Source organism: Paroedura picta, chromosome 7 (genome assembly GCF_049243985.1).
Source record: "Paroedura picta isolate Pp20150507F chromosome 7, Ppicta_v3.0, whole genome shotgun sequence".
NCBI lineage: Eukaryota > Metazoa > Chordata > Lepidosauria > Squamata > Gekkonidae > Paroedura > Paroedura picta.
Genome location: NC_135375.1, coordinates 60,948,391 through 61,020,479, shown reverse-complemented (window position 1 = coordinate 61,020,479; position 72,089 = coordinate 60,948,391). Strand labels below are relative to the sequence as shown.

Below are 72,089 nucleotides of genomic sequence, written 5' to 3'. Positions count from 1 at the left end.
TAATGTACATGTTGATTATAGTTTGATTACTACTGCCATAGTTCTAGCACTGGTTTAAATTGTTTTGCATTATTGAGCTCTGCTTTTATGTACCATGCTTGCAAACAATGTTGAAAAGCTAGCAAGAAAAGTCCTAAATAAGAAGAATAGATATAAGCCCTTGAGTAGCCCTTTGTTTGTTTGTTTATTTTAAGTAAAATAGTGAGTAAATAATCAGCCTCTGCTCTTTCCTCCTGCCCCTGCACTGTTGCTGTCATCTTATCTGTTCAAACAGCAGCCAAAGGGTTCTCGGCATTGCTCTGTGGCTCGCACCAATCATTGATTCTGTGGTGTTTGCCATGGAGCACTCTGTCAGAGGATCCAGCTGGCCAATAGCTTTTGAAAAAGCCTTTCTGCTTTTGGAAAGAGAAGCTTTTCATTTCTCTGGTTCCTCAATACTTCCTCACTCCTTCTTTTCGCTCTTAAATACTACATAGGGTTTATGCTGCCTTCATCCACAGTATAGAATTTCATCCCCTAACTCTTTAATTTAAAGGTTTAATATTGGTATAGGCTGTCTTCTGACATTTCTCAAAAACTCCCCAGATGTGTCCATTTGTTGACTTCAGCAGTGCTGCTTTATGAGAATGAGATGGATACAAATGGTACACTTTTTAACTGTTACAGCTGTGATAACTTAGTATTATTATGCTTTACAGAACAAGAGCTGCACTCCCTTAGAGTTTCTGGGTAAGAAATGTTTATTCAAGATGGCCATAAAATCTCAGCTGTTCCTCATCAGACACAACTTCCTTCATGCTTAACTCTTTCCCCCTAATTTTCTCCCCCACATACACAAAAAAAGGAAGAAGAAAAGAAAACTGAAGGGGGGAACAACCTGGTGTTTTCTTGTGGTGATACAAGTTGAAAACATTGGAGGTATTGACTTAAAATGCTTTAAAAGAAGATGCCAATATTATGAATCATGGAATAAATTCTCACTCTTTCAACAAGAAAACTCTTTCATGGGAAGAAAATGTTTTTGGTTATGTAACTCCCTTCCTCTCCTACAAAACCCGAATAATTCAAATCAAGTTAATTTGGGAAAGATGCAATATGAGACTGCAAAACTGCAAACTGTTCCTGCACATGCTGCACTGGGGGGGAGGGGTCTGAGTAACCAGCACCAAGTTTTTATAAAGTAAGTGATGTAAATTTCATTCTAGAGCCTTATAGAAGTAATAAAACATATTGATTTGTATCTAAAATCCCACAAGCAAAACAGAGCTTACATAATGTAACTTTCTTTCTCCCCCCGCACCCCCCCCCAAACAGGTACACATGCACACACACAAACTGCAGCCCACTGAGTTTCCTCCACTTCTGCTTCTGGGAATCTGTATGCAAATTCTCTCAGTGAAAAATGGTGGTTTATTAAACTAATACAGACAGCACAGTTGCTTAAGTGCTCAGAGTACGTCAAGTATTAACATAGCTATCCATAATTACACCAGTAATCTAACACCTTTATTACTAACCTAGGAAGGACTAAAAGATAACAGCTTGCATAATTCCACCCTGTAAGTTAATATGTATGCAGAACATTTGTATGCCACCTCTCCAGACCTGTTCAAGGCATCTTGCACCAATCAAATAATAAAACCAGTTAATAAAAACAAATCACACCAATAATGTTTTTCAATAATAAAATAATCCCAATAAAATCTTGCAAATAAAAATAATGTTATTTATTTATTTATTTATTTATTTATTTATTTATTTATTTATTTATTTATTTGGCTCTCTATGCTCAGGGACCTCCAACTCCATTTCTCCCTCCTTCTGTGGGGCACTCCTTACCCATCCCATCTCAAGAGCACTTACACCCTGTTCTCCCATCAGCTGCCAGGCTAGTGTTACTATCTTCCAGGTGGCTCCTGGAATTATAGTTAGCTGAGCTCGCTTTCCTCCCCAGAATCTGGCCTTCAAAGACAATGCCCCCAATATCCAGGAATTTCTCAAGTTGGAGTTGTCATCCCTATGTTGGACTACAACAGTCTTCCCAGCCTGTGCCAGTTTCTCATGCAAGAGCCATGGACCTTGTTCCTCATAACCACCTGATTAACTTCCAAAGATAGAGGCATCTACAATGCACCTCACACAGGGCTGCCAGCCATTTGCTGGCAACAAGTCAAGTTGGGTGGTGTGGAGCCCATCAGCATGTTACATGACATCGTTTCCAAGGAAAACTCAGAAGCGACGTCACACCACTCTAGGAATAACTGGGGGGGGGATTCCCATGGGGAAAAATGCAGTGTTAGGCCAGCGCAATGGCTTAATGCTAAAAATAACCCCCGCAACTCCAGGACCCATTCCGCACAAGGATCAATGTGGCAAATTGCTTACGGAAAGAAAAAACGGAATTTAAAATAGTGGAATTCGGCGCAATGCATACCTGCCTTTGTGGTGGAATCAAGTTGCGTTTCAATCGTTTCCCACAAGTTTCCGATCTCGGCAAAAATCGCTAGAAAGGAAGCGATTTTTTTCGTGCTTTGTCCCGCCCCGACCGTCAATCAAACGAGCAGCCAATGGGTGGTTGTTACCATGCTCCAGAAAAGCCCCATTCCCTTTAAGAACAGGTTTTTTTTTAAAAAAGAAAAACACACGTTGCAACGAACATGCCTTGATTCCTTGATTCCTTGCTTCCTCCTAACGTAGAGACCCATCTAGTTGGCAGCTGGCGTGTGAGCCGCCGTTTCATCGTTGCCACGCTCCCCTGAGTGAAAAAAAATCCCCTTCCCCCGTGCACGGGCACGATTTTCAGCCGAAAATAAAGGGAACTTGCAAATGGGGCTATGTTGTGCTTGGTGACTTGATGGGAGCTTTAAAGCAGCTCTGTGGAGGGACTGCAGCCGGAGAAGCCTCGCTGGGTGAATGAAGGCTCGCTGGCTCGTTGCTCTCCGCTCGCTCCGAGAAAAAAAAATGGCGATCGCTTCACCAGAAGTTCAGAGGAGAGAGCCAGGGGGAGGGACTTTGCTGAAACCGCAACAATGGTAAGGCACAGAACTTTTTCAAAATTGTTGCAGATTATTTGCAAGAGTGTAGCGCTTTCTAGAGGGTGAATCCGCTTTTTGGGATTTCCTTGGAAGCACTACAACGAAGCGCTTTTAGCGGGACTGTTTCAGGAGTGTGGCAGATTGTGTACGATGTTGTGCATAACTGCATATTAGTAGCGATTACAATTTGCAACCCTTCTGCGGAATGGACCCAGGAATTCCCCACCTGCTGGTTCCTCTGCCTCCCTCTAGCGCATCTTACCTCTCAGCACGCCTCCTTGAAATGGCAGATGAGGGGAACACACTAGACACACTCCTTTCTTCCGCCCATCAATCAAGACAGGCAGTCAATTACCTGCCTCGCTGTTTTCAAGGGATGGCAATACCCACTATTTATCTTTTAAAACCTATTTGTTTAAACACATATGCTTTAATTCATGGGTGCATTAGGCTCCTTTCTCTGTAATCCCTCTTGAAAACTGGAGCCTTGAAGCTGTTAACAAAAGGGGGGGCAATCTTTTTTTGGGGGGGACAGGCATGATAACTGGGAAAACTGGGGGGGGGACAATTTAATTTTTGCTCTGCCTGGGCAATTGTGCATCGAATTGTAGGTCAAGGCTGCTTTTTCAACAACAAAAAAAGAAAGCCCAGTTCCGGGTGAAGAGAGAGGGAGGCGGGCTCGAGGGCGGGGATTGGAGCAGGAAATCTCGCTGCAGCAACTTTAGCAATGCACGTGTCTTGTGTGGGTGTCTTGCAGGTTGCTCTCATAATGCTAGCGGTTTTTTGCAGGGGTAATCCAGTTTTGTGGATTTCCCTGCAAGTGCTATAAAATGGAGGATGTTGCAGCCTGTTTGCAGATGTCATGCAGGATGTTCACATCGTCGTATAAAACGCCAAAAACATGGCATTTACAAATGGTAAGGATTTCGCTATTTTTAACGTGTGCAGAATTCCTCTGGAAATTCTAAGGGTAATCCATAGAGTCCCCAGCAATTCCTATAGCAGCGTGATGTCATTTTTGGGTTTTCCCCAAAAAGTGATATCACAGTGTTGGCAATTTTAAAAATTGATTTTTCTTCTGCAGGCTGATGGAGTGGCATAGTGGAGCAGGGAATGACAGTGGAAAGTCTCCTTTCATAGCTGTTGGGTGATGATCTCAGAATTGCCTGTTTGCCAGCCAGAGATGCATCCCTTACTTTTAAAAGCTCCAAAGCAACAGAAGACGCTGCAGCTGCTATGCACATTCCTTCACTGGACCCTTTCCCTTCCTCCTTCCTTACCTGGTATAGGATAAAACTGGAGTCCTGTTTGCTGTGGCCAGACCAGATGGGCCTCAGATGAATATTCAGTTATACTTGCAATTACAGATTTGTACACGGTCCCTGTGGAATAGTCACTGAGCTGCAGTGTGGACACATTTGGTGGTGGAAGTGATGTAGTAGAAATCAGTCAGGAGTGAACATGAGGCCACCCCATTTCACTTTTCTTCTGCTTAAAATATGATGCCTGCTTCAGCCAAAGGAGAAATGCAGCAGAGCAGATACTGTTCTAAATATCACAACATTCTGAACACATATGTGACTGGGGCTTAATCAGCCCCAAAGCCGCTGTTGAGGAAGTGGCAGGGCAGATGGGAAGAAGACACGTGGGGATGGAGGGGCTGAAAGGCATGGGGAAGCGTGCACAGATGTAGGCAATGCCCGCGTGCTCAGAATACTCGGAATTGAACTTTTTTAGTCCTGGGGGTGCCACTGGACTCCATTTTTACATTGTTTGTTGACTCTTGTATTTAATGCTAATTTGCTGCCATTCATGAATCTTACCAGCTTCCTTAATCCAATTTCAGCTAACTGCCCAATTATGTATGCATCTTGACTCTAACTAGCCCATTCTAGCAAGGCCCTTCCCCCTCCCACAGGTTTATCTATGTAGTACATTTAACACTTGCTCCAGGCCCTGAACTTCCAAGAGCCCCACAAGCTCCCCCCCCCCCCCACCTACTGATCAGGGCTATAGCTTCTCTCTTCCCCCTTTTCCCCTCAGCACCCAGAGTGAAACCTATTTCTACTGTTGGGGGCCCTTCTGTCCTCATTCAGGTTGCTCCTACCATAACTGTGCTAGGGGCCCGCAAATCCTTAAACCACTCCTGGCAATCAGTTGTTCTAATTTCTTGTGCTGCTCCAAGTTTTATTTAAAAGTACTGAAGGTTTTTTCATGCACCTCATGGAGTTTAACCTAACCCTCAGCATTGATCAGAAGAACACAAACCTCTTAAGTGGAAGGGTCACCTCCTATATACCTTCAAGGGTCTTTGTAAAGAAAAGGACAGCTATCAGGAGGTCATCTCATAAGAAGTAGCTCTCTGAAGAAATATCCATAGCAATTAAAAACATTTACATTAAAGAAGAAGAGTTGGTTTTTCACCACCCAAAGGAGTATTAAGAGTGATTTACAACGCTTCCTCTTCCCACAACAAGTACCCTGTGAGGTAGGTGGGACTCAGTGACAGAGCTGCTCTGTGAGAATAGCTCTAACAGCCCAAGGTCATGCAGCTTGCTTCATATGGAGGAGTGGAGAATCAAACCTGGCTCTCCAGGTTAGAGTTTGCCCCTCTTAACCATTATTGACTCTCTTTGTCAAGCTCCTATCTATCAAGTTCCACTTTAAGCCAAAGCATACTAAAACTCCCATTCACAGTAAACAGACAGTACTCTGAAAAATATAATACCTTATATTGAGTTACAACTATTATTATTATAATAATACATAAAACAATAGGTTACAATTACCAGGAAAACATAATCCTGAATAACAAAGAAACTGAAACAGCTACTCTAATAAACATTGCAGTGCCTCTCACATATAACAATGAGAAAAATTCAGAACAAAAACGTAAATACCTAAACCTAGTTTTGAAAATAAAGCCACTCTGGAAACCATTGCTGTTATACCCCTTGTAATATCAGCTATTGAAACTGTCTCCCAAACACCCTGAGGCGAAGCGTGCTGTTTTTCTGTCAAACCTAGTGAAAAGAAATTTCACTCTCCAGACTTGCTGTATAAACTGGATGTTTCTAAACAAATCAAAACTTTGTTGGGTATTGTATCCTGTCAGAAAATGTAAGTGGACAACCAAGAAGAAAAAGAATGATAATAACGACACCAAACAGGACAAGTTCAATGCAGGCAAAAGCTGAACCCAACAGAATCTTTTAATCCAGAGGTGTTGAACTCAGCTTAAGATATTAACACTCTTACAATATTTCCTTAAAGTATGTCCCCGAATGCCCACCGTATCACTTCCGTTACTCAATAGCACTGGGACAGTATACAGGGACATAATGCACAGCCTCTGTCACCTGACGCTCAAGGTAATGACCAATTGCTTGCAGACCAGATAAGACCTTAGATGGGTAGGTTCTAGCCCGTGGGCTGTATATTTGACCCCCTGCTTTAAACCCACTCTTTCTTCTACATTCACAATATCCATTGAATGGAAAAGCAGAAATCTCACTTCCCTAAAAACATGCATAAGGTTGTGTGTGTCAGCAAAGCAGAGAGCCATACCCTGATGAGTTTGGACTCTGGCTAAACTTTTAGCAGAGTCACTGAAAGCAGAACAGTCACAGCTGAGACACCAGACTAAAATGCAGGAATCATCTTCAGGAATCAGCAGCCACATCAGCAGAAAAGAATGGACTGTGACAATGATGATGGAACAGAGGAATACTTGATGAGCAGCCCTGGGAAGCAGCAACAGTGGAAAGTGACAATGGTGAAGGATATATCATAGACTACAGCTTATCCTGGTTAGTACTAGACAGAAGAAGGTCTTGATTTCTGGGTTTCTCATAGCTGTTGGGCCACTGAGGACCTGACTGGATAGATGCTCAAGGAGGCTGCTGCCCAAATCCTGGAGATCCACCTTCAGCTGGTCCCAGTCAGGATCCAGCTTTCTCCACCCACAGGCGAAACATGCGAAACATGCTGCAGAGTCAAGAGGGATAGAGCAGGTGACTGCCAAGCAAGCCCCGTCAGCATCCCAAGGAACACCCCACTTACCAGACCCAGCAGCAAGCCCTTGGTCTTCTCCATCAGAGCACTCCCTGTGCTACTGATCCCCGGAATTGAGTGTGTTGATCTAGGGTAGAGCACAGTCATGAACTTGGCTTTCTTACTGGTGTACCATCTGCGTAATGCATCAGCAGATACCTTGTCAGGTTTATTTGAGGCACTGGTGACCTGGGTATTGCAGTACTCCAGGAGCTTAGTCCTGGGGATTTCAGTGTCCATGCAGATGAACCCACCTCCAGCCAAAACCTGGATCTAGTGTCAGCTATGGCAACACTGACATTATTTATTTGTTTGTTACTGGCTCCAACCATGAAGCAGGCCACATCCTAGATTTGATCTCTGGCATGGAGTTAGAGGTTGATCTGGTCGCAGCAGACCCTGGTCTGATCACTGTGCCTGAACCCTGTCTCCAAATACCACCTCCTCCCAGTATAGGCAAGGGGGGCACATTTGTGCCTGCCCATTGAGACTAATAGATCCAATAGGATCCCTCAATACTCGAAGGGATTTGATGCCTCCCAGAGACTCAGATGATTTAGTTGACTGGCTGTCAGCTGGCATCAATGAGATCATTCCTCCATGTCCTCTCTACCTCTATCTTAAGCTGCCCCCCCCCCCACCAGTACTCTGGGGAGCTATACCAAAAATAAAATAAAAAGATGGCTTGAGTGGTTTTGGAGAAAGATTCTGATTAATTGGCAAAAATATCCTATAGGAAGCTTATGAGAGTCTATGAGATGGCTGTGAAAACTGCAAAGAAAGATTTCTATACAGCTTCCCTAGCAACTGCAAGCTCTTACCTGGCTCAACTTTTGGTGTAATTCAGTCTCTTACCACCCTTGAGGAAAGACACCCGAGCAATATTAAATTGGCCATTAGCTTTGGCCAATTTCGTGCATGAAATCTTGTTATTCTGCCACGATCTTCCCCAGCTGTTAATATAGAAAGAGAATTGGGGCCCATTGGCCACCTTCAAAGAAGACTTTTGAAAGCATCAGGTGTTTTAGACAAGCCAATGTGGATAGATTGCTGACTTCCTGCCTAGATCCCTGCCCCTCATGGCTCCTAAAAATGGGTGATGAGAAGATGGGGCAGCCTTTCTCAACTTTTTTTTATCCTTGAGAAACTCCTAAAACATTATTTAGGCTTTTAAAAAACTGCTGAAGTGGTGTGATCATCCAGAATATGGCTGTGTACCTGCCCATCCATGGCCACTTCCCCCCCCCTCTAAGCTCATTATTGGCTATTTTGGGAGGAGGGGCTACAGTCAACATGACCATATATGGTCATATCACCTAATAAATATTTAACAAATTTTAAAAATACATTAAAAAAATTAACTTCCACCCATTCAGGAAACTCTTCCAGGGCTAAGAAGAAACCCCAGTGTTTCATGAAACCCTGGTTAAGAAAGTCTGGGATATGGAGACCCTTCTGGGATATAATAAATCTTTCCTGTCTTCGGGGACATTCCTGGAGAGTTTGAAGGAGGAGGTAGTTCAACCCTTACTGGAGAAATCATCCTTGTATCAACAGGACCCAGCCAGCTGCTGCCCCATTTCGCACTTGGTGTTTCTGAGCATCCAGCTGTGAACCAATCAAAAGCATACCTAGATGCAACATTGGTTCTGGACTCATTCTAGTCTATCTTCCAACCCAGCCATGGGGTGGAGATGGCTGTGGTCACTCTTACAGAGGACCTTCAGAGACAGCTGGCAGGCCGGTACTGCTTGTGTTGTTAGACCTCACAGCAGCATTCAACATAGCAGATCACAATCTTTTAATTCACCACCTCACGAACATACGGCTACTGGGGTCAGCACTACGGTGGCTGGTCTCCGTTCTCCAAGGCCGAGAACAGAGAATCATCATTGGGGAGGAACAGTTGCACCACTCCCAATTCCACTGTGTGGTTCCATAGGATGAGTTTCTCTCCCTGATATTATTTAACAAATGCACATACCCTATAGCTCAGCTGGTCCAGAGATGTGGGCTTTATCTATTAATGTGCGACTGTACGAATGCCTCTACCACACAACTTGTCAATGGTTCTTTTGTTAGAATTTGGAAACATTAAGCACATCAGTGGATAGGAAAAACTGATATCTTTTATTGATTACAATTAGCAGGCAGTTGGAATTCACAGGATGCTACAATATAGGATTCATACATACCAAGCAAGAATATTTCATTTATCAAATGGTATATGAACCCACAAGAGGTTCAGCCATACTGGACTTAATACTGACCAACAGGCAAGAGTTGGTGGATGAGGTGAAGGAGGTGGGGACCCTAGGGGGAAGTGACCATGTCCTCATAGAATTCCTTTTAAGATGGGGAGCCAAGGAAGCTTGTAGCCAGACGCGGATGTTGGATTTTTGTAGGGCAAACTTTAATAAACTCAGAGACATGATGAGTGTCATACCATGGACGAGAATGCTGGAAGGGAAGGGAGCATGTGAAGGGTGGGCACTACTCAAGCAAGAGCTATTGCATGCTCAATCAATGACTACCCCAGAAAGACAAAAACACTGCAGGAGCTCTAAGAAGCCTATTTGGATGAACAGAGAACTTCAAGAGGAACTAAGAAAGAAAAGGGAAATGTTCAGGACATGGAGGGAAGGACAGAGCTCTAAAGAAGAGTACTTACAGGTTATTAGGCACTGTAGATCAATCACCAGAAAGGCCAAAGCTGAGAGTGAGCTAAGATTGGCCAGGGAAGCCCACTGTAACAAGAAAAGATTTTTCAGTTATGTGAAGACATGTTCAGCCTGGAGAAAAGGAGTGGGGACATGATAGCCCTCTTTAAGAATTTGAAAGGTTGTCATTTGGAAGAGGGCAGGATGCTGTTCCCACTGGCTGCAGAGGAAAGGACACGCAGGAATGGGTTTAAACTACAAGTACAATGATATAGGCTAGATATCAGGAAAAAAATTTTCACAGTCAGAGTAGTTCAGCAGTGGAATAGGCTGCCTAAGGAGGTGGTGAGCTCCCCCTCACTGGCAGTCTTCAAGCAAAGGTTGGATGCACACTTTTCTTAGATGCTTTAGGATGCTTTGGGCTGATCCTGCGTTGAACAGGGGATTGGACTAGATGGCCTGTATGGCCCCTTCCAACTCTATGATTCTATGATTCTATCTCTCAACAGTTACCGGGAGCCCCAAGAAGATAGCAGAGATGTGGACCCTAGCCAAAAGGTACACAGCACTCAGGCCCTACACCTGCACTGAAGCTCCCCGGGGTTGAGCCAATGCCTCACTTTTTATGCCTGAGCTTAAGTGGTAAACAATGTTGATGGATTACATCTGACTCCCAACTCCCCATTTCAGGGATGATAACAGCTGGGCCCTGTTCTATCAGTAGAGATAAGAGCAGGTGAATCCCATCCAACTCAGGATCCTTCTTAATTTTCTACAGCTTTAAATCCTTCCCAGTTAAATTCGGTAAATATGTTCTTGAGAGCAATACTACTTATCATCGTGATTCAGCAAAACAAAATCCATTTCTTAAGGCAAGGAAAGGAATACACATATATAGGATGGGGGGAAATACAAGGCCTATCACTAAACCCATCACAATATCTTGCTCATCATTGCCCTGCATGACGGAATGGTTTCAGCAAAGCTGCTTGAAGCTTAGCCCTTGAAGGTCCTGTGGCTCAGAAGAGGAAAGCACTCCTTCCCTGTCTTGATGGGATGCAGCTGTACATACCATCAAGAATTTTGGAATGACCCTTGACACCACCCTTACCATGGAGGTATAGGTCACCAAGTATTTTTCCAATTATACCAAATGAAGCCACAGGCACCCACAGTGATAGCCACAGTGATCCATGCAATTGTCACTTCCAGGTTAGACTTCTGTAACTCATTATATGCAGCTTGTCCTTTGAACCTTACCTGGAAACTACAACTTGTTCAGAATGCAGCTTCCTGAGTCCTTGTGAGGACCCTGTGGAGACGCTTCTGATCCTGGGCCAAAAGAAACGCACTTGGCTTCAACCAGAGACAGGGCTCCAGCCTGGTATAATAAGCTGCCAGCTGAGATCCAGGCCCTTTTGGAGCTAAGGTTCCACAGGGCATGCAAAATGGTACTCTTCCACCAGGTGTTTGGTTGAGACCAACATGGCAAACACAGTAACATCAGTACAAGCTCCTGAGGCCCTACTAGTACTTTTTTCAGGTAATGCAAGCATGTATTCAGTCAGTCATCTCTAGGTCCGAATCTGTGTGTCCTGAGATCAACTCCTGTCAGGGGAATGTAACATTTCCTCTAGCCAGGCCATTTCCTACTAGAACAAGAAAACAATCACCTTCAGTCTGAGCAATAGTCCTTGAAAACTTCAAAAGCTGTCATTTTTCCTTTTTTAAAAAATTTAGTTAATATTTATTGATTAAATATATACACACACATAAGATTGTCATTGGTTAATTGGTTCTCTTGAGAGATTCATCCCCCCTCCCACACCTCCATTCATTTCCCCTTTTTAATATAATTTTTATTCATTTAAAAAAGAAAAAGAGATTACATAATAAAGAATACAGAAAAGAACACTACAAATTTCATTTATACAATTATGAGTATTAAGCTGACATTCACAATGTCTTATATATTTTTTCCAGGGATATTCCGCACCCAGAAAATATAGCGCGTCACCTTTTGCAGATGCCATTTGTTGGCATTTCAAATGATGTTGTCTGCATCAAGCTTCCCAGCAGAAAACTGGCAGCTACATTCTCCAATTTAAAGTACTATCTGCGGAATCCTGAAAAATGGATTCCCCCAGCTTTATAGCGAGAGCAGGACAGCAACCAGCAAACACTAACAAAATGGCTGTGCATAACCAAAGCAAACAAAGTAGCGAGATCTCCATGTTAAGTGCCCATCCACCCCCCACCTCCCTCTCCCTTCTTCCGGCAACAGGGATTTTTTTTTCTTTAGCAAAGTGCCTGGAGCGACACATACTCATTGCGCCAGCCAGACAGTACAAAAAAAAATTTATCTCAGTAATTGAAGCACACCTCTCAGATCCCCCCACCCCCTCAAAAAAGGTGAAAAAATTACTTCTCCTAAGCTTCAAGGCTGGGGGGGGGGATTAAAATAAGCACTATGCATCTATGAGTAGATGCATAGGCATAGCAATGGAGAAGTTTCACTTTAAAAAATCACTTTCCCATTAAGACTGGGGAGAAAGGTGATTGGCTTGCTGCCATTACTGACAGGCAGGGAGAGACCCTTGGGTATAGCGAGTCCCTGTCCTCCATTTTAATCAGCCATGTGGAGTGCCAGGAAATGGGAAAAGAAAGCCAGAGAGCGAGGAAGTGAGGATTGGCAGGGTGTGTGATTTTTTTATAGTATTAAGCCATTGCGCTGGTTTAACGCTATTTTTTTAGAAGTACAGAATTGCCCCTATTGTTCCCTCCCCACCAAGTTCATATTTACATTGTTTACATATACCTCATATGAATCAATTGTTTCTTTCCATCTCATTTTATCAATCAATATAGTCGAATATTGTACTCCATTTTCTATTGCAATCTGGTATTGATATATTTTTCATCAAATATGTACATTCTGTCATTGACCCATATTCAGTGACAAAGTTTATTTAACCACTCTTCAAGGATTCTTTTTTGTATCTTGATGAATATAAGATCCTGGCAGATTTTACCATATATTTAACATGTTCACTATATTTTTAATGCTGCTTTATATTATTATAATATAATACATTATGGATCCATTGAAAATATAATTTTCAATCTCTTTTGCACATCATCATGAATCATAATTCAATATTTCCTTACCCTCTGACATGTTCACCACATTTGTTGTTGTTGTTATGTGCGAAGTCGTGTCCGACCCATTGCGACCCCATGGACAATGATCCTCCAGGCCTTCCTGTCCTCTACCATTCCCTGGAGTCCTTTTAAGTTTGCACCTACTGCTTCAGTGACTCCATCCAGCCACCTCATTCTCTGTTGCCCCCTTCTTCTTTTGCCCTCGATCGCTCCCAGCATTAGGCTCTTCTCCAGGGAGTCCTTCCTTCTCATGAGGTGGCCAAAGTATTTGAGTTTCATCTTCAAGATCTGGCCTTCTAAAGAGCATTCAGGGTTGATCTCCTCTAGGACTGACCGGTTTGTTCGCCTTGCAGTCCAAGGGACTCGCAAGAGTCTTCTCCAGCACCAGAGTTCAAAAGCCTCAATTCTTTGACGCTCGGCCTTCCTTATGGTCCAACTTTCGCAGCCATACATTGCAACTGGGAATACCATAGCCTTGACTAAACGCACTTTTGTTGGCAGGGTGATGTCTCTGCTTTTTAGGATGCTGTCTAGATTTGCCATAGCTTTCCTCCCCAGGAGCAAGCGTCTTTTAATTTCTTTGCTGCAGTCCCCATCTGCAGTGATCTTGGAGCCCAGGAAAATAAAATCTGTCACTATCTCCATTTCTTCCCCATCTATTTGCCAGGAATTGAGAGGGCCGGATGCCATGATCTTTGTTTTCTTGATGTTGAGTTTCAAGCCAACTTTTGCACTCTCCTCCTTCACCCGCATCAACAAGCTCTTTAGTTCCTCTTCACTTTCTGCCATTAGAGTGGTATCATCTGCATATCTGAGGTTGTTGATATTTCTCCCTGCAATCTTGATCCCAATTTGTGACTCCTCTAATCCCGCATTTCTCATGATGTGCTCTGCATATAAGTTAAATAGGCAAGGCGACAGTATACAGCCTTGCCGAACTCCTTTCTCAATTTTGAACCAGTCAGTGATTCCATGTTCAGTTCTCACTGTTGCTTCTTGACCTGCATATAAATTTCTCAAGAGACAAATAAGATGCTCTGGTATTCCCATCTCTTTAAGAACTTGCCACAATTTGTTGTGCTCCACACAATCAAAGGCTTTAGCATAGTCAATGAAGCAGAAGTAGACGTTCTTCTGGTACTCCCTAGCTTTCTCCATGATCCAGCGTATGTTGGCAATTTGATCTCTAGTTCCTCTGCCTCTTCGAAATCCTGCCTGTACTTCTGGAAGTTCTCGGTCCACATATTGCTGGAGCCTAGCTTGTAGGATTTTGAGCATAACTTTGCTAGCATGAGAAATTAGTGCAATGGTGCGGTAGTTTGAACATTCTTTGGCATTGCCCTTCTTTGGGATTGGAATGTAAACTGACCTTTTCCAATCCTGTGGCCATTGTTGAGTTTTCCAAATTTGCTGGCATATTGAGTGTAGCACTTTTACTGCATCGTCCTTTAAGATTTTGAATAGTTCAACTGGAATGCTGTCACCACCACTAGCTTTATTGTTGCTCAGACTTCCTAAGGCCCATTTGACTTCACATTCCAGGATGTCTGGCTCCAGGTCAGTAACTACCCCACCGTGGTTATCAGGGATGTTAAGCTCGCTCTTGTATAGTTGTTCTGTATAATTTTGCCACCTTTGTTTAATCTCTTCTGCTTCTGTGAGGTCCCTACCATTTTGGTCCCTTATCATACCCAACTTTGCATTTATTTCATCACATTTCCAACTCTTCCTATTATAATTCTCATTCACCTTTACTATATCTTTTGGGGCAGCATACTATGTTTAAAACATTTTATACCAATTTTCTTTTAACATTTGACATTCAGTAAACTTTAATTAATTGACTTATGCTGCCTCCCATTGATCTATATTTATATTTTGTCAATCTTTGACTTGTTTTGTTTCATAATCAGATTGCAATAGCAGTTTGTAAATTTTTCCCAGATGTTTCGTATTCACCCATTATCAGGTTCTCAAAGATCTTTTTTTTCTTAGTCGACCTTCCTTCATAAATTGCTATTTCATTTTTGAAATTATTTGATAATAATTAACCAAGGTATAATCTTCTTCCTTAATAGTTTGTCATTTTATTTTCCCTTGTCTATCATGTTCTCACAGGAGAGATTATCTATTTTCTTTCTCGAATTCAGAGCATAATGAACATTTATTAAGGTCAGTGGTGAAATTGATGAACTTAATCTTTCTTTGCATTTAAGCAATATCCTTAGCATACTGTCTGTTATAATATGTTTTCCATCTTGAGAAGTTGGAATTCTCATAGTTAGGAATAAACAAACAACAGCTCAAAAAAGATAATGAGTACAATACTTTTTATAAAGTCTGTTATACCTTGTCTTATTTGATGTTTCCCTTTGGGGGCATATTCAGGATTATATAAGTTATATCATCCTCCAGATGGCAGCTGGAGATCTACTATTATAACTGATCTCCAGACAACTATGATCAGTTCTTCTGGGGAAAAATGACTTCCTTTTCCAAACCCTTGCCCTATTGAGGCTCCACCCCCAAAAGTTCCCAACTTAGAGCTGGCAACCCTAAAAATATTAGTAGCCAACCAAATCTCTGAGTATGCATACTTACATTGTTTCTAACATCACATGAATTAGAGCAAATCTTAGAAGTATTTGTTAATTAATTTAGCCTGTAACCTATCACTTATATTCAGCAAAGTTCGAAGCCTTCCGTCAGTTTAAGGATCCTTCCTATTCCTTTGGCAGTACAGCCACATTTGGAGGAAATTTACCCAGTCTGTCTTCTGAAGCTGCCCTTTTTTCTGTAGTCCAGAGATTGATTGTAATTCTGACGAACCTCAGGCTTCACCTGAATGTTGTCAGTCCTATAATATTCATGATTACAGTTTTATTTACAAATATATGCAGGGAGAGGACAGGTGGAAATAAAAAGGCACTCCTAAAACGTAGCAGATATGCTATACATATCTGCAGAGAGAATCTGCACCTTCATTCTTGCTTCACCCAATTGGTCTCACATCAATGACCCCTGTTCTGGTTTGGACCCAGACACCTTTTCCATTCAATCGTACTCAGATCCCCTCTTTACTAAAGCTGTTTCTATCATACATGGCTTTTCTCCATATAGGCCCTATGAACTCCTCCTTTTCCCTTACATTGGAATTTACGCTTGAAAGGCTCAGTGTAATTCACACAAAACCTTGGCTCCTCCACTACTTGCCCCTTAAAAATCTCCCAGTATGTGTTCTCCATCACATACCTTTCTGACAAAGTGACCCTCAAAAGCTCATATTGAAATAAGATGCTTTAAGTTGCTAACAGAGTTTTGTTTTGAGCCAAGACTAGCATTGATTATTCCTTTGCAACCTGTGATCCCAAGCTGACTCCTTTTTTAGTGAACAAAGCTAAGCCTTTCTTCCTTTTTCACTAGCAAAAAGCTGGTTTGATCAATCCTCTTCCGCACTCCTCATCCCTCTCTGTATCACAAGCTGGCATTTAAAAACCTGAACTTTCCTTTAATTCAAAAGGTTCTCTTCCAGCCTCACCAAAGCAGGTATTCCTTTAAAGTTTCTCTAATAACCCCTCCAATGGAATTTTACTAAGTGGACACCAAATGATGGAGTGTCACAGGAAAACGTCTTTTGTTCTATCAGCCACCTTACACCATTATGTGAATTGGTCTTCAGACCAGGAAGATTTTATCTGCAATCTTTGGTGAAGCTAGGAATTAAGATTTTAGCTTAACTTGAGGTACACAAAGTGTAAATAAAAGATAGATTCAAGTGGGTAGCCATGTTGGTCTGAAGTTTCACAACAAAACCTGAGTCCAATAGCACCTTTAAGACCAATAAATAAATCTTTGTTGGTCTTAAAGGTGCTACTAGACCCAATTTTTTGTAAATAAAATATTAAGCCTCAGATTGGTTACATTGACTTAGTTACAACAATTTTGCTAAATGTTTTCAGGGTGGAGAGTACATTTGGGAAGGAAACCATGTGAAAACCATATATTGTCCAGTGCAATCTTTTACACATCACTAGAGTTATGTAGAAGCATGCGCACTACATCCAATGAAAACAGCATATATATAATTGGGTGTATGGACAATTAATATGCCTTTCATTCTGAACACGGGTAACATAGATCAAGATGGGTACCTGTGTTGGTCTGTCTGTGGAATGCATTTAGTCTTTAGGATGCTACTGGACTCTCGCTCTCTGCTACTGCTATGGGTAAAATAGTTTGTGACACTCTGGCTACTCATGCTAATTGGAAGCCGCATGCACCTTTTCTACAGGAAGGAAGCAGCCCTGAGTTAGTGACGGGCATAAATATCTTGGCTTTTGGTTAACTTTCTCCCCCCACCGAGAGTGATAGCAACAGAGAGTTGTCACGCTTTTTATTCCGGGGATCGGACCATAGTATCCTATACAAACAAACCAGACCCGGGCGAGTGCGCGGCGGAGATGGTTTTCCTGCCGCCTGCTCCCCCGAGGGGCGCGCGGGACAAAGTTGCATCCCCCGCAGCCTCCGCCAGCTACCGAGCGGAGCTCAGGCCGCGCAAGCGCCCGAAGGCCGCCGGGAGGGAGGCGAGCGAGGCTGAGGCACTGCTCTCCTGTCGCAGTTCATCGGGCGAAGTGCGCCTGCGTGCTGCAGAAGGGAGGAAGGCGGGGCCGCGTGTTTGGAGCGGCTCACTATTTGGCAGGAAGGCGAGGAGGCCTCTGATCTGGCAGCGGCGCCCGCGCAGGCGAAGGGGAGGCTCCCAATGTGGCAAGGGAGAGGAGGGCTAAGCAGCGGCGGAGAAGGAGGGGGCCAAGCGAGACAAGGGGAGCCGCAGCAACCGCCGCCGACGAGCTGAGCGGCCTGGCCGGGCCAGCGGGGGTGACGAGGCCTCTGCAGCAGCACTGGCACCCCCGCAGAAGCCGCCCCCCCTCCGGGCACCTCACGCCCGCCCGGGTGGAGGAGGAGGTGGCGGCCGAGAAGCAGGTTTGGGCGGCAGGTGAGAGAGAGAGCGAGCGAGCGGGAGCAGGGAGGGAGGGAGGGAAGGCAGACAGGGGAGGGGAGGGGGAGCTGGTGCTGCCGCGCCGCCCTTGGCCTGGCGCGTCAGTACCGGATACAACCGGAGGGAGTCGCTGTGGGAGACCCGCCGCCGCTCCCTTTCCCTCCTCCCCTCCCCTCCCCTGGGGCTGGCGTTATTTATTATTCATTCACGGAGGCCCCGCGCTGCTTCTCTCCCCCCCCCGGAAGCTGTTGCCAGAAAGGGGGGGGGGAGGCCAGAGGGGAACCTCTAACCTGGCGGGGGAGCGGGAGTCGGCCCTGCTCCCTGGAATGGCTGGGGGGAGGAGAGATAGGGAGGTGCCAGGCTCTGCCCATTCTTCTCTCCGTCCCCTTTCAGTCTCCCCCCCGCCCCCCTATTTCGCCGGAATGTTCTGGCTCCTTCCCGCTATTGTGTTTCAAGCCGGGGCCCTGTAGGGGTGCCCGCATCCCCCGCTCTGCTCCGCTCTGGCCCCTCTCCATAAGCCCTGGGGTTGCAGAGCTGCCCGAGCACCGCTTGGGGATGGGGCGAGAATGTGTGCGGGAGGGCGAGCAGGCTCCTGCCTTCCCCAATTATTGTGTGGTCGAAAGTCGCAGACACGCAGCCCAGTTCCTCGTGGAGCACCTCTGCCTGTGTGCGTGTGTGGCTTTGCGAGTTCCTTTGTCTGCTGTTGCTGCCTGTCTCTCCTCCCTTCCTTCTTTCTCCTGCTTTTCGCCTTTCCTTCTTGTCTCTTTCTTTTCCCCTCCCTCTTCCCCTCCCCCACCATCCTTCCTCCTTTCTCTTCCCTCACCGACTTCAAGAGCTGCTGCAGCTGCAGGTTTGTAAATACTGTACCCACACATCACACTCAAGCAAAACATGGCTGACGCTGCCCCTCATCTTCCACCAGGCTCATTTTGTCTCTGCTTCTTAACCTTTCGTCTTCTACCACCTTTCTCTCGTGTTTCCCCCCCTTCTCTCCCTTCCTTCCCAAACCAAAGAAAGGCAGTGTTTGTGTGTGTATGTGGGGGGATATGAAACCGAGGGTCCGGCTCTTTGGTCTGGAACCTGGCTCCTTTTGATTTGTTGTGTACATTATAATGAACTGAAAGTCAAAAAGGGTTCTGGAAGCTTACTGAGGCCTTGCTGAGGGGGAGGGGGTGGCAAGTAGGGCGACCTCTGCTGAGAGACTTGACTGGAATGTGCGTATCTATCTTCTTAGGCATGGGGGAAGGGAGGCTGATGCACCAAAATGTTGGCGGTGATTAAATAGGTATTGCACTAGTAGAATGCTCAAGGCCATTTCTTTTATTTTGGGTTGTGGCTCATTACCTGATATTAGCAAATGTGTCTGCTATGAACAGGGTGGCAGAACTATGTAGTTTTTCAGCCTTTCCCACCCTTCCCTGTACTCTGCTAGTATTTAAAAACTGGTGGTGTCCTTTCAGAAACAAAGCTGCAGAAAATATTTAATTGTAATGCTGTTCTGTTTCATAAAATAATTGGTCCTCTTAATGACCAGCGATTGGTGCAGCCTTTTACTCTTTTACTCTTAATGACCTTATCACGAGCATATTACTTGTATGCAATGCATGCAAGGTTGTTCCTATTTTTTCAAAAAATTAGTGAATGCACATATTTGACACCCTTTCATATCCCATGTTCAGTAGGAAAAACATCAATCAAATATGAATATAGTATAACTCACAGCCTACAGGTTTTCACCCCCATGCTCTTTATCAACTACCAGCACCCCCTTCAGGCTTCTACAAAAACTTCATGAAACAATTTTGAGCCACTCACATGTAAATCCTTAGCTGATAGAGGTTTCTTTCTTTTTGTTGCAAATTTTTGTTATAAAATGACCTTGAAGATAAAATGTAGCTATCTTTAAAGGATGACAGCATAGACATCTTTCTCTTGGATTTGCTTCTGCCTGTGAGTAGCTGCAATTGTTAAAAAGAAATGTACTCTTCCATGTTTTATTTGGCAGATATCATTGATGGCCAAATTCAGTCTTCATGTTAGTCTTTTATCGCATCTTATAAATACTGTCTTGTATTTTTGCAGTTGGATAACTAAGTACGTTAGTACTGTATTTGCTGGCGTATAAGACAACTGGACGTATAAGACGACCCCCAAACATTTCCACTCAAAATATAGAGTTTGTTACATTACATTACAGTACTATGGGCAGCTATGTCTATCCCAACTGAAGTGCACCTGGCGTATAGGACGACCCTCCCATTTGGAGGCATGTTTTTCAGGGGGGAAAAGTAGTCTTATACGCCAGCAAATACTGTAATTTATTTAAAAATAGGAGATAAATTTGTTCTTAAATTCTTGATTCTAAAGGACTGACTTAATTTCAGGATAGGAATAACTTTTAGTGAGGCATTTGGACCAGTGTTCCCTCTAAACTGTGCATGTGAGCAGCTGATCATAAACACAAGAAGCCCTGCTCAGCAGTAGTATGGATCTGCAAAAGGACTTGCACTGTCCATTGCAAGATTACAGCAGTTACATTCTGCTCAGCAGGTGAACTGCTTTGCTCAGTAGAGGGGAAATTAGAAGGAACATTGGTTCGGACTTGGCACTTTTGTATTAGTTGTCAAAGTTACAATATTGTAAATGCTTAACTATGAACTTTTGTTTCAAATAATTGATTTAGTTTGTTTGTTAGTATAGTTGGTATAATGCTTTTTAGGTATATATGCTAGGAAACAGTTTGTGAAATAAAGTTGCACTGGGTCTTTGAAATGTAGAGAAAATCAGGCTCTACCAACCAGTGTTGAAATGAGCTTAAAGCCCAGTGTCAACAATATCAAGTTTTTGGTTTTTGGTTAAGTGGTTGCTGGGCTGTTTCCTTGGCATTCTTGTTATGACAAGTTCGGCTACTTTTTGAGAACAGAATTTCTGCCGCTTGTTTACCTTCCTATATCTGTGAACTCAAAGAGCCGGACACTCTCCATGATGGTACCACAGTTGTCCCGAGAGAGGTTTGCCAATCTTTTCCACTCTAGATTTAGGGCAGTTGAGGGAAGCTCTTCAGTTCCTGCCTATGGCCGCCGAAACGGCGATTTCGAATCACATGGAAAACGCGGAGGGGGAAGAAGTGAAGCAAACTGCTTATGCACTGGACGGGACGCAACGGTGGCAAAACCCAGAGTAACCGATTATGCACGCGGCGACCCCGGTGCCGCTTCTGGTTGTACCCCGGTCACCCGGAAGCTGTGCTTCCACGTTTCACTAACGTGGCTTTTTCAACGGCATGCACCGAATCTTCGGCCGGTTGCAGCCGGCACTGTGCGTTATCGGTGATTTTAGTCGCCGCCATTCCACCCCGAATGTGCTCTATTCCCCCCGTGCATAATGGGCCCATGTGATGTATACCTAGGGTTACCAACTCTGGGTTGGGAAATACCTGGATACTTTGGGGTGGAGCAAGGAATGGGTGGGATTTGGTGCAGGGAGGGACCTCAGTGGAGTATAATATTATGAAGTCCACCTTCCAAAACAGCAATTTTTCTCCCAGGGAACTGATCTCAGACACCTGGAAATGAGCTCAGAGATCCCCAATCTCACCTGGAGCCTGGAATCCCTGTAGACACTTTAAGGAAGCTGTTAGGTTCTAAACTGAATGAATTATTTCTGTGGGTTACTGGTAAACCCCTTTGGGAGAAGGGGAATGTATTACAGTTAAAATAAACTGAAATTTTAAGCAAGGGGATATCAGTGCATTGTTCATCAGAAGTATATGGAAGGCTCATGTGGGAAAACTATATTTAATGGTTGCCTCTTTTTCTGCTGGCTCTTGAAACATGGCATGGGCAGTGTAATGACTTGGTTGTAGACCCCGTGATGCCTGCCAGGCCTACTATATTGGAATACTTAATTTATTGTTCCTTGATACAATCTGAGTTCCATTGCCTTGGACAAAGGGTCAGCCATTTTGAGCATTTGGAAATATTTATGTTGAACAAGTATTATAATTTTGATATCAGAAATAATGGTGGAAGACAGAATGAGTCATTAAGAGAATTTTTAAATTTCTCAAACTGGTAGAAATCTCTTATACTGAGATTTAAATATAGGGATAAAATGTATGCTTCTATTGATGCAGTGATCAGTGGAAGAGTGATCGACACATTAGGTCAACCAGTAAACCTATTTGGAAGTAAAAAAAGGTTTAATGGTCATGTTAAAATTTTATATTGCAAGTTGACTAACCTCTGGAGCCTTGAAGTAAATTGTTTTTTGCCAATAAATAAGAGGTACGGAATATTGTTGTCTGGTTAACTTAACCAAATACAATATTTGAATTCTACAAAAACAGAATTCCTTGTTTTCCAAATATAAATTCCATATTATAAAATTCTACCAAACCGTTTTATAAGACAGACCTTGACAAATGTTCTTTGGTTTGAAGTGCTGGCCCCAGAATTTAGGAACCAGACTCATTTTTCATCTTCAGGGTTTCATACTTCAATGTCCACATTTTTCTATTCCTAGTCTTTTAAGACAGTTTCTGGTGACCCAAGTATTGTCAGCACTAAAACAAAAGTTCAACACAGTATACTTCCTTATTTCTTATCATTTTATTATTGCTTTTACAAGCTTCATTTAACTGAATATTAGAGCAAGTGCAGAAAGCAACAGGTGAAAAAAAGGAATTCATCCAGCACCTGAGAAGGGTATAAAGAACTTTCTGTACATGCATTTTTATGTTGTACAACAAAAGGTTCTCTGATGTGAAATGATAAATAAGCTTTGTACTTTGTGCAAACTGAGAATTACCAAGATACACTAAAATAAGATCATTGGTAAAAATAGTAGTTTTCATAATGACCTGGTGCTAGGATTTGTTGAGACCTGTTAAAGATTACTATTGTCTTGGTTATTAAGATCATTCTATCCATCTCCCTTGTTGGTTTCTGTAAGCTGTATTTTTTGTCAATTTTCATCAGTGTGGTATTGTGAGCAGTATTGATATTGCACCTTTGGCTGTGCTCATGTATTGTTCACAGATGAGAGAGAGAGAGAGAGGCTAAACAGATAGTTGCATTCAATTCTAGTTGTACTGATGAATAAGCAAGTGGGAAAATGGGAGTTATGTGTGTGATCCCAGTCCAAAGTAGAACATGCCTGCCTTCCTAGGTTTGGGCTGTATTTTTAACCCTTCTCTTGGTTTGAATTTGAAACATGTGACATACAAGAAGTTAACTGATTTTTTTTTGTAGATTGTGTATTGTCTGGATGCTTTAAATGACATACTGATATGATTCACATTGGCTTAATTCCCAGTGGGAATTTTAGTAGTGCCTCATTGATTTGGGTGGCATTCACTTAAGTAAGACCCTTTGTTTTCATCCAGGTATGGAAGTTTTCATTGGCTTGGAGACACCTAAATAGGTTGCTCATCCACAGAGTAAAGCCAGGACAGAACATGACACACTGGTGTAACCTACACCCACTTTTGTCGCTTTCTTGCATCTTGTTTCATTATGGCCCATTATGCATGGAGGGGATAGCGCGCATTTGGGGTGGAATGGCGGTGATTAAAATCACAGATAACGCATGGAGCCGGCTGCAACCGGCCACAGATTCGGTGCATGCCGCCGAAAAAGCTGCGTTAGTGAAACGCGGAAGAAAGTGCAGCTTCCGGGTGACCGGGGCGCAACCAGAAGAGGCGCCGGGGTCACCGCATGCATAGTTACTCTGGGTTTTGCTGCCATTGCGTCCTGTCCCGTGCATAAGCGGTTTGCTTCGCTTCTTCCCCCTCCGCGTTTTCCATATGTCCCGAAATCGCCGTTTCGGCGGCCGTGCATAATGGGCCTATGTCAAGTTAGAATCCAACAAAATAAAGTTGAACTGCTGAATTTTGCTTGCAGTAATAGAGCATGATCTGATCTACCATATTTCAGCTGAACAGAGCCTGTGATAGTAGATACAGAAGTGGATGTAGGAGCTTTTCCTAGCCATATACCTTAACATTAAATTGGGAGAAGATGGAACCCAACTATTGCTTATGAAGAATTTAAGTTTCTAGATCAACCTTTCTCAGCTTTTTAATACATGAGAAACACTTGAAACATTCTTCAGGCTTTGAGAAACCTCAGAAGTGGTGCCATCATACAGAATATGGTTGGGATGGGAAGCATAGTTATGTATACCCCCATCCAAGGCCCCTCTCCTTCCCCCCTCCAGATCCATTATTGGCCATTTTGGAAGAGAGGGTGGGTTGACATGACCATATGATCCTATCACCTGATAAATGTTTTATATATGTGTGTGTGTGTGTGCACACACATATACATATACAATCACACACATACATACATACTACCACCCATTTAGAAAACCCTTCCAGGGGCATCAAAAAAAAACCAGGGTTTCACAAAACTCTGGTTGAGAAAACTAGTTCTAGCTGCTTTACAGTTGTCTGTCAAGAGGTTTATAATTTTCTAAGCTCATGAAAATTCTTCAAGGCAGTTATTGATATCCTGTGATTGTCACTGTGTTGTATTTTGGCTGCCATAAAATCAAGTCAGGAATTCAATTTTTTCACTTCCACTTGCCCCTCTCCATCCTGCCTTGGAAGAAGGACTCATGAAGCTGCCTTTATGCCGAATCAGACAATTAGTCTATTTGTGTCAGTATTTGTCTTCTCAGACTGCCAGTATTTCTTTGCATAGCAAACAATAGAAGTGTGGAATTACTGCCAGAGGCTGTGGCAATGGCCAGAAGTATAGACAACTTTAAAAGGAGATTAGACTGATGCATGGAGAAAGGTTTATTAGTGGCTACTAGGTCACTAAAGGGAACCTCCACATACAGAGATAGTCAACCTTTGAGTCACAATGCTAGGAGACATCATCAGGAGAAGGCTGCAATTACTATATTATGTTGTTGGACCTCCAGGAGAACTGATTGGCCACTGTGTGAGACAAGATACTGAACTGGGTGGGCCACTGGTCTGATCCAGCAGGACGCTTGCAGGGCACTAAAAGTGATTGGTAAGTTGTATAATTGGTGAATGTGAACTTGCCAACAAACCCAACCCTTTTACTCTACAAAAGTACTCTACAATTCATGCTGCAGAATTGGAGGCAGAAAGATATACTGGTTACCTTACAGTAATGCATTGTTTTCAAAAAATACTTGGGAGAGTTGCAGTGTTGTTTAAATGCATGAATGTTTGAATAGTGATAGCATTTTTCAGGTATCCATATATAATAAGCAAACAAGGGTGTAAACTCCATTGGAGATGTAAGGTGGTATAATGCAATATGCAGTGGATTCTTATCCCGAAGTTTCATCACTTACTGAAGTTGAAATACCCATGTAAGCATGTTCTTAACTATTATTCTGAGGCCAAACAAGCTAGTTTGCCACAAGTGGTTACAGTGGATTTTTCTAGACTGTAAGTGATTAGGTAAAGGTATCCCCTGTGCAAGCACCGAGTCATGTCTGACCCTTGGGGTGACGCCCTCTAGCGTTTTCATGGCAGACTCAATACGGGGTGGTTTGCCAGTGCCTTCCCCAGTCATTACCGTTTACCCCCCAGCAGCAAGCTGGGTACTCATTTTACCGACCTCGGAAGGATGGAAGGCTGAGTCAACCTTGAGCCGGCTGCTGGGATCTTAACTCCCAGCCTCATGGGCAAAGCTTTCAGACGGCTGCCTTACCACTCTGCGCCACAAGAGGCTCTTGTAAGTGATTAGAATAATAAATACGGAGCAGAAGGTATATGTCGGTGCACATGTGATATCTAATTTATTTTGTTTAGTACTGAAGCAGATGAGTCATTTGCTATGAGCAGATGTTGAAATTTTGTCTTTTGATTATATAGGGAACAGGAATGTCCATTCAGTATATCCAAGCTGAAAAAAAATAGCTGAAAAATACCTTATTGGTATTTCCCATCTGTTCCAGCCAGTTATAGATTGGGGCTGAATTTTGGCTCCAAAATGTCTGAACCCCAAATATTCTGTAAATATTCAGGATTTTTTTGGAACAACCAGATAAGGGAAGTTAAAGGGCATTTAAATAAATGGCAGTACCTGTAAATGCCTTCGAAGTTCATTCAAGCAAAAGGCATTTAAAAGGACCACATTCCCCTTAAATGCCTTTACTCCCCTTCAATTGAAAGCAGTGGAGGATGGGAGCACCTTCCTTGAGGAACCATGGAATTGGCCCAATCTTTTTGAAACTTGGAAGGTTTTTTGAGGAGAGGCACTAGCAGCTATAATGCATAACTGATGTCTGTACCTTCAAATGCAGCATCTCCCTTGAGATACCCCTGGATCAATTTTCTATTATTCTGCTGGATCAATTTTCCATAGGGTATAATGGAGCAAAAAAAATTCTGTGTTTCTTCAGTATTTACCAAATTCCAACACTGTACCAGGATTGGGATTCGGGAATATAGGGATTTACTGATATTTTGGGTTCAGTATACCTGAGCCCCCAAGATGCCAGTTTTGTTGGGAGTTTTGCACACTCCTAGTGGGACTGCAATTTCTGCAAACATAGAAAAGGTGAGTACTTCAGAACCAGCTTGATGTAGTGATTAAAAACTGCAATTTGATTCCCCACTCCTGCACATTCAACCAACTGAGTGACCTTGCACCAGTCATAGAGTTCTCTCTGGGCTCTGTCAGCCTTACCTACCTCACAGGATATCTGTAGTGGGAAGAGGAAGGTTAGGCAATTGTAAGTGGCTTTGAATAGGAAAAACAGGCTCTCCTCCTTGTTGCAGAAGTTGAGGCACACTATCAATTTGTAACCCTTACTGGACTGCAGATTCTATAATTTATTCCAAGTAATGACATAAAATAAAGTTTTTAAAAGTTATGTTTGTTGTATAAACAGTTATTTGCTATCAAATTGTCTTCCTGGTTGATGTAAACAGTGGTATTGGCCTAGCTGGCTGAATATGGCTTGCCTGGAGTCTACCAAAACCTAATAATAAGGCAATGATAGACATATCTTTAAAGTAGACTAATTTAGGACACTTGAAAGAAGCTTGGTAAGACCGCTTTGGACAGAGTTCTTACTGAATCCTTCAGTAGTATATAATTGTGGGACCATACAAATTAGACTTAGTAAAAACTTTTCAATAATCTTTAATGATAGCCTGACCAAAGGAAGGAATGAAATCGCCATTATCTGCAAGCATCCGCAAGTGAGAGTAAGTCACTGTGTAGCCTGAATTTTGTGTAGATAAGTGAACAAAGGAAACCTATGGCAGTCTGTAAATAATGCCCTGATGCAGTCTTCGAGATGTTTCAGGTTTAGGAACGAGCACATGTGTGGTGGAGTCCCTTGTTAGAGGCCAGTCTCAATAGAATTGCTTAGACAGTAAGCTGTACCATTCCACAACAGTACCTTCTTATAAGAGTTACCCCAGCCCACCAGAAGAGAAGAAGAGTTGATTCTTATATGCCACTTTTCTCTACCCGAAGGAGTCTCAGTGGCTTACATTCACCTTCTCTTTCCTCTCCCCACAACAGATACCATGTGAGGTAGGTGAGGCTGAGAGAGCCCTGATATTACTTCTTGGTCAGAACAGCTTTATCAGTGCTGTGGCGAGCCCAAAGTCACCCAGCTGGTTGCATGTAGGGGAGTGTGGAATCAAACCTGGCTCGCCAGATCAGAAGTCTGCACTCCTAACCACTACACCAAGCTGGCTCTCTGGAATCAGGCTGTTCTGAGATACTGACCAATCTAGGGGTGCCAGCTGTACATGATGATGATACATGAACCAATGGAAATGTGTGAATTGTAAATTGATAACTTTGGAAAAGTTATAAGAGATTTCATGCCAGCCTTGCTGGGATGAAGATCTATGTTTCAGCATTGCTGCTACACATCTTCCAATGTTTGCAAATATATATTTTCAGGGAGTGGTTCCCCCCTCTATTTGGTACCTATACCGCATGGTGGCAGCTGTGCCAGGCTGCTGCCAGTTGCTTGCGATAGGTCACTTTGCCCTGCCACTTTCCAGGTCCTCACGGAGGAAGATTTTCCCTTCCGGACCCAGTCCACCCCGGATTACTGCCTCCATATGAGATAGCCAGGGCAGAGAGGTTTCATAGCAGGGTGGGTTATTTTCATGAAGGTGGGATTGCATTGCAACCTGGCATGGGATAGGCCCCATTGGTGCCTGCAGTGAAAAATGAAACGTGGAAATAGCCGCGTTCTCTTGCCACGGGACAATGGAGGGCCTGATTTGGACCAGGTCCAGCCTGGGTTGGCACCGACATCATGTGGCAGTGGGGATTGGCCCTACTGCTACAAGAGCACCAGTCCAGCCTTTTTCCTCCGTGCAGAAAAGGTCTCGGACTCCTGCCTGATCATTTTGACTGTTGTTCTTTATTAGTTTTTGGGGGGCAGGGGGTTGGATCCCACAAATAACTAAGTCTTTCATAATCATTATCCACACAAAGAATAATGGAACAAATCTTTTTGGCATATGTTGGACTGCTTGCTATATTGCAGTTGTTGTGTTCTTACAAGACAGGAAGGAGTCAGTAGGCATCTAGTTCCATCATCACACTGAAGAATCCAGTTGTCTTCTCTCTTTAATTGTCATGAGACACTGGAGTACCCAATTGTTTAATCCAGCCATCTATGGTAGCTGGCTAATTGGAAGCCTGGAATGCTCAGACGGTTACACAGCCCTTGAAGGAGCAGGCCTACAGTTTTGTCCTCTTAGACTAAACGGTGCTTGTCGTCTCACTGGTGATAGCTGTGGCCAGGAGTGCTCTCTTCTTTTTCTTGGTACTGCAGGAGGACCTTTTAATAAAATGTTTGAAAACTACAATTGATCCACAATAAATGAGCCAGTTATAAAGATCATATTATAGATGTCAACTCCCATCTGCTCTCCTAACTGCTGTTTCTAACTGTCCACTCACCCACATTCCATCAGCTCTCATTGGTTGCCCTTAGGAAAAGGTGGAACCTAACCTGCCCATCACAGGGAAGTGTATTGGACACTTTTCCAGGCTTTATGTGAACACCTTTTAGAACAGTGACTTGGCTGAAGAAAAGTCTTGATAATTGCCTGGCAATTGGTTTTAGTTGGTGGCTGTAGAATAGTTGTTTTTATCGCCTCTATTAATTGTTGTAATGATCTATTATATATATTGTATTTTTCAATTTTTTAAAGCTACTTTGAGGCTTCAACTGTAAAGTTGGGGTAACAGTAAGAAACTAATGTTCCCAGGTGTCCCAGAACAGATGATAATCTCCAATGAACAATTCATAACATAATATAAAGCTAAGCACAACAAAAAAAGTAAGGATAATAAAGTTCCCTACTTTCAGATTGGCAATGAATCTGATCAGCTTCTCAGAAATATACAGATTTAACTGTAATCAAGCTTGTTAATAACATCTTCAGAAGGAAGGAGGTTATGGACAAGTATTTCATTTCTTCCAGTAGTGTTATTTATTTAGTTAAATAAAATATTTAGTTGAAAGAGATGCCCGCTGTTCTCCTGAGTATTTCAGGCCCCAAAGCAGGTCTTCTAGAACTTCTAAAAATATTTGTTTCATCCTACTGGCTAATTCCATAGTGATTTGAGATCGAACAAGCAAAATAAAATTCCCCTTTGTTATAGTAGAATGAGATGGGACTGAGGTGCAGCAGAAACAATGTACAGAATTTGGCTCCAGGGGTGGGGCAGGGCAGCAAATATAGCCATGATTTTGTCTGCTTCCTTGTCCTTTGCATGCACAGTAATAACTAACAGATAATAGCTAAATGGACTAAATGCTCCCAAATAATAATTGCCAATGGTATTTCATCAGATTGGAGGGAGGAGAGCAGTGGGGTGCCACAGGGCTCAGTACTGGGTCCAGTACTTTTATCAATGATCTGTATGAGGGGGTGGATCGATTGCTAATTAAATTTACAGATGACACCAAATTGGGAGGAGTAGTGAACACCCCAGAACAGCGGTCCGCAAGCTTTCTCCCGCTGCGGCGTAGTTGGGGGAGAGGGTGGCCTGGGGGCCTGCGTACGCGCGGCAGCCCCAACGCAAACGCGCATGCATGGACTGCCGCGCACGCGCGTTTGCGCCCGGCATTCTGCGCAGGCACGTTTGTACCACCGCCATGCCGGCGGCCGTGGCTCCCCCTCCCGGCCCCTCCGGGCCGCCAGCAAATCGGCCGCTAAGCTTGCAGCTCGGCAAGCTTCTCTTCACTCCCCTCCCGAAATAAGATGCTTGCCGGGCCGCAAGCTAATGGGCCGCTTTGGCGGCCGATTTCCTCACAGCCTGGCGAGCTTCTCGCTTCGGGGGGGAGGGAAGAAGGAGCCGCGGCCCGGCACCAAGGCCTTCGCGGGGACCACTGCCCCAGTGGTTGGGGACCACTGCCCCAGAAGACAGAGGTAAAGTTCAACAAGATAATGAACATATTTGAAAGGTGGGCAAATGACAACAAGAAGTGCAGAGTTCTACATCTGGATCACAAAATGAATTGTGTGCATACAGGATGGGAGATACAATCCAAAGGGCACAAAAGATACCTTCACCTTTTGGGATTTGGCTGAATCCAAAATGTTCTGGGGCTTCACTGCTAGCAGTTGGTGCCTGTGCTGGTCTTTGCAGCCAGCATGCCCATCACCTGTTGATGACAGACAGCCTACTTTCTCAATTTCAATGCCTCCCCTCCCTGTTTGGGGGGGGATTTAAAGGGAGCAGGTGGAGTGCCTGTCATCAGATGATTGGTGCATGCTCCGCACTGCTTTCTCAGGTGCTGGTTAACAAAGCGGGGGGGGGGGGGGGAGGTATTAAAACTGCCCAAATGCAGGGAAAGGGCAGTTCTTCTTGGATTGATTTGTGTACTTTTCAGCTTATCCGAGCCAACTGCCCATGCCTAGTTAGCACTGAAAAATAGATGGCTCCAAATAGTCTTCTATAACTGGGTGTTCGTTTTTATTTGCTAATAAAGATAAATAATCTTATTGATTATGCACTTTCCTTGCTATTGTGTTTATTTTAAGAAGCCTATCTCATATGCAGATAACATGTATGACTGATGCAGTATCAATGTCCATGTTACTGCTGCTTTGTAGTGTAATGAGTTTGTATTTGACTGTCCTCTGTCTTTTATTTGATAACTTTATAATATTTGTTACTGCCTTAAAGGTTTTAAGGACTATAGCAACAATAGTTCTTGTTTCAATTCTTCCAGTTTCAAGTAACAAGTAGGAAGTAACTAGCAGTTAAATCAATTACTACCATAAATTAACTACTTAATCAAGAGATTCAGCTTGTCACAGTTTATTGAGGCTGTTATCAGCAGTAATTTATAAGTTCCATTCTAAAGTAAGTTTGATATTTTTTTTACAATCTGTTGAAATCAACAAGAAGGAAGATAGTGTTAGCACAGCCTTTCTCTGTCCACCATCATCCCAGTCTCTTGTAGTCTAATGGTAAAGTTGAAAACTTAAGATCAGGCCTCTGCCCCAAAATGTTTACAATCTAAAATTAGTCAGTGAGGAAGACAGCAGAAAAAGTGATAGAAGGAAAGCTGGAATTATTCAAAATTTGTCTCAGACAGATGTTAAAATCTGAAGAACATCATAAGCCTGTGAATATTTAAGGTTTCAATTAGGGAATCTGGTTTTGTTTAAAATTTTGGCTAATTTCTATGAGTGTAACTGTTGCCAAATACGTTACAATAAAGAGGCCCAAGCACATCTTAAGAAATACAGGGTTGAATAGAAACAAAAGGAGAGTATGGAAATACGTTTAGTATGTACATGACAGAAATGTAATCTTAAAAACAAAAACCGTTTCACATTTTCCACATCTCAGACTAGAGGGCATAATAAAGGCACCATCCTGCCTAAATAGAACTATACCCACTGACTTACCCTTAAGCAATATTGGATTCTGTTGCCCCACATGAACCTCTGGTTATAAATCATACCATAATCAATTGATCAATAAAGATGACAAGGCAGGACTAAGATTGAGTAAGGAGGGAGTTTACAGTTTTCAAACCCCAAACTAGTATATTTCTTTTGAACATTTGCTTAACCACCTTCCTTCCTTATGCAGCTCAAGATGGCTTATAATATTAATAAAAACACAATAAAATAATATGAATGAAATAATTATAAAAGCACATGCTACACGTCATACAGGCCATCTCGTCCAACCCCCTGCTCAATGTAGGATCAGCACAAAGCATCCAAGAAAAGTGTGTATCCAACCTTTGCTTGAAGATTGCCAGTGAGGGGGAGCTCACCACTTCCTTAGGCAGCCTATTCCACTGCTGAACTACTCTGACTGTGACATTTTTTTTCCTGATATCTAGCCTATATCGTTGTACTTGTAGTTTAAACCAATTACTGCATGTCCTTTCCGTGTCCTTTCCTCTGCAGCCAATGGGAACAGCATCCTGCCTTCCTCCAAATGACAACCTTTCAAATACTTAAAGAGGGCTACCATGTCCCCTCTCGACCTCCTTTTCTCCAGGCTGAACGTTCCCAAGTCCCTCAACCTATCTTCATAGGGCTTGGTCCCTTGGCCCCAGATCATCCTCGTCGGTCTCCTCTGTACCCTTACAATTTTATCTATGTCCTTCTTGAAGTGAGGCCTCCAGAACTGCATACAGTACTCCAGGTGTGGTCTGACCAGTGCCGTATACAATGGGACTATGACATCTTGTGATTTTGATGTGATGCCCCTGTTGATACAGCCCAAAATGGCATTTGCCTTTTTTACTGCTGCATCACACTGCCTGCTCATGTTTAGTTTACAGTCCACAAGTACCCCAAGGTCTCGTTCACACACAGTGTTACCTAGAAGCGTATCCCCCATCCAGTAGGCATGCTTTTCATTTTTCTGACCCAGATGCAGAACTCTACACTTATCTTTATTAAATTGCATCTTGTTCTCATCTCCTTGGGGAGGTGGTTCCATAACTGTATGATGGTGAAAAAGCCTTCTTTCCTGTGGCAATCTGATATTGGAAGTCTTAGATTTTGGTGGGATAATCAAGAGTCTCTTCCTGCAATCTTAACTCCTGGGCAGTAATATATGGAAGAAGATAGTCTTTCAGATATCCCAGTCTCAAACCTTTTAAGGATTTAAAGTTTAAAACCAACTCCGTGAATTCCACTTAGAAACAGATTGGTAGCCAATGTAATTGTTGTAGTATCAGGGTTACATGCTCCCAGTAGCTGGCTCTGAGTGTCACTGTAACATCGACATTCTGCAGTTCACTCACATCCACTCTCATCTTCAGAACATCAACAATTTCCTCCTAATTAGGTGGAAAAGAAAGGTAAAGTTTCTGATGACCTTTCTCAATGGCTGCAAGGAGGCTGGGGAGGGGACTGGCCATGAAGTGCGGGTAGAGGGGATTCTCCTCCCTTACCTGCAGCCAGGAAGAACAGTATGGTGGTGACTGAGCATGCAGCTGGCCAGCCCTAGGTTTTCCTGACGGCTGGGAAGATGACATTGCCAGCATGGAACTGGGCACTGATCTGCTGCTGGGTCCTTCTGAGAAGGAGAGGGCAGGAAAGAGCCTCTGATTGGCCCTCAGTGGTGAAAGGCTTTCTCACTGAGGATCAATCAGAGGATTGGCATGTCATCAGAAGTACAGTAAGCTTTTTATAAGTGATGATGATGGGATACAAATCAGAAATTCTGGAAATTGAAATATATGCAAAGTATTGCAAGCAGAGTTGAAAGTTGTAAAAGGGCAGGAAGGAAATGGCAGAAAATCATCTGTCCTCATTAACAGCATCCTTTGCACTAGCAAAAGTGCTACTATACTAGTAGAAAGGCACTAATTCTGTACTATATTGGATGCAACCATCTTCCAAGTAGTCTTCCTTCAACAGAAAACTGTAGTGCCATTCACAGAACACCATTGACATCTTAAATGATCAGATGGTGTTCCACAATTTCTGCTTGTGTGCCTGAGTTACCTTGTAGACTGAAACACTTTGCATGTATATCTAGTAGGTGTCCTGAATTTATGGAGTAGTAAAGGGAATAGTGGAAACATAGGAGTTACCTATTTTGGATTCCTGCCAAATACTACTGCTAATGAGATGGCTTTGGGAGAGTCTAAAAAGTATCATTCCTGACTAGATCACCTGTATACTATTACAAATTTCTGTGAAACTGCCATTCTAGACAGGACAGACTTGAGAATTTTGCATGTTCACCACACTATCACAGTTCTACCAAAGATAATGGATAATCAAATGCTTAGCAGATGAGAGATGTCTTGTGATATCTGGAAATACTGTATAAGAGTAGAAATGATTTATTTAAAATATAAGGTGCTTTTCAGAGTTATCAGTAGATATATGAAGTATGTTAATTGGGAAACCAAGGTTAAAGGAATAACAAAATAATGAGCATATCAATCAAGTTCAAAAGAAAAGAATAATCAGAAATACAATTTATAGCCCATAATTGTATGCTTGTAGAATGGTTACTTATTATAAAACTATATATTAAGCCCGCTGTGGCCAAAATACAGCGGGCCCTAGCATGGTCGGTGGGTGGAGGGATGGGGCGAAGGAAGGAGGAAAAGGAGAAAAAGACAGAAAGACAGAAAGAAAGGGAGGAAGATAGAGACAGTAGAAGAGGGAGAGAAACAGGTAGCCAGAAAGAGGCAGATGGAAGAGAGGGAGGAAGGGAAAAACAAAGGGAATGCTGGGAAGAAGGGAAGGATAAAGGGAATGCTGGGAGGAAGAGAGGAACAGAGTAAGGTAGGTGGCCTTGGGACCTTCTGCTGGGCCCAGGGGCAGGCTCGGCTGCCCCAGGGCCCGGCAGAAGGCTCGGGACGGCGGGAGTGGGCTTTGTGGCCTTCTGCCGGGCCCAAGGGCAGGCGAGCCTGGCCCAGGGCCCGGCAGAAGGCTCCCTGGGTGAGGGGAAGCCGGCTGGAGGACTTACCGCTGGGGAAGGCTTCTTCCTGAGCGGTGGCTCCCTGGCTGGCCCAGGCAAGGCTGGGCCAACCAGCCAATGGGGAGCCGCGCTTTGGCTGGTTGGCCTTCGAGTGACACTCGGAGGGCCCAATCAGGAGCCGCTTCACGGCTCCTGATTGGGCCCTGTGAGTTTTTATCCTGGACAGGGCCCACCCTAACTCCTCCCCACTTGCCCTTACTCCTTTATTCCTCCCGCTCCTCTGGAGCGGGGGGAGGGGGTTTAAAGATTGATGCATTTCTTTGACTAAAGTAAGTTAATTCCATATAAAGACACAGAGAAATATAGTACACATTATCTAAGAATATGAAATATCTTACAAGTTGTTAAAAGGTTCAAAATTCATTAATATCGAGCCCAGTTATTGGGATAGTCTAGTTATACTAGAAATGACTTCAATATGAAGTAACTTCTTGTGAATGCATAATTATGATAACCTCAGAATCAAAGTGAAGGTTTTAAGGGTAGAATAGGTAGGGGAATAAACTGAAAGGATAAAGAGATTTTTCTTAATGTTGTCATTGTTCTAAATTTGGGGTGAACTTAGAAGCATGTTCTAAACAGCAGTTCTGCGAAGAGGTAAATAATCAATTTGGTAAGCTAGACAGAAGTCTGACTTCTCACATGGAAGCCTTTATACTGATTAATCTGACAGAAGCCATCTGGAGCAATACAGGAAGTATAATTTTATCCCCCAGTTACTGGAAAACATTTAGAAATAGTAAAGTACAGTTAAAACAGTTCATTTCACTCCCAATTTGCTATTGAAGTAACTACTCTGATGTTCTTTTCTCTTATTTCTCTTTCCTTCTCTTTCCTCTTGGAGGACATTTTGGTTGGATGATTTCCACCAGTCTTTTCAGGAGACAGGAAGAATCCTCTTCCCCTTCCTGTGTTCTAAGTGGAAATCACCCTTAATTCAGTTTTTCTTCCTTCTTCAGTAAGAAGAGCAGCTTGCTAGAAAGCTCCATTTCTATCTATTTACTAACCATCCTATTGTTTCCTTTTCAGCTCCTTTCATCTTACCTCAGTCCCTACTCTTGGCCCTACTTATCTCCCTCCCCCACTGTGTTTTTCTGTCTTGCTGATAGCTCGTAGTTTTGGCTTGTGCGGTTCGGTCACTTTGACAGCCATTAACGGCTGAAGTGGCCCATGGCACAGGGGGGAGAGGTGGCGCTGGTGGTGGCATACAATCCAGGTGCAGACCTCTGCGCCTCCGTGCGTGCGCTGACTGGTGCACTGGCACCACCCCTCCTCCCATACTATGGCACTAGCCTCCTCGGGCTTGAATGGTCGCCAAAGTGCACAAGCCTATCGTAGCTACGAGGGGAGAGAGCTCAAAACAGTCAGCAGATCAGCCTGTTCTCACAGTGGTCTTTTTAAAAAGCCAAGAGTGTTACATATAGAAACTGCTAGTATGGCAGCTAAGGCCTCAGAGGATGGATTCCACTCTGAAAACATCTTCAAGGCACCAATTGCAGCATCTAAATAAGAGGCAATGGGTGCAGCAAGCAATGCCTGTAATTGGGCTATACCAACTGTGGCAAGCTGGGAACAAGAGGGGAAAACAGAAAGTGCACGAAAAAGCAGCACAAAGCCAATGCTACTGCAGACACATGGACCCTGTACACTAACTGAATCTTCTTGGTGGCCATTTTGTTTTTTGTTTTTTTAATTTTATTATTTTTTATTATATAAAGCATTTACAGAAAAGTAAAAGAGAAAAAGCGACCAGCTGATATGGTTTGCCATCCTCTTTTAACATACATATTCAGTTCCCATCACATATTAATCCTAATCTAGAAGTTTTTACCATCTTTCTTAGCGAAATAATTGTTAATACATATGAGAGTATAATCTGTTATAAGAATATATTCTATTATTATCTTAGGTGATATAAAGTCAGTCCCCTTCATATATTGGCCCTGACCTAAGAGTTACTGCTGCTGTCTTGTTGATACATATGAAGTATAGTTTGCCATCCTCTTTTAGCATACATATTAGCATACATATTCAGTTCCCATCACATATTGATCCTGATCTAGAAGTTATTACCATCTTTCTTAGCAGAGTAATTGTTGATACATATGAGAGTATAATCTATTATAAGAATATATTCTATTATTGTCTTAGGTAATATAAAGTCAGTTCCCTTCATATATTGGCCCTGACCTAAAAATTACTGCTGCTGTCTTTCCCACAGGAAACCAAGAGAATGCTCCACTGTTCATCACATTCTTCAGGTGGTTGCAGAAAATGAAATTGTGTTCTTTTCCATAATGTCGCCTGATGGTTCCTGCATAGAGTATTTCTGGTTGCCTTTCTCTCAGGGCCAAAGAAGTCTCTTGCTTGATTCTTGCTTGCAGTCGCCTTTAAGTAGGCTCTGTATACTTTGTCAATCCGGATCTCTTCCTCTAGTCGCACAGAGATATCTCATGATAGCTTCCTGCGTGCTGTCGCCTTTGAATAGACTCTGTTTATTTTGTTGATCCAAATCACTTCCTGCTCTAAATAGACTTCCAGATTTTCGGTGCTTTTCTTCCTTAAATCTGTTTTCCCAAGTTCTTCCAAGATGCTTTTGATTTTTACGTCCCTAGCTCTCTCCCCCTCCTGTTGATTAACTTCCAGACATTGAATTCTCGTTTGATGTATTGTTGGCTGAGTTGTGTTTTCATCAGCTGTTTTTTTCAAACCGTCGGTTCTGTCTAAAAGCTCTTTCTTAGTCTTTTGGATTTCCTTTTCCACCTTGTTGACTGCTTTCAGTATCTTTGAGTTCCCTTCGCATAACAAATGGAAAAGCTGTGCCTTAGTTAATTTTTCCATAGTTCTAGGCAGTCACAGATTATAAACAGAAAGTCTTGTGAGGTCTCGCGGGAGCTCGAGCGATCAAAAATTATCAGTTTGTCAATCTCCATATCAAGTCAGCGTCCCCCACTGAACTCTCTCCAACAAATCTTTAAAGTCTCTCTTTTCTTTAAGCTCTCTCTTTGTTTGATTAATGAGTGTATTTAGCTGGGTACCTCCCACTCAACGAAAGGATTCACTTGTAAATTGGTTGAGGAGGGGGGGAAGAGCTTGTGGGGAAAAAAGGAAAAAACAGAAAACTCACAGTCTTTACTGTTGCAGACTCCGGCTCCTGTCAGTCTGGTAAAAGATGATCTGGGAAGAATGTAGAGTCAGCTGGTCGTTTCAGCCTTAGAAAGTTATTTACGACAAGGGCGCCATCATGACCTTGAGCACATGCCGCGGCGATCCAGAGAACTCAGTCTCCACGGATCTGTAGGACCCTCAGGATGCCGTTCCCGGTTCCTGGGGTGACTGGCGAGCAAGATTTGGGTATCTGCTCAGGTCTGCCAGGTGCATTTGCTCCTGACCCTCAGCATGGCTTAAGAGCCCGGCACAAGCCCGGCTAGTACGGCGCCATCTTCAGTTGTCTCTTGGTGGCCATTTTGTTGATCCCTTCTAAATGGAGCAGAATCATCCCCAGGCATCTTCCAGCTGTATGTGCAACCAGCCACTTATGAAACCTGGATCCTACCAAAGCGGGTTATGTAAGTGGGATCGGGTCCCATGAAGTGTCCTCAGATTTTTGTTGGTCTAATTAGACAAATAATGAAGGAGGTAATAGCTAATTTGTGCCAGAGGGATAGGGCTCCTTCTAAAACTTACCCTCCTAGCTACCCCCCCCCCCACAAACACACACCTTCTTTACCAGACATGCAAATGAGTGCCAAGGGCACTCCCATAAAGGCAGTCTAGAAATGTATTAGAAAGGCAGTCTAGTCCACGTATTATGGACTCCTCTGATAATCCAATGACAGAGAGGAGGTTGAGTTCCTCACAGATAAGGAGGTAGAAGAGATTCAAGTACTTGAACAATCTTAGTGTTTCTTCAAACCTGAAGTTTGCCAATACCTGTTAGCCAAATCCCTAGCTGCTTTGGACTTGCAGCAGGGGAACAAAGGAACAGAGTTCAGAGGAACAGAGTTCAGATTGCAAAAAACAAACCAGACCTAAAGGAGATGAAGAATTTTTCTCCAAAGATGTGGCCCCAAAAGTGTTTCCTATGCTAGATTTTTAAAAGAAAAAGCTCAAGGCAGAGAGATCGATTCCATGTCTGACAGGCAATTTATTAACAAATTATATGCCTTGATTGATGCTGAGAAGATTTTGTGAACTCTGCTGGTTGATGTCCCAGTTACAGCATTACAAACTTCAGACTGAAGATGGGAAAAGCAGTCTCAGGGGCACTATGGAAAGTTTACTATGCTCCTTAAAAGACACATTAAGCCATAGCATGACTATGCTCATTATACTTCCATAGTTTCAAGGGCAGCTATCTTGTGGGCTAGAAAAATTATTCAGTTATTGCCAAACAACAATTACATTGGCTGAAAACATTAGCAATAGAAACGGTACCAGAATTGAACATTGGACAAGGAGTGGAATGGAGACTGGTGGCTGATACTGGACCTAAGGCACACCAGTAAATTAATTTGCCTACAACAATTTTTGAAGGAGACTGTTCTGTCAGTCCACAAGGCTCTACAAACAGGAAAGAATTTTTGATCTTGCTGTATCTGATTGAGGCATAACTGCATGCACCAAATTTTCCAAGCCATTGAAAATGTCTGAGGTTCTGTGTCAAGAATATGCATTTCCAGTGCAGAGCAGAGCAGTGCAGTGCCTTCGGCTTGTCAATGGCACCAAGGGTCTTTTTGAAGCTCTTCATGAGCATAGAGGTTTTGTCAGCAGCTCATCCACCTACTCCATTCTTAGACGATAGTCTCATAAGGGCCAATTCCAGATAGCATTCCATTGCAAACATACAAGAAATGTTCAAACATCTGGAGAAGTTCGGGTTCTTGGTGAACTTGCAGAAAAGCTCCCTATTGTCAACCCAGAGACTGAAGCACTTAGTGCAGTAATCAACACAACCCAGAACCAATTCCTTGTGATGGACAAAAAGGTAGCCAAGACCAGGGACATGGCGTCTACCATCAAAGAGGGCAAGTTACTGTCCCTGATAAGCCTGACGGATCTTCTGGTGGTCAGTATGGAGACAGTCCAGTAGGGAAGAATGCACTCCTACCATCCGCAGAGATTTCATCAACCGTACCGTATCCTACAGATAACGAGAGGATGTGGATGCTGCACTTTGTGAGCAGCTTGAGAAAATATCCAAACGGCAGGACCTTGTCATCATGAGTGACTTCAATTTCCCAGATGTGTGCTGGGAAACTAACTCTGCGAAGCGTCCTCAGTCATGTAAGTTTCTGACCTGCCTGGCTGACAATTTCATTTATCAAATGGTAGATGAACCCACAAGAGGTTCAGCCATACTGGACTTAATACTGACCAACAGGCAAGAGTTGGTGGATGAGGTGAAGGAGGTGGGGACCCTAGGGGGAAGTGACCATGTCCTCATAGAATTCCTTTTGAGATGGGGAGCCAAGGAAGCTTGTAGCCAGACGCGGATGTTGGATTTTCGTAGGGCAAACTTTAATAAACTCAGAGACATGATGAGTGTCATACCATGGACGAGAATGCTGGAAGGGAAAGGAGCATGTGAAGGGTGGGCGCTACTCAAACAAGAGCTATTGCATGCTCAATCAATGACTATTCCAGAAATACGAAAACACTGCAGGAGCTCTAAGAAGCCTATTTGGATGAACAGAGAACTTCAAGAGGAACTAAGAAAGAAAAGGAAAATGTTCAGGAAATGGAGGGAAGGACAGAGCTCTAAAGAAGAGTACCTACAGGTTACTAGGCACTGTAGATCAATCATCAGAAAGGCCAAAGCTGAGAGTGAGCTAAGATTGGCCAGGGAAGCCCATTGTAACAAGAAAAGATTTTTCAGTTACGTGAGGAGCAAATGTAAAGTAAAGGAGGCAATAGGCCCGCTGTTGGGTGCGGATGGACAAACTCTAACAAAAGATGCAGAGAAAGCAGAAAGGCTTAGTGCCTATTTTACATCTGTTTTTTCCCACAGGTCAAAGTGTTTAGGCACATCTAGAGATGGCTGTAGCCAAAGGATAGTGTCTGGGTGGCAGGTTAACATGGATAGAGAGGTTGTCGAGAGGCATTTAGCTGCACTGGATGAGTTCAAATCCCCTGGTCCAGATGAAATGCACCCGAGAGTACTCAAAGAACTTTCCAGAGAACTTGTACAGCCCTTGTCCATCATCTTCGGAACCTCTTTAAGGACTGGAGATGTCCCGGAGGACTGGAAAAGAGCAAACGTTATTCCGATCTTCAAAAAAGGGAGGAAGGATGACCCGGGAAACTACAGACCAGTGAGTCTGACCTCTGTTGTGGGGAAGGTAATGGAGCAGATATTAAAGGGAGCGATCTGCAAACATCTGGAGGACAATTTGGTGATCCAAGGAAGTCAGCATGGATTTGTCTCCAACAGGTCCTGCCAGACCAACCTGGTTTCCTTTTTTGACCAAGTAACAAGTTTGCTGGATCGGGGAAATTTGGTTGATGTCATTTACTTGGATTTTAGTAAAGCTTTTGACAAGGTTCCCCATGATGTTCTGATGGATAAATTGAAGGACTGCAATCTGGATTTTCAGATAGTTAGGTGGATAGGGAATTGGTTAGAGAACCGCACTCAAAGTTGTTGTCAATGGTGTTTCATCAGACTGGAGAGAGGTGAGTAGCGGGGTACCTCAGGGTTCGGTGCTCGGCCCGGCACTTTTTAACATATTTATTAATGATCTAGATGAGGGGGTGGAGGGACTACTCATCAAGTTTGCAGATGACACCAAATTGGGAGGACTGGCAAATACTCCGGAAGATAGAGACAGAGTTCAACGAGATCTGAACACAATGGAAAAATGGGCAAATGAGAACAAGATGCAATTTAATAAAGATAAGTGTAAAGTTCTGCATCTGGGTCAGAAAAATGAAAAGCATGCCTACTGGATGGGGGATACGCTTCTAGGTAGCACTGTGTGTGAACGAGACCTTGGGGTACTTGTAGATTGTAAACTAAACATTAGCAGGCAGTGTGATGCAGCGGTAAAAAAGGCAAATGCCATTTTGGGCTGTATCAACAGAGGCATCACATCAAAATCACAAGATGTCATAGTCCCATTGTATACGGCGCTGGTCAGACCACACCTGGAGTACTGTGTGCAGTTCTGGAGGCCTCACTTCAAGAAGGACATCGATAAAATGGAAAGGGTACAGAGGAGAGCGACGAAGATGATCTGGGGCCAAGGGACCAAGACCTATGAAGATAGGTTGAGGGACTTGGGAATGTTCAGCCTGGAGAAAAGGAGGCTGAGAGGGGACATGATAGCCCTCTTTAAGTATTTGAAAGGTTGTCACTTGGAGGAGGGCAGGATGCTGTTTCTGCTGGCTGCAGAGGAGAGGACACGCAGTAATGGGTTTAAACTTCAAGTACAACGATATAGGCTAGATATCAGGAAAAAGTTTTTCACAGTCAGAGTAGTTCAGCAGTGGAATAGGCTGCCTAAGGAGGTGGTGAGCGCCCCCTCACTGGTAATCTTCAAGCAAAGGTTGGATACACACTTTTCTTGGATGCTTTAGGATGCTTAGGGCTAATCCTGCGTTGAGCAGGGGGTTGGACTAGATGGCCTGTATGGCCCCTTCCAACTCTATGATTCTATGATTCTATGAGATCTCCAGCAGCCAGGGCATGTACCTGAAGTTTCCACTGATGGTAAAGTTTAAAGTGGTAGACCAAGTCCAGCAACCTAAGAAGGGCTGGTTCTACTCTGTCATTCAAGAACTGCAAATATTAAAAATCCAAGTCTGAGAGGCTGGGACGCAATCCTGAATAATCGGAGTTCCCAGGGCCTGTGACAGAGGCCACACTACAGATAAACGTTGTAGAGATTTGAGATATCCACTTAGGCATACAATGCTTCAGCTCACAAATTCATCAAAAACATGTCATTTTTCAAATAAATATAGCACCGAGGTGTTATTTGAACAAACGGGGGCTCCAGATCAACCTTCCTATATAAGAAAGTAACAGTTTTTGATATGGGCAAAAAGGAATCTTCTTTCACTTTCAGCAGGAACATACTATATTAATACAGAGTGACTCAGCTGACAAACTGTTCAGGAGGGAGAGTGGTCCCTGAAGAAAGATATCTGCTTGTTAATAGTTACTTTTGTCAGCCCATAGTGAACTTACAGCTCATGAGTACATTTATTTTCTAAGGTTCTATTCCAGGTATCAGCATCCAAAAGCAAAAAAGATGGATTGCCTCATGTTAGACTTCTTTATACCTCCCCTCCATTCCTTGTTCTTCTAAAGCAGTGGTCCCCAACCTGCGGGCCGCGGCCCGGTGTCGGGCCGCGAAGGCCATGGCGCCGGGCCGCGGCTCCCTCTCCCCGCCCCCCCCCCCGCAGTAAAGAACTTCCCAGGCCGCAAGCTTGCGTCCCGGGAAGCTTCTTACTGCGGGAGAGCGGGGAGAGGGAATCAGGGCCGGGCCGCGCATCGCGCATGCGTGGCCCATGTTGGCGCACCCCGATGCACGGGCGCTACCCACGGGCGCGGCCGTGGCCCGATGCGTGGGCGCGGCCCGATACGCGTGCGTGGCCCGATGCCCTGCCGGTCCCCAGCCTCAGAAAGGTTGGGGACCACTGTTCTAAAGGTTCATTGAAAGATCCAATGACAGAGAGTAGAGGACCTCCTGGTAGCTCCATATTCGCCAAAGAGGCCTTGGTTCTCAACCATCTTTTAAATGGGAGCAGATCCACATGTGAACCTACTGATTTTAGAAGACCTGTTACCTCTATCTGGCATCTGCACCCATGATGGTTGTGTTCGACTGTTTGGAAACTAAGAAGATGCGAATTCTAAGGAAGGATACTGTGCGGAAGTTATGGATGTGTTCTGGTGTCAAGAAGACAGTCCACCATGCATATCTATAACTTCATGGAAGGTGTTCATGAGGTGGTACAGACACAAGAGGGCAAACTACTTGCATCCCATGATTCTGAGCTTTCTCCAGGAGGGTCTGATCAGAGGGCTTCAAGCTGTCATCCTTTGCAGACAAACAGCAGCCTTGGTCACAGTTATTTAAAATATTTAAGGGATTCCGATTTCTAGACATCCCCATATCACTAGATTTCTGAAAGGTGCAGTGACAAAGGGGCCTCTTCAGGTTCACAGATTCCCATCATCGAGGCTTCATATAGTGCTCACAGCACCTACAAACCCCATATCAAGCCCTTTGAATTTTCCTTAAGTTTCTTAGGATGAAAACTCTTTTTGGTGGCTGTTATGTTGGCAAGGAAGATGTCAGAGCTCTAGGGCCCTATTTGTTAAAACAGAAGGAACCGACCATCCTTCTGCCCCAAAGTGAGATTCTCCTTTCACATCTCAAGAAATCTTTCTGCCCATCTGCCAAGCATCTCAAGTGCCCATTATGCACGGCCACCGAAACGGCGAATTTGGGTCACATAGAAAACGCAGAGGGGGAAGACGCGAAGCATACCGGTTATGCATGGGACGGGGCACGGAGGCGGCAAAACCCGGAGCGGTGGGTGTCGAGGCATCGATGCGGAGCCCAGAGGAAGCGAGGCATCCGGGGGCTGCTGGCTTCTCTGGGGACGTACGGGGCAGTCCCGGTGCCCCTCGCGAGAGTCTGGCCCGGACACCACGGGGCGTGGTAGGAAGGGGCGGGAACTGGGCGCAGCTGGTCACTTGTGACCATGCTGCGGAGCTGGCGGGAGCGGCGCGATGGGGCCCGGTGGCAATGCAGGGCAGTGGAGCTGTTCTTGCTCCACTGCCTGTCCCTGGGCCACGCACGCCGGCTCATGACTAGCCAGCTGGTCAATTGCCACGACATTTTTCGTGGGGCCTCCGCGTATGTGGAGGTCGCTGGATACTCCCGGCAGTGCCGGGAGAAGTTCGAGAGGCTGCAGGCAGCCCTTTTCGAAGCGCTCCGGGCCATTGCCGCTGAGACTCCAGGGCCACTTCCTCCCCATGCGGACTTGCTGGACCTCATGTGGGCAGAGTCTGGAGCGCCCACATGTATGTTGCGTCGTCAGGAGGGTGTGTATGGCGGCAACGGATGGCTGCGCGAACCCAGGCCACTTGCCTGGCCGTTCTGCGGCGCCTTGCCATCATGGCCCTCTAGGGACCGCTGGTACGGCTGACGCCCTCACCGGGTCCCTTTCTTGCCCCCTAGCAGGGGATGCCTCGACGGACTCCAGTGCTGCCGGACCCTCCTCGCCACCCACGTGAGCTGCCGTTGTGGACCTACCGCCTCCCTTAAGCTGGACTTTGGGGGGGTTCGGGTGTCGCCGCGGTCCCATCCCCTTAGTTGCCTCCCAGTTCGCCCCTCCCCTTGTTTGCTGCCCCGTTCTATCTGCCCCCTAGGTCGTCCCCTTTGTTACTGTTTCTCCCTCGCATATTGTGTTTGCTGTTCTCCCTTGTTTGTACTGTTTTTTACTATTTGCACTTTTGTACACTTTTAATATTTTATAAAGTTTGTCTGTTTTCACACACACACCCCTCGCCTCTGCTGTCGTTTGTGGTTGGGGGAGGGTTCGGGGATTGGTGGGTGGTCGCTGCGGTGGCCTCTGTGCCGTCCCTCATAGGGACATGCTGCCCCCTCTTCCCCGCTGGTGCTCAGCACCCCGGCCCGTTGACTCCGGGGCTCCCCTGCTTCCCCTCCCCTTTGGGATCTCCTGACACCATTCTGTCCCCGTTCCCTTTGGTGCCCTCCCGCCTGACGCGGCGTTCCACCCATCGCTTCGATTTTGCCTCTGCCGCTGAACCCGGAACTCCCCGATTATGCACGTGGCGCCTTCGGCACCGTGTCTAATTGGGTCCTAGTTGTCAAGGAAGCTGCGGTTTCTCCCGCGTTCCTCTAACGAGGCTTTTTCGGCAGCGTGAGTCGCATCTGCAGTCAGTTGCCGCCGGCACCGTGCGTTATCGGTGATTTTAGTCTCCGCCATTCCACCCCGAATGTGCGCTAAAACCCCCGTGCATAATGGGTCAAGGAGAAGCTATGGCATATACTTGATGTCAGAAGAACATTGAAGGTTACATTGCAAGGACAGAAGCTATCAGAAAAGGACTTTATTGCATATCATATCATATGCCGTAATAATGATACAGTAAAGCATGTTGTGACAAACACAACCTTTGCAAAACACGCCTCCATTGAGAAGGTATGTAAAGCAACGACTTGGTCCTCAACTTCCACATTTGTAAGGCACTATAAAACAAATATATATAGTTCCTCAGATGTAGCCTTTGGTAGACAGGTGTTGCAGTATGACTATGGACCAGGATGTTGATTTCCCATAGGCCACCCAGGATTTAAATTATAGCTCTGGAAGATCAAACCAAGACGCCTTCAGAGGGAGAACAATTATTGGTTACTTACTGAGAAGGGTCCTTCTAATCATTGTTATGTTGGAGTTTGACTTTGTGCTAATTGAGAAAGGTTAAGCACCTTAGCACATAATCGTGATATTTGCCTACAGAATATCTGATGCTGTGTTTAAAGTCTCTTAAGGCTTCTTTCTTTCCTTGTATAAAGTTGTTGCATGCTTCATATCTTGTTAGTTCATTACAGTTCATTAGCTAGGTTTTTGGCTTTTGGAGTCCCTAAACTGAAGAAAGAGTGACTCCCACTTGGGAGGCAGGAAAGGGAAGAAGATTTGTTCCTGTCTTCCTAAGAAATTGGTGGGAATCACCCAACCAAGATGTCCTAAGGAAAAGGACCCTTCTTGGTAAATAATCAATAGTCATTTTCCCTCTTCCTCTAAAACTCCAGTCTTCTTCTTGGTCTAATATATTGTTTTGTTATATTCTTGCTGAATTGTCATTGTTGTATTCCCCACTACTATCATTGTTGTTGACTGCAGTCTTTTTAGCCTTTCTTGAAAGCCAGACTCAGCATGGACTGCTGTGATGATAAAACAATGTACAATTTAAAATTAGTAGAAACTAACATATCTTTTAAAATGACAGTGTCAAAATTCTTACCAGTACGCTCAAGCCTGTGACTCTTCTTTCCCATACTCTGTTCAAACACTACTGTTTATCATATTCTCAGTTATTCCTTGACCCATTTTTTCCTACTTAGGTACCATCCAGTTTTTCTCTTCCACCATTTGTCTCTAAATCCAAGTATACTGCTTACTCTCACTTCTTTGTCTCATTTGACTCCTCTTAACACCCTACAGAGCCTCTTGTGGCGCAGAGTGGTAAGGCAGCGATATGCTGTCTGGAGCTGTCTGCCCATGAGGTTGGGAGTTCGATCCCAGCAGCTGGCTCAAGGTTGACTCAGCCTTCCATCCTTCCGAGGTCGGTAAAATGAGTACCCAGCTTGCTGGGGGGTAAACAGTAATGACTGGGGAAGGCACTGGTAAACCACCCCGTATTGAGTCTGCCATGAAAACGCTAGAGGGCGTCACCCCAAGGGTCAGACATGACTTGGTGCTTGCACAGGGGATACCTTTACCTTTACCTTTAACACCCTACAAGCTTTCATCTTTTGCCCACTACCTAAACTGCCCTCAGTAAAACAACTGCCAAATTTAAAAGTCCTCTACTTATCAGTCTTGACCTTTCTACTACCTTTGATAATCAGTTCTGCTTTGACTCCCTTTGAATTCTTGGCTTCTGTGATTAGGCTGATTCTCTTGTCTAATTGTACAGTCAGTGTCTCTACAGAAAGTTTTTCCTCTGCTTTCATACTTTCATGTTCCTCAGAGATTTGCCCTTGACTGTTTCATTTTTTAAAAAAAAATCTTTGTACCTTGTTCCTAGACAACCACCCCATGGCTTTTAGCATTACTTTTATGCCAATAATAGCCAGCTCATGATCCTGAATTTTCTGCATCTAAACCATATCTCCTTTTGCTTATCCTATTGCTTTTTCAAACTGTGTTTAATTCTATACTTATTCCCAAGCATTGTGCACCTCATATTCTCCCTATCAATTGAAAGTGTCAATCCCCATAAGAACACGAACAAAGCCTTTGCTGTCTGTTGCTAAATATCTCAGCTTTTGACCATGTGGCACTCCGCACATATGTGTACTAGCTTTCTGACTGCTCCTAGTTCCAGAACATGCACCCTTCTCAGCTCCCCATTTCTTTGAATTGTATCCCAATTCCTGATATACTTGACCTGTGGCATTCAATCTTTGGCCATCCAAAGTTGTTCTATGTAAACGTTCTAAAATGTTTTAGGTAAACTGCCCAGAGCCATAGGGAAGGGTGGTATAAAAATCTAAATAAAATAAATAAATAAATGAGATGACTCACTGGAAAAGACAATAACGCTAGGAATAGTTGGAAACAACACCCAGCATGAGTTGGATCGACTCAATAAAGGAAGTCTCAGCTCATGGTTTGTAAGACCTGAGCAAGTTAATAATGGGATATTTTAGGGTCACAATAAGTCAGAAGTGACTTGTCAGCACTTAACACATATGTATGTACACACACATTGTATACATATTTTGAGGGTGTGTATATTACAGTGATATGCTATAATGTATTTAACAATTACTAAAGACAATTACAATGTTCAGTTATGTTATAAAACTTCATCACTGAATGGACTTTTTGTCCAAATAATACTCTTTCTAAAACTACAGAATTCTTTGTGTAATTTCATCTTATTTTTCATACTTCTCAGATGGCAGAAATTAATATGTGTTAAGATAGCATAGAATGCAGCAATCTTCATTTCTCTCTCACTCACAAGTATTGGGTGTATTTGCAGTTTTGCTTGTAGAAAACAAGTTTTTTACACTTTTAAACTCCGTAAATATGCTCAGTAATAAATTATGCTTTTATATTAAAGTAGAAATGTTTATCTTCTTTTCTTCATAAGTCCCCAACATTTCTAGAACTTAGTGTGTACCAATTTTTACAAACTTAATCATATAAAGAGATCCATCTTTCTGTGATCCTGCAAGTGATTAAATATTGTGTAGGGGGTTGAAAAGCACTGTATCAGCAGCCTAGTGTGAGACAGCCCTGGTGGAAAGTTCGGGCATGTAACCAGGATTTCCACCTCCTCAAGGAGCTATAGCAAGAGTTGCTCCACCATTGTGACTGGCACATGTAGCTAATGTACCTGCTTGTATTGTTTATGTGGCCTAAGGGGAATGCTCATCTTCAGAAAAGCAGATCTGGGGAGGAAGATAAGTTGATGATTAAAGTTAATTTGTGTATTTCAGAAATCATTGTGGCTCCTTTCTATGCACTACTGAAAACTCTTGTTTTTCAAATCTGTATCTAGAACTTGTAATAGTCCAATTGACTTTGTTAGGAGTCTGAATCTTATTGTTGCTGACTCTGTCCTATGGTAGATGATTCAGTTGTGGCTGAAGAGTTATTGAAAAGTCTATAAAATCTTAAGAAAATGTGGAAACCTAGAATGAAGAATTCACAGAATTCTGTCCATTTCTTCATAGCTATATGGAAATTAAATACAAGAGCCTGATGGAGATAGGAAGATTTTTGGAGGGTCTGCTGGGATAGCTGTAGTGTGCCACAAGAGGGTGCTAAAGTTCTTGCTTCTAAAGGCATAGTTTGCATTAATCCTGCATTTGGTGACTTGGTGACTTCTAAACTCTTAAGAGTGTTTGTTTGAAGAATACTTAACTTTGATGGGTGCAAGTTATGTTTTTAATTTTTTCCAGGCACTGTGTTAAGCAACATATTCAAAAGACCCACTAACTAGATGTCATGCTGTCTTGTGTGTGTGTGTGTGTGTGTTTTTGCAATGAAATATGGAATAGAATATATTTAGTGCGTGATAGGCTGGGTTGAGAAGACATCCCACTTTCTTGATACAATGATAACAAATAGGAAGCTATTTATCTTTATTCTGTCCACTCATCACTTTCTGAAAGCTATATGGAGAACTCATTTAATAGGTTTACATTTTGAAAGAGAAAAAGTAGTATTTCCAAACCTTGACTGCTGCATTTGATCTGATTAAAACTATGGCGAAAGCATTTGTTGGTCCTGACTGACAAAATAATAGAGGCAAACTTGGGTAAACAACTGGTTTCAGTAAGCACTTTATGAATAAATAGGCTAAAAAGTGTAGACTTTATGTGGAAGCGAAAAATCTAATTCAATTAAAAACTGCAAGTGCTATTTAGTTGCATGTTTGTTTCAGGTGCAGGGAATGTATGGGAAAATGGCAAGAATGGCTTAGCCAAGGACAGAAAACAAGATACAGTTCAAAGACATATTTTATTATCCAGTGGCCAACAGATAGGTATGCAGCACTAGTAATATTTTGATATGCCAAAACGCGCAAACATATTAAAAATGTTTATGTGTATTTTTCTTTAGTAGATTTATCTGAGAATGTATGCATATAAATAATATCACCCATATCTAGCCACAGTGTCTATGCAGAGCTCGCACATGCACACTTGCGCACTAGTGCCGGTCACAGGGAGTTGCAGGGGTGGGCCAGGCATATAACAAACTCTATATTTTGAGTGGAAATGTTAGGGGGTCGTCTTATACGCCGGCAAATACAGTAAATACATTTGTTAACAAAGCTTCTGGCTGCCTGTATGTTCTAGTGGAAGTAAAAAATCTTTGGTCTCATGTAAAAGCTGTGTAGAATGAATATTGCACCATACCACTATTAAACTGAATATGGCCATTCCTCATCAAGTCGTTTGTGAATTCTGTATTTTAAGTTAGAAAAAGAAGAGGAAAGATTTGTTTTTATATGCCGTTTTTCTCTACCCGAAGGAGTCTCAAAGTTGCTTACCATCACCTTCCCTTTCCTCTCCCTGCAACAGATATCCTGTGAGGCTGAGAGAGCCCTGATAGTACTGCTCAGTCAGAACAGCTCTATCAGTGCAGCCGCGAGCCCAAGGTAACCTAGCTGGCTGCATGTGAGGGAGCAGGGACTCAAACCCGGCTTGCCAGATTACAAGCCGCTGCTCTTAACCACTACACCAAGCTGGCACAAAGTTAAAGTTATTTTAAATACTGTAGATCCTCACAATTCACAGTGGATCTGTCCCCTGGATACTGTGAATTGTGATAACTGTAAATATTGGGAGGCCTTACCTTCCAGCAGCAAAACAGACAGATTTTATTCACTGGAAGGTTGGTGGTATTTCCTGTTTAGCCACACTGGAAGGAAGTGAAGAAGTAATGCAGTCTTATTAATGATCTCCTTTAGTAGTACTGAGGATGATGGAGGAATAAGAGGTGAGTAGGAGGTTGTCCTACCTCTCTCCACTGGCTCCAGTTACTGGCTATTGTTCTCCAGGTTATTAGCTGACCTTCAGATTTGGTTATTTTTCTTTGTCTTGCAGAATATTATAATTGAAAGAGTATTCCAAGTTTGGATTTTCACTTCATTATTCCAAGGTTGAGGATCTTCATAGTCTCCCCTAGAACTGGATTTTCACCCTAGTTTAGCAGCTTTGCTGCTCACTTAAATACAGATGAATGAAGACCCCATTTGGAAAGGCACCAGGTCAGCGATCCAGAGCTGATGCAGGTAGGCAATGGCTCCTGGGATAATGTTGATGGCTGCATATCTGTGTGCTTATTTATAGTGCTGGGAGAGAGGGGCATTCTAGAAATTACTTCACATAGAAATGTTTATGTACATATTTCTGATTGTATCCAATGCAAATAGATATGGATGAGCCAACAGCAGACATCGCATATAGAACTAAGAAATCAGTTTCAACTCAAGCGATGGGAAGATCACATTTAAATCCATAAAATCCACTTCGTTGTATTAGCAACTGCAGTGGATTTACAGGTCAGCAGGTCCATTTTTTTTCTAGTATTGAATCTCTAATAAGTGACAATTACTTTAGGCCTACGGCATCTCCAGTTAACTTCTATACTTACTTTAAAATCCCTTCTAGATAACCATACTCTGGTGTGAAGCTGAACACTGTATTAACTATAGTCCTTTGTATTTGTTAGGATGTATCCCCCATTATATGAGCCCTTTCAGTGCATAGTGGTTCCAGCATATTGTTTTTTTCTGCCAAACTAATAGTATTGCAGCTTCAGAAATTATATCTACATGATTGGCTTTCCTTATATGTTTTAGTTAATGTCTAACTAGCTGGTGTTTTAATTCGGTTAGTAGCCTTCATTTCTAATTACTCAGTGGGAGAAACAGCTTGCTGTTTCTCAAGGCCAGAATTCCAGCTTAGAATGCTCCTTTATGTATCAAGGGCCCTATCCCCCCACATCTATACTAATATGCGACATCAGATCACTGAAGCACCAGACTGCTTCTATGAGATATGGTGGAAAAAGAAACAGAATGCCCCCAATTATGCTGTCCTCCCCCAACCCCTGCAGTACTGTGTGAGATGAAGGTGTGGCTATTATCCTTGCCAGATCCCTCAACTTTCACGGACTTCTAGTGCAAACTCCGATTGCCATTTCAGTCTCCACTCTCCTGAAGTATCTTGTGGCAGTTTACATTAACACCAGTAAAGTAAGAATGATGTAAAAACAAATACCAATTTTAAAATACATGGCTATCACCATACCACTATTAAAATAGCCCAAACATGTGACTACCCTTTAAAGGCCAGCCTAAATAATCCATCTTTGCATTCCCTGTGGAAACTAAATAATTCCTGTAGGGTATGGGTGTCATCTGAGAGTGTATTCCACAGGACAGTGACCATAAACGAGAAAGCCCTTCTCTGGGTTTCAACTCCCTGAGCCTTTCTGGAATCAGGCATCTGCAAGAGGCCCCCAGACAATGACAAAGGAGCACAGGGGAGTGTAAAGGATGAGGAGGTATCATAGTTATGAGGGTCCCAACCCTTGATGGCTTTGAAAGTTAACATTAGCACATTGAATTGGATCTGGAGAATAGTTGGTAGTCAGTACAGCTACCACAGAACTGATGTTCCAGTCAGTAATATGCAAGTTGCATTCAGACCACCTGAAGTTTCTGAAGTGTTTTAAGCTTATCCCTATGTAGAGCAAATTGCAGTAGTCCAGTTTGGATATGATTATTGCATGGATCAATGTAGCAAGGTCTGACCTGACAAATAAGGAGCCAACTGGCGGTACTGGCAGAGGTGATAAAACACTTAACTGTTATACCATGGATACTTATTTTGCTTTGACTATATACTGTCTATGCTAGGAACTAATGGCATCTAGCTCCCTAGCGGGCACACTTCATAAGTTAATGGAGGACCTGTCAGATGTGGTACTGGAAACTTGTAGGGGACTTCAGTATCCATATATATAATGCAGAGGTGACCATGGCAATGAAATGTTACTACTCTGCTACTATACCACCAGTTAGCTCACAACCATCCCTATTGTTCAAGGTAGCTCAGCAGTTGCTGATGTCACAATATGAGCCCTTAGCTGTGATACCTTTGCTAGGTTTTTTGCTGATAAAATACAATTTGACCAGGATGTCAGTTGTATCATAGGCATACCAGTAAGCAGAATTAATATACCATCTGGTCTGTTCATGGATCATTTTGCTCCAGTTTCCATGATGAATGTTAACAAGACCCTGGTATCTGTGAAGGACACTACTTGTACCCTGGACCCTTGCCCATGCTGGCTGCTAAAATCATGTAAGGACCATGTCAACAAGGCTTTACTATCATAACGCTGTCACTAAGGGCATCTTCCTTTGGCCACTCAAAGTGGCAGTTACCATTGTGTTGCCTAAGAAATAATCTAGAGATATGAAAGAAGAAATGGGGGGCTTGGGGGGGGGACTCTGGTCTATGGGACTTGAAAAATATTGGTATTTCCCTATATTGCTGAATTTCAATACCAGTATGGTGTTTAGATCTGGTAATCAGGAATCTTGAATGTTTATGGGTCCATATATCCTATGGGAACATAAAAATCAATGACAAATCTTTCCTGTAGTATATTCAGTGGTGAGTATGTAGAAGGGAGGAGGTTGAGGTAGAGGCACAAAATTTGCAGTATAGCTGCTGGTGCCTCTCCTCAAAAGAATCCTGAAGTTCAGAAATTGAACCAAGGGGTCCAATTCTATGAGCACCCCAATAAAGTACCCCTATTTCTGTTTCTATGGGGGAGAAAAATACAAGCCCATCATACTGTCCTAGGGAATCTCTGTAATCAAAAGTGAGGGGGTACATTTTGCACGGGCAGCAATTGACCTAGTGCCACTAAGGCAGTGCCAAAAGCCAGCAGGACTAAGGTCAAATTTGAGAATATCTGAAGTAGAAACAAGGAGGGGGACGAAGGACAGCAAAGCCAGTACAGTGAACTAGTGCCCAGCAGCAGAAACCAGTGCCACTGGCAAATATTAGCTTAACAAAACTGATGTCAAGCTTAGAATCACAATCCAAGGGAGGTGGGGGGAGGGCTACAAGGACAGCAGATCCAGTACAATAGTGCCCAGCAGCTCAACCTAGTGCCAGTGTGGCACCAGTGCAAACCCAACAGAATGTTCTAATGTCTAGTGTAAATAATGTCAGACCAGAGAAGCACAGCAGAGTTTTTTTTAAAAATTGGCAGAAGTCAGGGTAGTAGAAGCCCAGCAGAATATTCAAACGTGCAAGGTGTGGAGTCAAAATGTGCCCTCTTGGCCTGCATTTGCTCAACTTGCCAGGTGAGCTCATATTTCCAGCAAATGAATTTGTCAGCCTCCTTGGCCAACTTGTCCTTGATGCATGGATCACACATGGTTATCAGCATATACCTTCTGTTGTGTGAGTTTGGAGGTGAGCTTCAAGTCCATCTTGCAACCTTTTCACTAGCATGCGCACTGCTGGAACTTGCAGCTGGCTCCAAAAAGGAGGCCAAGTCCTTACAAGCCATTTGGTTGATGGGGAAGACTGGAGCCAGACTATGTCAGACAATGGCATCTCTGTGTAGCCCTTAAATGGACTAAGAACTTCCACAGCCTGATGGTGAACCACTCTTCCTGGGTGAGCCAGGTCTCCTCCTGAATTACCCTGATCTCAGAGATCAGGGCAGTCAAGGGCTCTCTTCTGCACCACCAAGTTTTGGAGGATGGCACAGGTAGAGCTCCAGCAAGTGCTCATAGCACTGATCAGGCGTTGCCTGTCATTATCTCTTCTCGCACAGCAAGTGGGTATCTTTCACACTGCAAGAGAAGCAATCCATGATATGTTGGCATTTTTGGAAGACATGCTTGAACTCATGGGTCTCAGCATCCAAACAGGGATTCTCTGCAGAACCCAGACCCAAGGCATCATTAACCACAATTAGGGAAGCTGGGCCATGCAATAAATGTGCCTGAGGCCACACAGTAAATGTTCCTATGCCGCTGCCTTCATGTTCATGCCATCCGACTTGGAGCATGCCAGAAAATTATCTTTATCGTTAGCTTGGGATGTCAGCATTGATAGATCTTAAACACTTGAAGATCAAATGAAGCATAATGTCTTTTTTAGATAAAGATATATATCTGTGTCTGAAGAAGAATGATCAAAACAAGCTGAACTAGCTGCTTGTCACTACAATTGGAGACTATAATTGAAGTTAAAAATATTAAAACTGAATCTTTTGGAATAAAGAATATCTAAGCTGACAACTATATGAAGAACTTTCCTTCAAGACACCTGTATATTGTGTATAGCCAGTAATACACAGATTGTGTCTTTTTCATGTTTGTGTCACCACCAATCACCATGAAGCTCATGGTGAGGTCCCTGCCTATCAGTGCTGCTGTTTTTTGATGGTGGCTGATATTATGTACTCAACTTGCATCAGAACTGACCATCTAGACCCCGTGACATTTCTGCCAACACAGTAAGCAAAATGTTGGTCAGAGTGCATGAGATGGATATAGAAATAAGTAGTTTGACATCTTTTTTGGCACAGGGAGTTGTCATTTTGGATCTGGTTCAGCTAACAGTGTCAGAACCATGGGTGCTCCATTTGACACAGGAATTGCTGAGGTATGGGCCCATTTGCCTCTCAGAGTTCCAGGGGCAGAAATTAACAGCATAGAGATCAAGCGTGAGGAGTTGGTACAAACAGGTTAGCCTGTAATAAACTCACTTAGAAGTACCTCAAAGGTGCAACAAGCACCCATGGCTCTGACATAGGGTTTCTAAATGGAAATTTTTCAAAGGGGCTAATGGCCTCAGTAAAACCACCCCATTTAAGCCTTTGATTTAGTCCGTATTAGGATAGCTGTCATGAGAAGAAGCCATTCTAGTGGCCATAACTGACTAGGAGGGTCCCAGATCTAAGGGGCCTTATCAATACATAAAAAACTCTGCACCTTCAATCAAGTCATGGTAGTATTTAGCACTCATACTTCTTTTAATCCTAAGGTAAATACAGTTTTGCACTTTAAAAAACCCCCAGAACTTCTGGTTTTCTGTCCCAATCCCTCATCACAGAAAGAAGAAATGGATTGTGTTGATGGTTCAGAGGACTCTCCATATGTACATAACAAGGACAAAACCACTAGTCTTTATATGTATCATAGTGTACATCTAATGTAGAACAGTCTCTAAAGCCACAATACCAACAAGAAGGTGCATGGAACTTGTATTTGAGACAGCCTGTAATGGTTATAGCCCATCTTTCCAGAGCAGCACTGACTTCAGCTGCATTCAGAACCAGGGAACCTACCAAGGACATGGATAGAGCAGCAACCTGGTCTCCCTTTTTTCCTTTGGCTAGGTATTTGTTATGTTTGTATATGTCACCACTCCCAACACAGCTATATTTCATAATAGTCCAGCAGAACTCAAACTGAAACTGCTTTTGGGAGATGAGTTCTCCAGCGGATTGGGATGAACACAGTGTTGCAATAGCTTCTGTGCCATCCTGTTTAACTTGGTTATATAACCAGTTTTGAAGGACTTGCCCCTCTGAAGAAGAATGAAATATTGGACTTACCTGAATGTTTCTTTTCAGTGGGGCAAAGTCCTACAATTATCCCAGCTTATTTTTCTTCTATGTATTTTTGATTTTGTTCATAAATTGATGTGTATATGGTGGATGTTGAAAACATGGTTACTATTATACTTACTGTTACTAAGTTGGTTAAAGTTATACCATGTTTGTTGTACTGGGGAGCTGGGTTATTCTATGCCTGGCAGGGACCGCTCTCATCCTTAAGAGACATATGAATTTACATAGTCCTGCCTGGACTGAGCGAAGTCATGACCTAACCAGTTTGGGAGGCCTTTGCCTCCTTGAAGAGAAGAAACCTACAGGTAAGCCCAGTGTTTTAATCATGCATGGGTGGAAGAACAATGGCTCTCAAGGCAAGGCAGGGAATAGAGTAGAAGAGGGTGGCATTTAATTCAAGGCCAGTTGTGAGCCTAGGACTATAGAAAGGAGAAATGAGATGAGGCTGGCAGGAAAAGAAGGCAGAAGTCGGAGGTAGGTTGCAGCATCGGATCTCTTCTCCTATGTAATAGTGTAATGCTGAAGTGGGTGAAATGAACCACACTGTCAGGACTAGATTGATAAATAAAACAGTCTGGATAAAGAAACAGGGACTGGGCTCCTGATCTCAGGTCTCCATAGACTCTGTGTATGACGTTCGAGTGCTCCAGAGAGCATTACACCATGCTGCAGTAATAGCAAGACTAGACTACTGCAATGTACTCTACATTGGTTTTTCCTCAAAATGAATTTGGAAACGCCATCTGGTGAAGAATGTAGCAGTTCGGCTATAATCAAGAACTAGGTGGAGCAAACATGTTACTTCCATCTTGTAGGCACTTCACTAGCTGCCAATCAGTCACTGGGCTCATTTTAAAGTATTAACTATAACATACAAGACCCATCATGGCTTTGGACCCTCATACATGTGAGACCGCCTCTCCCCCTATGCTCTGACATGACATTTTCGCTTACCGGAACAGGGTCTTTTGCAGGTAGAAACCTGAAAGATCAACTGCCTTTGTGGACCCCACCTGCAAACCTAAATTATTATTATTATTATTATTATTAGATTTATATCCTGCCACTCCCTTGCGGTTCGTGATTCCAGAGGGCTGTACTATGTAAATGATTCAAGAGGGCTGTACTAAACTTGTTCCCAAAGTTAATTAGGCTGTACTTAACTTGTTCCCAAAGTTAATTAGGACTATTAGAGTGGCCTATGCGACTGTTTATTTTGCTTAATGTGTTATATTAATACTTATACACTTCATTTCAGTTCTGTTTTTAGACTATTGATCAGTTCTACAATTCTAATCCTTTTGCATGTCCCATATGTTGATTGTATTGACTCATTCTGTGTAATCTATTTTATGTCCAAGACTGCAAAATAAATACAACTCAGTGCAAGTATATCCCATTTTTGCTTGCTATGCTAGTTTTCTTTTTGCAAGGAATTTTAATCCTGGGGAGGATTCTAAAATGCAACCAACCTTCTTCCGTTTGAAGTGGTGCAGTTTATTCTATCATCTTAGTCCTCTGCTGTTGCATGTGTGTACCAGGCCTAAATTTTATACCTCTCATTATTATAGATGTATTTCTGTGTCACCAGTCCCTAAAGATTATTTCTTGACCAAGGCTGAAAAATACTGGTGTGCACAGATCCGTTGATCTCAACTCTTGGGCTGCAGGATCTTTATCTAAAACTGACTGGTCTCAGACTTGACCATTATTTGTGCATATAGGCATATGGAAGTGGTTTTAATAAAGGCATGTAAGATACTTTGTTACTGTAAATGTAGGCACAGGAAAGTTATGGAAAGAAAGCAAAATATATATTGACCAGGGGCCAAGCCCATTGCATTCAGGAATACAACAGGCACTAGATCGGGGGGGGGGGTCTCCTCCTATCCCCAGGACCTGGAAAGGCTGCAGGCAGCTTTTAAGACACTCACTGGCAGGGGCAGCTCTCACGCAGCAGGGATCTGCAGCCTCTAAGCCTCTGAGGGAAGTGGAAGGAGGAGGGGGTGGTCAGGGGTGAGGGACGGAAGTTGATTGGCTGGCCGCTGTACAGACAGGCAAGCCAGTTGGCGGAGGAGGCACTCAGGGGCAGGACAGCCGCCCTGAATGGGTGTTAAGCACTGAGACACGCTCCTTCTACAAGGACTTACCAGAAATATATTATGTGAAACAGATTTCACTGTTATGCTACTATATTCATAGAAGTTTGCAAGGTCAGCATGAAAACACAGTTGTTTGTAGTTAGCATATAAAGTAATGTCTTCTAGGTATTCAAATGTGTTTCCAGGATTTCCTGATCTTGTTGAACCTAGAAACATAGAATCAGAGTTGGAAGGGACATCCAGGGTCATCTAGCCCAACCACCTGCAGAATGTAGGAAATGGCCACAAGAACCAAGCACCTACCCAATGCCTTCTGTCCACCCGCTTACAATCAGCCTAAGTTCACAGAACCTCTGAGAGTTCTAAAAATAGTAGTGGGCACTCAGGGCCTGTTTCTCATATGTAGCACATGTAACATGTGCTACAAGCCTCACACAATACCTCTCCCCACATGGATAAAGGCCATAGCCTCTCTCCTTCCCCCTTTTCCCTCTTTAAGAACACTTGGAGTGATACCCCTTTCCACAGTGGGGGAGGGCTCTCTTCCCCCAGTCTGGCTGCTCCCACTGAAATTGTGTTCTACTAGGATCCTGTGAATCTTTAAACTGACTCTATTTATTTTTCCATTATATTCCCACCACTCCTAACAATGTGGCTTGTGGTGGGTAACATTAAAATCCACATAAAACAATTATAAAATCCCTTTAGCCCCTCCCCCCCATAGTGAAAATTTCCACCTCCACCCAGTAGAACAGACCCTACAATAAAACAGTGCCTCAGAACAATGCCAGGGGCACTAATGACTTGGCTAGGCAATTAGGGACCCAGATCTAACCCACCCTGGCTTCAACCAAAGACCTGATGGAAGCTCTCCGTCTTACAGGCCCTGTGGAACTAAGAAAGCTCTATCAGGGCCCTCAGCTCTCCTGGGAGCTCATACTACCACGTCAAGACCAAAAAGACCCTGGCCCAGGTCAAGGCCAGGCAAACCTCCTTTGGGACAGGGACCTCCAACATTCATACCCACAGAGCATAGCGCCCTGCAGGGGATATAAGGAGATAGGCAGTTCCGCAGATATGAAGGGCCCAAACTGCCGATGGCCTTATAGGTTAGAACCTAAACCTTGAACCTGATCTGGGACACAGCCGGCAGCCAATGAAGCTGCTTCAGTGCTGGCTGGCTATGGGCCCTCCAAAGTGTTCCTGTGAGGACCCTAGCAGCTTCATTTTACTCCAACTACAATTTCTGGGTCAGGAACCAGAGTAGGCCAGTGTAGAGTGAGTTACAGAAGCTTAGTCTGGAGGTGACTGTTGCATGGATCACTGTGGCCAAGTAATCTGACAACAGATCGAGCACTAGTAGCTTTGCTTGACATAGGTGGAAAAATGCTATGCATGCTACTCTTGTGACCTGGGCCTCCATGAAAAGGGAAGCATCTAGAATCACCCTCAAGTTCCTAGCCAAGGGCAAGGTGACTTCCTGATCTGCCATTGTCTTGCCCCCAGGCACAGGACCTCTGTCTTGGAGGGATTGAGTTTCAGGCAACTATACTCCAACCATCTAGCTACGGCTTCCAAACATCTGTTGAATGTATTGGGGGGGGGGGGGAAGTGTGGGCAACTGTCCATCAGGAAATAGAGCTGGGCATCATTCACATATTGATGACATCTCAGCCCCTTAGCTCCAGACTAGCTTTTCTCCCACTGTCACCCTCTGTATCCAGTTTCGGAAAAAGGAACACACCCCCACTGTAAGGCTGTTCCCCCCCCCCCCCGAATCCCAGCCCCAGTTAGGTGGCAGGCTAACAGCTCATGGTTGAACACATCAAACACAGACAACAGGATAACTGAACTGCCTTGATCCAGCTGGTGCCAGAGATCGTCTATCAAGGTGACCAGCAGGCCCTACAGATCTTTAAACTACTCCTGTGGGCACTGCCACAGTGAGGACAATTTTAAAATGTTGAGAAATTGCAAAGAAATCATCTTGTGGTGGTCACAAATGTTTCCAAATGCTAAGAGTATTTCCTGGCTTTTCTCAGGTGCACCTGCTTTATTGAAGTGAAAGAAAGCTGGGGTTGTCTCTCTGCTTTAAAGAAGCAGGAAGCATGCTGGACGGATGCCTTGCTACCCAAGGATATAATGTTGGAGATCACTGAGCATTTTCCTAAGAATAGTGGTTTCTTTTCAAAGATGCTTTGGAAGATAATATTCTCCTTTAGGAACACTGGCCAATCATGTCTGGAAACCTGGGTTTTGTACTATTTGCAGATGTTGGTCAGCCAGTGAGAACATTTTACCCTGAGACTGGCCTTTCCAGAGGGTTGATTTAAGCAAAAGAGAACTGTATCAGGACAGGTATCTCCTTTTAGCTTACCTGATGATAGCTGGTCATTGGGTAGTGGAAGTAGTAGCGGTTTTGAAGGGTCAGTAACACAATTGCTTAGGACACATTTGTAGCATCCTGGAATGTAACTAGCTGGTGTGCTCAGTAGCAGTCTTGGATATAGTTTACTTTATAAATAAGCAGTATATAAAAATGTATTCTGAAACAGGATTTTTGTCATAAAAACAATTTGAAATTCAGTTCTGCAAAGTGAAATTAAGGCATTTTATGTAAATTTTGAACTTACATACATATAAAATTCGGGGCTTAATAACTGTTGATACCTTTATTGCAGGGCATACAGGTGTATCTGCTAGCATGATGAAGAAGAGAGCCTCCCACAAGTAAGTGTCTTTCCTCCTACTAAAAGCAGTGTTTTAAAGGTTTTGTATGAGATCTGTTTAACTACTGATGAAAGTAGGCATTCCAAAGCAGGATATAGCAATAGAGACTTGTATATATTCTAGGCAGAGGACAGAATATCATTCTAACTAGAATCCAAGCCACAGTTCAAGTTTAAACAGAAACCATTTTAGAGACGCTTCAAGATTTGATGTTTTTCTGCGGGTCCCTTGTCCTTTCTGGAGGGCCATAACTTATGTCAGGATGTCTTCTTTTGTATTTGTTATTGTTTGTGAGGCCATGTTCCTCAAAATGCCTATGTATGGACTGTATAAACTAATATAATGAGAAAGTCTACCTAGTTTTGAAGTGTTCCATTGTCAAACATATGTTAGAGTAGTTTAATGCTGTGTTTAAAGTAAATGCTTTATATATTATATATACAAAAATCCAGGAAGCATCGAAACAACATGGGACCAAGCAAACCCATTTCTCAACCTAGAAGAAATATTGTAGGCTGCAGAATACAGCACGAATGGAAAGAAGGGAATGGACCTGTGACTCAGTGGAAAGGCACCGTTCTGGATCAAGTTCCTGTAAATCCCTCCCTCTATCTTATTAAATACGATGGATTTGATTGTGTCTATGGACTAGAACTGCACAAAGATGAGAGAGTTTCAGAACTTGAAGTTCTTCCAGACAGAGTTGGTAAGTGTCTCGATATAGGTTATGGTCTAGTGCAGGGGTAGTCAACCTGTGGTCTTCCAGATGTTCATAGATTACAATTCCCATGAGCCCCTGCCAGCATTTTCTGGCAGGGGCTCATGGGAAATGTAGTCTATGAACATCTGGAGGACCACAGGTTGATTACCCCTGGTCTAATGGTCTAGAATCTGGAAAACTCAGGTCCAAATCCCCATTCTACCATGGAAGTTTGCCGAATTAGTTTGGGCCCATCATACATTCTCACCCTAACCTACTCTGCAGAGTTGTGGCAAGGATAAAATGGAGAAGAGACTGATATAAGCCATTTCAGATTTCCATTAGGAAGAAAGATGGAGTGTATATTAATAAAAATTGGCTGTATACATTGTGTTTTTGTATCACTGGACTTTAGTAAACTAGATTGTAAGCTGTTTTCTGCAGTACAAAATATGGAAGCAAATTACTTTAATCTGTGAATTTATTTTAACATTTGACAAATTGGACTCTTGAGGCAGCTGCTAGCATATTTTAATCTATAACACATAAAATTAAAAAATATTTAAAATCTCAGTATGGCAGACTTCAGGAAAGATACAGACATGTACTAGCAGCAAGACCCACTTTCCAAATGCCCAGCCAAATAAAGAATTTTAACAAAGTTAGGATCCTTTATGAAGGGAATTGTACAGTGTAAATACCACTAAAAAGAAGGTTCTTGTCTTCAGTCTAGATTCAAATATAGCTGAATACTAGTGAAGACAGAAGCTTGTGCATGCCTAAGAAACAGACCCTAATATCTTTATTGTTAAAAGCTTTTAGAAAATATTGAGCATTAGTCTTGAACAGTGGTATTGTTTCTTTGAAATTCAGTAACTTTTTTTGGGGGGGGGGTCAGTTACTTTTGGTTATAGATAGTCACTTCCAGGCTTGATTTCTGTAACTTGCTTTACATTGGCCTTCCCTTGTCCTTGACCCGGAGGTTGCAGCTGGTGCAGAATGCAGTTGCTAGGGTCCTCACTGGAACATCTTGGAGGGCCCATATTCAGCCAGTGCTGAAGCAGCTGCATTGGTTATTATTCCTGTTTCGGATCAAGTTCAAGGTTTTGGTCCTCACCTTCAAGGCCATCCACAGTCCGGGCCCTGCATATTCAAGGGACTGTCTATCTCCTTTTGCCCCCCACAGAGCTCTGTACTCTGCAGGTATGAATAGGCTGGTGATCCCTGGCCCCTGGGAAGTGCCACAGGCTCCTGCTTGGTGGAATGAGCTCCCGGACGAGCTGAGGGCCCTGACAGAATTGTCACAGTTCTGCAGGGCCTGCAAGATTGAACTCTTCAACCAGACTTTTGATCAAGGCTAGGGCTGGAAGATCCTGCATCCCCCCTCACCCCCCCCTTTTAGGAAAGGGCTATTAAGACTGACAACAGCTGCCAACCGCAGATCTGAGCTGGCTGACCAGGATTTGTGGAGGGTGGGACTTAGGAGGGAGGGATCATGCTGCCATTGTTGGTTGTTAGTGCCTATGTATTTTACTTGTGATTGGAGTTTTATTGCATTAAGATTTTTAACATGTAACCCACCCTGAGCCAGCTTTGCTGAGAGTGGTGGCACATTAATTAAATAAGAGGCACCTTAATTCCTTTTATATAACTTTCTGACTTGAATTGATGGGAAATATTGAGTATTAAACCATGGGTGAACACAGGCATTTGGATAAATGAAAAGAATTACAGTTTGGAATTTGGGGGATTTAGTTTGCATTCTTTGTGGTATCCTTAAGATGCAACAAACAATCTTTAACCAAACTCAGATCAAATACTGTTTTTTTTCCAGCTTCATCTCGAATCAGTGATGCCCACTTGGCAGACACAATGATTGGCAAAGCAGTGGAACATATGTTTGAGACAGAAGATGGCTCAAAAGATGAATGGAGGGGAATGGTGCTGGCTCGAGCACCTATAATGAACACATGGTTTTATATTACCTATGAGAAGGATCCTGTCTTGTACATGTACCAGCTCTTAGATGATTATAAAGAAGGAGACCTCCGCATTATGCCTGATTCCAGTAAGTTGAATTGGTCTGTGTAATTAAGTCTCTTCAAATGCTTGCATTTCATTGGGCCAGTGACCATGTACAGAAACTTCAGCATTAGCATACTTAAATCTGAAATTATGAATCCATTTTAATGCTGCATTAGTTGTTCACAAACTTTGTTTTCTATATCTATAAAATATAGAGGTTTCACCCAAAGTGGTGAAACTGGTCTGAACCAGGGCCAAAGCTTTTTCAGCCCTGGTCCCGACGGTGTGGAATGCTCTGTGATAAGGGCCTTGCGGGACCTTAATTAGTTCCACAGGACCTGTAAAACTGAGCTATTCTGCCAGGCGTATGGAATATAGCACCCATAACATCACTCCTGCTCAAACTTTGAAAGAAAACATTGGAAGAAAAAATATCATCCAAAGAACAGAAACTCCCTGTGTGATTGAGTCAATTGTTGGATGTATAGATAACTCTAAAATGTTGTAGCTATTTTAAAATATTTTTAATGCTTTTATGTTCCCTGCCCTGAGCCTCACAGGAAGGATGGGTTATAAAAATATACTTGAAAGTGTGGAGATAGCTGGAAAGCAAACTGGGTTGGATTTTTCTCACCCAAAGAGTAAAATAGTAAACAGGTTGTGAACAAAAGTGTAAGCAGCATTAGCCAACATTCCTAGGAAGATTCTAAGCAGAATCTCTTCTGTTGCATCATAATGAATATAGCAAAGCTTCGGAGGATAGTTTTATGAACTAGTAACGTGCTAGATCCTGATAAATTGGAAGTGATACCATTGATTGTTGTTTGTGATTTACAAAGGATTACTGGTCAGTTTTGGAAAGTGGTTGTGGTCTGTTCTGTTTTTTAAGAACAAAATCTTGTTCTTTCAGATGATTCACCTCCAGCAGAACGGGAACCAGGTGAAGTTGTGGACAGCCTAGTGGGGAAACAAGTGGAATATGCCAAAGAAGATGGCTCAAAAAGGACTGGCATGGTCATTCATCAAGTTGAAGCCAAACCTTCAGTCTATTTCATCAAATTTGATGATGATTTCCATATTTATGTCTATGATTTGGTGAAGACATCCTAGACACCACCATGCAAACTTTGCCAAACTTGTGGAACTTCAGTGTAAAATTTGTAGACACAAAGACTTAACTGCTTTCCAGTTTCTTTGAAAGCTTAAATGTCCCTGCGAGCCCACAATCTCTGCCAGGAAAACTATTCCATTATGAACTTTACAACAGACTTATGTGAACATGATACTGCAAAGTTTTGTGTAAGGGAACTCCTTTTCTTTAAGGAAGCCTTCTGAAGGGGGTATGTGAATGCAGTTAGAGAAAACAGCAGCTGCAGATTCAAGCTGTGTAAAAAATTGGCTCTAGCAATGTAATCATTAATATGATTTTTGATTTTTTTAACTGTAATTTCCCCTCAGCTTCTCACTTAACTGTTCAACTGCCACATCCAAGGGTAGCTTGATATTATGTTCCTTCCATGTATGTAACTTTGAATTTTGTTGTCTAGCAGTCCTTGTTTTGGAGGGTTGGGCAATGATGACTATAAAATGTTTTAAGCAGTGTTAAGGAGTGCCTAACCTAATTAACATCAGTGTACTGTGATCAGCTTAACTGTTGAGCTATTGTTACATGAGAGTCTTATACATTTTAGTTGCAGGAAGGTAGACCATAACATATATGTAAAGCAACTGATAAGAAAAAAATCGTGGGTTTTTGAGATAATGCAAATTGTAGAAACCAGTCAAAATATTTACAACGAGGATGCCTTCAGTTCTAAATCTAGAGATTTTTGTAATTTTTAGCAGAACCCAGGTGCTTTGTGCCATAGCAGTCTGGTTAACATTAAAGAATACAGCAGCTACTGGGGGTGTCTCAATATCAAAACTAGCAACTTAAGATTTCTGTGCGTGGACTTAAATGTGTTACATGTAAAGACAGATCTCACGAACGTAGAGTCCTTTTGTATTAAAGAGATCTTGTGTTGCTGAGAAGGAAAATCATTTTGTTGCCTTCTACTTGATTTGCTGCATTCCTTCTCGTTTTGTTGCTTAGCTGAAGGCACCTTTTTCTGGCCTTTTTTCTTGGGTGTATCCAGGCAAGACCTTTCACAACTCCAAACATATTGTCACCTTTTGTGGTGTACGTTGTATTTCTCAAGGTATGCTGTTAATATGGACTTCATTAAAAAACAAAAACACTAGAGTTCTGCATGCTAATGGTGTACTATCTAACAAAAGCTAGGCAGTCTCCATGGTTCAGTCATCCGCGATGGTTTATGTAAATAAGCAGCCCACAACCACAATATTTTTTTTTCTTTTGCAAGATGGTAAATGTGGCAGTTTTATAAGTAATTGGTGGAAAGGTATCAGAGCAGCAACAAAGTTGTCAAGTTACCTTGAGGCAGGGAATGGCAGTAGTAAGAACTGGGTTCAGAAGTATATGTGAAACCATCACCATTGCTTGTATATATACAGGTGTTCTTAGGAAGGGCAAGAAGAACATTTCTGATAAGCTTTTGGAGGTCCAAATTACTTCTAGTGTGGGTATGCATATTGAAAACTCAGTGTGGCTTAAGCCCTCGTTTCTTTTTTATCTGTCTTCATCTTTTAGCCTTAAGGCTTGTGCCTCTTGCTCTTGAATGGTAAATAAACATCACCTACATCACCCAAATACACTATCTTAAAATCTGTCATCCATTGCTACTGTTGCATTCTGTCCAGTATTTCATCATGGGCAACCAAAGGCAGACTATTATCTTTTTTCATGATGAGCTTCTCAATGCAGTCCTTAAGCCCTAAACATAAATGTTTCTTGTGTTATTGAACAAAGTGAGCAGATTTGCAACCCAGTGTGTTTTTAATTTTTTTTTCATTCTGCAGATCTGTATGTTTTCTATTGACTCTTTAGAGTCCTGCATGTAAATCTCAAAACTGAGCCTGGCTCCATGAGCCCAAGTTGATATTTGTGGCACAAGAATGAGTGAGTGTATTTATATATACACATGAATTGTGGGCTACACAAACACTAAATCCCAGGTATGTCTTGAGATGTTTGCTGAGGATTAAGTAGACCGAAAATTATACATTCAAGGGGCTTGCATTTGAGGATTTTCTGCAAGTCACTGGGATACACCACATTCTGCCAGTTTAGAGTGTAATCTATATTCTGTATAAATTTTATGGTTTTTTATGTGTCCACATTGTCCGCTTTTTTGATAGCTTAGATCACCTTTTTTGAGGCTTGAGACTAATTCTACTCCCTGCCCATCTGCTTTGGGCTTTGTTTTAGGCTCATGTTTCAGATCTGCATGCAGTGCTTGTTACCCTGGTAACTAAATGTTGGTTCCTTGTTCTAGGGGCTCAACATGATTTTCCAAGTTATCATGGGGCTTGTGATTGCACAAGCTATGGATCTGTGTATAAAAGTTACTGGCCTTTCTCTCAATTTACCTGCTGTAGTATTGTATATTGTGTGTTTTGCGTGATGTCAGGCTGCCCTGTAAAATTTTAAGAAAAACTTAAATGCAGACCATCCTTTTTTGCATGCTTAGAAGGTAGAATGTTCAGTGTAACAAACTTTAAAGTTGCATGTTAAAAATGTTTAGGTTTTTAGTTTTTGATTTTGTGTTTTTTGTGAATTTGCTTATTGTGCTGTTTTTTAATGGTGGTTAGTAGGATTAAATGCACTGGTGAGGCAAACATAGTGCCAACAGGAGGTAATTTTCCAGGTGTATATGTCATGCAGCATTTGAAGGGACCATGTACTCTGCTCAAAATTAAATAAAATCAGTTTAAATGCTATGCTTTTTTGTGCCAAATACTAAAATAAGTAGACATATTAGAATTCCCCCAAAACAATAATGGGATAAACATTTGTGCTGGCTTTTTTGCCTTCTTAAATTGATACATTTTATAAATAAAGGCTTCTCCAAATACACACTAATTGCAACCATTTCAGAGAACCGGAAAAAAATAATTCATTTGTGGTTCCTTGGAAATGCTGCTTTTTTATTTTACATCATTAGTGCAATTTGGATGGTTCTTGGTATGTGTATACTTCAAAGGTCTTCGTGTTCACACTTTAAAATTAGGTAAATTCATCTCTAGAGCTTGGTTTCATTTTTTTTATTTTTAACAATGTAGACAGTTCCCTGTTCTCTGCATTTAGAAGTATAAACACTTTAAATCTGTTACTTAATTCTGTAAGTAATTTTTATAATTATGATGTAACTCTATCCTTAAAACATTTAAAATAAACCCTTTATGTGCAACTTATGACTGTAAACCTTTTTCTCATAGAGCAACTGTAGTGAATACGTTTAAAACAGAAGAGGATTTTTTTCAGTTTCATTTTTTACAGTGAGCCATTTGTGCTGAGACATGTTTTCCCCCTCTAAGTGATTGTACTTATTGGGCAATTTTTGCCACGTATGATAATAAAAAACACCCACTTGGACTGGATAAAATGTGTTAGTAAAACATAGCATTATAGTATTTGTTCACAAAGCACAGTCTAAGAAAGTAATGAAAGTAATATGAAGCAATGTGAATGCTATTTTAATGTATTACCACCAGCATAAACATTTAACCTGTAGTTCAGAAATAATGGTCTGGGAAAAGAAAATCTGTCAATATTATACACTTGGATTCAACGATGTTGTGTGTTCTATTTGCAGGTTAAATGGGATAACATTTTGTGATCCATTAAAAGTTCAAAACTCCCTTTTGAGAGGGGTACCTTACTTCCTTTTTAAAGCTAACAGACTTCTTGATGGGCAGGTTAGCCTATGTACACAACTTTGAAAAAAGTCTGGTTGATTTCAGGCACTTAGCAAGCATGACATTACCATGAGTGTCAGTGAAGATCAGATTTAATCTTGATATTCTCCAAAACTTCGGGCAGGAGAGCGTTGAAATTGTACAGTCTTTGGTCAAAGAATGTTTGGGCATGCACAGACCACAAATACATGTACTCTGTTTCTTAGACCAAGCTACCAGGCCTTAGCTTTTACAGAATGAACCTGGCCACAGTTTCCAGTGGCACATTGTAACAATGTAGGAAACCTATCACTTTCTGAGCTATTAAGATGGGTAACGTAAGCAAGAGTTCTATCAGGACTAACATGTTAACCTCTTGGAAGCATTTCTTCCTGTAGAAGTAGCCAGTACAAAAGGGGCCACCTGAGCTCCATGTGACAAGGTCAGCTGCATACCATACAGTAGGTAGCATGAACCAGTCCACAAATACAAATCATAATAATAGCAGGGGAGCTACATAATAATAGCCTCTTGTCAGTTGTAGCTTTAAAAAAGTCACATGACTAAAATTCTAAACTGTCTCCCTAGAATGTCTTTAATGTTGGCAGTGTTCAGAACAAACAGGGTTAAGACAAGGATCATTTTAACACTCCGGTTGACACTGCCAAATACTGTTATTCTGGGTTCTAAGGTGAGCTTCAGGATCAGACTGCTGGCTTGTTCTGGGTTATTGTTTAGAACAGGTATGTGGCTAATATCCTCACTGCTTTGTAATTGCGCAAGGCACTTCTGCCAGCTGAAGAGATTTTTTGCCAATTTGTCCCAGTGTAGATTCTTACTTGGCCCTCCTTGTGGTATGATTTCAGGGAGGTATAGGAGGCTGCAATGGGAAGAGTGGTGGAGTCTTGTAAGTACTTGTGCTGAGCAGCATCCAACCCCGGTATTTTGAAACTTTATTCACTGAGGCCCAGACTGGAGTAGCCCAACAATTTTGTCATTCTAAAATAAGCAGAATAGATGTTTGAGACTACACCAATACCCTGTTAGACACTATGATACAATGCAGAGCCATAACAGTGGAATTGCTTTTGATTGTGACAATAGAAGTAAAGGATGCAAGTCATTCATCCAATAATTTCTCCTCCCTTCTCCATTTAGATGTGTGAAAGGACAGTCTATGAGCAACAGGATGGAGTCTTTGGTGTGCATGGACTATGAGTATCAGATGTGCTGCATGCACATAAAGCTGTGTAGTATATGTCTGCAGAAAATATATTTTACTTTATTACTTATTCTTGTGAAATAATTCATACTGCAGAAGTTATTAAAGGGAGCTACATCCCTAGATGTGGAAATGCTGGTGTTACACCTTAATGAAATGGCATCACTACAACGGCATCAGTCTTAGAATCATAGAGTTGGAAGAGACCTCCAGGGTCCGACAGCTTTATTGTTTTTATGTGTGCTCCATCTCTCTTCCAAGAGACTCATTGCAATATGTGGAGGCATATCTTGCTTTGATTTACACTTGTCCGGGAAATTAAACTGACAGATGGTGACTGCCTAGAGGTTTATCCAGTGGGTTCCGATTGAGCTCCCAAGCCACTGCATCTCTCTTTCCTGGTTTTATACTTAAAACAAGCTATACCAGGCCTGGACATAGTTTCCTCAATTCTAGGTGTCAGGTTACTTTGTGAACCTTAATAATTTTGTATGTAAATAATTGCGCATTTTCTGATTAACTTAACCCTAACCTCTTCATGGGTTCTTATAATTTTATTAAAGCTGTGATAAAAGTATATTAGGTATAAATTATGATTGCTGTGGTAGTCATCACTATAACCAAAAACCAAGCCCTAATACTAGCCTAACTTCTTCCCTGTTTCTGATAATTTCGTTATTGTTTTAAAAGCTTCATTTAATTGAATCTTGGAGCCAGTATAAAAACCAGCTGGTTAAAAAATTGATTAATTCACTAGTAGATGGTGTAAAGTCAGCATATAAACAAGCAGTAATAAGAACTTAGTGCACATGGATGTTTTGCCCAACAACAATCAGCTTTATACGTCTTACTGAGCCATTGAATTTACTGCTAAAATACCAGGTGCCACAGGGAAATTCTTGTGTGCCACAATGACCTGGGATGTGTCAAGCTAATGTTGTAGTGCGATTAAGCCAACTCGAACCTAGTAAATCTGTCTGCAGGTATGGCTCACTCAGACATCATCTCACTTATGCACTTATAGGTTTGGAAGGTTTGGGTTACTTACCTGTAGGAATGATGTGGTTTGAGCCTCAAGTCTGTCTAGTCAAGTATGATCTTACTCTCTCCCTCCACCCTAAACCACATATAGCTTTTAAAATCACAATGTAAGCTGACTGCACAACAGAAACTTATTCTAGCCCAAATGCAAGTGTTTGGGAGAATGGCAATGCCTTTCAGACACTTGGCAGTAGCTCTCCAATGTTTACCAGTTTTCCAATAAGCAATGTCACCTCAGTCTCAAGCTAAAGCTAATTTGTTCCCTTGAGAAAAGATCAGGAGCTCTGTATAAATAGCATGATGATAAATCTCAGTGAGGCTTACAGAACGAAGTTCTCCTGCCATTAATGAAATAGAGGCAGGCAATGTTTGCCATGAACAAGACAGCTGTATCTATTAAATGTATTCACCTGCTTCTGTAAATTCTCTTGGAAATTCAAAAGTTTTAGAGAACTGTGTTTCCTTGTGAAATCTATCAAGACTACCAGGGGCAACGTGAACTTTGCAGTATCCAAATCTGTATCAGTTCATTCTACAGGCTTACTTATAACAGCAGTGCCACTCCTGCTTGAGCCTTAATTTAAATCAAATTTTAAAAAGGAATTTGTCTCTGGTAAACTGTAATAGATCAAAAGATGAGAAATTTAGCCAATGAAAGATGAACTTGAAACAATCAATTAAAATAGCATGTTTTTAGTATCT

The 72,089-nt window shown here is 42.8% G+C and overlaps 1 protein-coding gene across 4 annotated transcripts; it reads left to right on the top strand.

Moving 5' to 3' along the window:
• Positions 1 to 17,588: 17,588 nt before the first annotated feature.
• On the top strand, positions 17,589 to 68,641 carry SPIN1 (spindlin 1). 4 transcript variants are annotated; one of them, XM_077344518.1, is made up of 6 exons: positions 17,589 to 17,903; positions 51,202 to 51,389; positions 61,554 to 61,602; positions 62,055 to 62,308; positions 64,137 to 64,370; positions 65,238 to 68,641. In XM_077344518.1, the coding sequence occupies exons 2-6, from the start codon at positions 51,338 to 51,340 to the stop codon at positions 65,435 to 65,437; spliced, it is 789 nt and encodes a 262-aa protein (XP_077200633.1). In that variant the 5' UTR covers positions 17,589 to 17,903; positions 51,202 to 51,337; the 3' UTR covers positions 65,438 to 68,641. The 4 variants fall into 4 exon arrangements, with proteins under 4 accessions (XP_077200633.1, XP_077200635.1, XP_077200634.1 ...); XM_077344519.1 differs by lacking the exon at positions 17,589 to 17,903 and adding an exon at positions 51,531 to 51,659; XM_077344520.1 differs by lacking the exon at positions 51,202 to 51,389.
• Positions 68,642 to 72,089: the final 3,448 nt, after the last annotated feature.

Excerpts from the sequence above, each read along its gene's own strand:
- SPIN1 (XM_077344517.1), top strand. The coding sequence starts at position 53,361 with ATGGATCATTTTGCTCCAGTTTCCATGATGAATGTTAACAAGACCCTG. Across the intron at positions 53,470-61,553 it reads ATGCTGGCTGCTAAAATCAT|GGCATACAGGTGTATCTGCT; the intron begins GTAAGGACCATG and ends CCTTTATTGCAG. Across the intron at positions 61,603-62,054 it reads AAGAAGAGAGCCTCCCACAA|GAAGCATCGAAACAACATGG; the intron begins GTAAGTGTCTTT and ends ACAAAAATCCAG.